This window comes from Syngnathus leptorhynchus, chromosome 4, assembly GCF_054491065.1.
Source record: "Syngnathus leptorhynchus isolate UIUO chromosome 4, UIUO_Slep, whole genome shotgun sequence".
Taxonomy (NCBI): Eukaryota; Metazoa; Chordata; class Actinopteri; order Syngnathiformes; family Syngnathidae; genus Syngnathus; species Syngnathus leptorhynchus.
In genome coordinates, this window is record NC_141198.1 from 3630589 (window position 1) to 3702677 (window position 72089).

General features: G+C 42.7%; 1 protein-coding gene across 1 annotated transcript; it reads left to right on the forward strand.

Annotated features, from left to right (window-relative positions):
• The first annotated feature begins 1965 nt into the window (after positions 1 to 1965).
• On the forward strand, positions 1966 to 40368 carry nr6a1a (nuclear receptor subfamily 6, group A, member 1a). The gene is made up of 9 exons (XM_085908812.1): positions 1966 to 2047; positions 24698 to 24928; positions 27952 to 28007; positions 28853 to 29013; positions 29640 to 29870; positions 32642 to 32896; positions 34021 to 34142; positions 34230 to 34382; positions 35739 to 40368. Exons 1-9 carry the CDS (start codon positions 2032 to 2034, stop codon positions 35867 to 35869), a joined length of 1356 nt encoding a protein of 451 aa, XP_085764938.1. The 5' UTR covers positions 1966 to 2031; the 3' UTR covers positions 35870 to 40368.
• The last annotated feature ends 31721 nt before the right edge of the window (positions 40369 to 72089 follow it).

Consider the following 72089-nt stretch of genomic DNA (forward strand, 5'->3'; position numbering starts at 1 on the left):
AGCGTGGAAAGCGTCAGGCAGTAAACAGGCCGGAGGATCCGGAAAGGCTTGTCCACTACTGTGGGCGGTTAGTTCCAGCTGAAGGAGAGGCTCAAGGGCTTGTCAAGTTGGCCTTGTACACTTCTTGAAACCCTAGATAGTTCTCATTATGCATCACTGGTAAGGCCACTGGAGGGGATGAAGGATGAAAATTTACTCATTGGTATGAGAACTTTTCTGTGTTCATGTTTAAGAGCAATTCACCTGCCCCACGTTATATGCAAGTCAAGAGTAAAAGAACCTGCTGGTGCATAGCAACAAGATAGCTGTTCAAATTTGTTTGTACTTTGCACATTTGTGTTTGCTAAATCTACTGCAGATACAATTTCCTGTAGTTCTATCTGAAAATGGCATTTGTGTTTTGACATGCCAAGTATTCCTATCATTAAAGACTAGTTTGCACTCATTGTTCCTGCTTAATTATTTTAAACTTGGGAAGCCATTTCCGCAATTTGGCTAGTATTTCCACTATAAGCCATATAGGCTATGGCTGTGTCTCAGGGACATATACATCTAACTGCTATTGCAATCAACAAAGACAAGTAACAATGTACGTATAGACCTGCTTGTCTATGACCTGTAACAAAGAAAATCTATCTCATCCGCTCTCGATTGTAAAACTTTTTAAAATGGGATGTTTTGTGATATGACTGTGGGTAGAAACATGTCAATTAACACGCTACATTTAAATCTCAATTCTACGTAAACTTTGTGGTCCAGAATTTGGGAATCGCGTTAACCCTGAAAGCGTGTTGTATAGAAGTCTTGTTTTTCTTAGAAAGGCATGTTTTTAGGCAGCCCAAGAGGTAATTTGTTACGTTAATTTAGGTCAGGCATGTTGTTGGGCAGCCGAAGGGGTATGATTGCTCCACACACATCGAAGCCTGTTGACATTTTATTAAAAGAGAAGCAATACGCAAATGACAATATCAGGCAGATTGAGAAAGTTATTTTGATGCCATGTGAATTGGATGGAAGAGAGAATAATGCAGCCACTTATTCAACTACTGTGTCTGGCCACGCTCTTTGACTTGAGTGACTGTGTCGATGAGGTGCTTCTGCGAACAAAATCGATCCTAGCTTTCTGTAAGACTGTAATAAAGCAGTCAGAAATATCAAACAGTCCGATTTCTTATCTGACCCCTTTAAATTGGTCACGGAAATTCATCGAATCATTAGCGCTAAGGTTTACGTGCTAGTCCTTTAGCTCCGTACGGTCCATATATCATCCATTTAAAATACTACTTGAAAATGTATTTATAACGATAAAATTGGGGTCCATGACCAAACCACATTAGACAGAAAGTCGCGTAGGATCGAAGCGAGTAAAATCTAGATTTAGGTGTGCAAATAAAGCACCACTATGGTGAGTGCACCATTGGAATATGCACCAATATGTGGAATGGTACAGATTGATATTAAAAACAAAGAAGTGCATACTGTGCCAAATTATGTTGAAAATTGAAATGGGCTTTCTCTTCACCCCGTTGGTAACCGAGCCGGTTGTGAAACCAGAGTACGGACCTTCTCCCCTGGCACACAAAATACTTCAATTAGTTAATGTTGGTGTGTTTTGTCAGCTTGAACCTGTGTTTATGCTTGGACATGCACTTTGGTCCTCTCCACAACTGCTGGAGGCATAGATGAGGGGAGGGGAGGCTAATTTGGAGGAAAAAAGGGCGGGGGTGAAGGGGCTGTATTGTAGGACAGCAGTGAAAATAGGACTATCAGTTCCACTCAGATAACCCCTAGCTGTCATTGGACCTCAAGCCAAGCCGTGACCCCAGGGCTTGAACTCTGTGGTCATGTGACCAGGCAGTAAAGTGACCAGTCGTGTTACTTGGCTCCGGCTGTGGTCAGAGAGGAGCAGGCTGTCGAGGAAAGAGGTTGCTGGGGGAGAGAACAGAGGGGAAGGGGGAAAAAAGCTATGAAGCAATTCTTCAGCAGACTCCATGTTTGAATGGGTTCCAGGCAATCTGGAAGAAGCATGAAATGGATACATGGGAAGGTAAGTGAGGCTATCATTGGTGGTTGATAATTTCTTGCAGAAGGCCAAAGATTTAAACCTAACCTATTCACATGTGAATGACAATTATATGTGAAAATAAGGAGTCTATTTTTGGTGACAAACACCGTTTTATTGCCAGCAAAATTCCACTGAAAGATTATGTAAAAGACCACAATGTGTTGCTTAAATGGCAACTTGTAAATGCAAATAGATCTTCTTTGCATATTTGAAAAGTGACAGAGAAAATGTAATTAGTCATTTTGCTAATGGGTTACTTGACGGATTTAGTCCAAATACGGTGATATGGAAAGATTTCATCTTTTTAGCGATCTTATCCATGACTGTCTTCAAGTAATTTGTGTGATTGTGAATTAGTGGGTATTAGATGTGGTTGTGATGTTAACATTCTGTTGTTTTGGATACATGGCAGAGGGATTGCATTGTCAGAAATCTTTGATGGCTGTTACTGTACTTGTAAAAAAAAAAAAATAGCCATTAGGCTCAGTGTTCAGCCTCATTCTTCCTCATTTCAGGAGTTTCACAGGCAAAGATTTTTTTTTAAGTAACAGTCTTGCATACAACCATTTTGACATTTTTCTTTTAGATTGTGTTTATTGATTGATTTAGCTATTTGAGTAGAATTGATCTGCTTATTTTTAATGAATGGATAAGATATTGATTATTAACCAGAGTTCCTATACAGAGAAACGAACCACCAGGGTCAGTGTATATCACAAGAAATATGGAACGTAAAATAGCACAATCCACATGTTTGGTCAACTTTTCATCCATTTGAGATTTTTTTCTTTTTAATCAAGTTAATTTCATATGTAGATTATCAGCAAAACTGATCTAGTAAACAAATCCACTGTCTTCTTTTAATGTTGTCCTTCAAACCTCTGACGTAGCATGCATGTGGAGGAACCATTCTACTGTATTCGTCCCCTCCCCCATGTTAATCCGCCAGCAGCCATGTCGGTTGTGCTTCAGCTAAGACAGGGTTAATGCTACTCTTCAACACATTGCATCACCTTCAAACCTTCTAGTGGACCATGTTGGCTGAGAAATAGTTAATTTCCCATGTTTAAGAATAAAAGTGAAACAAAACAAAAGACAGGAGAAAAAGGTATCATAGAAGCCTGTTTATATGATGCAGATAAAGGCGACAGGAGTAGTGATAAGATCAATAGTAAGGGTGGGGGAGGTCAGGCACACTGTTATACTCAACTATAAATAGCAGATGACAGAAGCTGTTCATTCACGCTACTTACTCATTTTCTTAATTTCACTGAAACTGGTCCATCATTCAGGCCACTGCCCTGTCAAACCAAACCATCAAGTCAATCATGTTGCAGACCTTTGTCTTTCAAGGGTGTGTTATTTCAACTGGACTCAACCCTTCCCCCAGTGCACACGCTCGCGCACACGCACACACGCGCATACACACGCGCACGCACGCACGCACTCATGCACACGCACGCACACACGTTTACTGATTAATTTCCAATATGCCAAATCACTTCAATCCCTCACATTTATGCAACACATTTTAGAGTCAATAACAGTCGTGGGAACATTGTTTTGAAAGGTCCCACCTACCACGGTGAAAATGGAGATGCCATCATGTAGTTTATAATCAATTACACTCTCACCTATGTGCTGGATGACTCCAAATGATATGTTTGAATTGTATGGTAGTGCGAGTATATATATACACCAGGGCTGTCAGTTTAATGTGTGAATTAGATTAATTAATTTTGCAGCAATTTAACGCAAGTAATCTGGAATGGCATGTGCAAGCATTTTAAATTTGGCCCAGTAAGTGACCCTTAAACTGAAGGAGCATGTTACTTCCTTCCTGCTTTTTGCAGAGCTGTTTTCTTCTACTGTAGCTTAACCTCAGACACACGGATAAAGACATTTGTAGTGTTTCTCATCATGGTAGACAGCAACAGGCATTGTCCATCGAAGCGTAGAGGTGAGCAAACATAAGCAAAATAATTAATTAACACACCTATTTCAGAAAAAAAAGATAATACACACATTATTATGAATTAACATGCACACACACAACTAACAACTCATTATTTTGGAACATGAAATAAAGAGAAAAGATTTAATATTAAACACTGAGGCATTACAGGTGAAATATGGTCATCTATTCCAACTCTTCTGGTGTAGTGACGTCATTCACATTGTCTTTTCTTTTTTTTCTTGACAAGTCACGTTTTCAGTACGGTGCAATCTAAAGAAGTTGAGACATTTGCATTTTCAAGCTAAAACTATAATATTCAGTATTAAGGTTGGTTCTACCCTCTGTAGTAGATGAAGTGTTTGCAGTGGAGAGTTTCAAAGTTCCAACAGGCTGTGAAACTGAGGAGCAACTAATGCAGAAGATCCCAGAATTTTTAATTGCTGTTTTATATTTTATATATTATAGTGTTTTTGTATTGCATTTTTGAATAATGCACCCGTCCTAATTAGTTTGCGGATGTGCTTGACCTTTTTTCTTTTGAATTTCATTTATCAAGCAAACCCCACCAATCATAAAAAAAGTGTATTTCAAATCTTCTCTTCTTGGTGTACTGCACTGCAATTTTATAATGCCCTAGAATTCAGAATTCTTTATTTGGGGACCTCTATCAGATATGAGAATAAAATGCGATTAATTAGATTAATTAATTACGTGTCCTGTAGTTAATTCAATTTTGTTTTAATCACCTGACAGCACTCACTACACTCACTGCTTTTATGTAAAATAACCATTAATGATTTCTTTTGATAACAAAGCTTTACTATGATGGCAAATGAACAACTGTTTTTATTTTAATTATCCTATATTTTCTTTTTTTTAAGATACATCTTTTTATCTCCACGTGGTTTCTAACAATACCACTACCAATAGAGTTCCAAAGTTTAATATTTACATTTTACAATAGACTTTGATGGCAAAGCACTTTGTTTTAAATCTTTTTTTTCCACCCAAAAATGGTTTTCACTAGTTAGGTGGTACTTCACTTAAAGTAATTTAAACAGTGAGCAAATTGTTGAGAAAAGTTTGAGAACCAATGTATTAAAGGATTCAAAAGGAATCACAGCTGGGGGTTTTTTTCTTGGTTTTACACATTTTTATGCAATGTAAATATCATTTAGGCAGCTTTTTTGCCCAAAAACATAGAAACACGAAGTACTATGTCTTGTATGGTCAGGTTTGGATTAATGCATGTTTCGTTATTTTGAAATAAATGCATGTACTGTTCATTAGCAGCTTTTTTTGTATTGATTGCTGTTTAACAGTATTTTAACAAATGAATAATTTGAAGACGGATACAAGTTAGTTTGGCATATTGCGATTGTAGGCATCCTCAGGCATCATAGATTATTCCAAATTTAGAGCAACAGAATGTAAAAAACTTGAACTAATGAAACACCCTAAACTTATTTAAAGCAGATAGAAATTTCATTTTAAAAACAGCAAACTGTTGCATGCAGTTTGCATTTTCATTTAATTAATATAGAGCCCCTGCCTGGTGTAGTATTACTTAATGCTAATCATTCAACCTTTAAGCTTGAGTGTATATTGTCAAGACGGCTCTGTCAACAGGTCACAATTGTTTCTTTGGAAGCACCCAATCTACAACTGCATGCAGACAATTTAGAAGATTAACATCACAGTGTGGTTTGCCAGGAATTCGGGATATTAGTCCCAGAGGGTCTTCAGATGCCTTCAACCTCTGTGAATGTGTTTGATGTGTGTTATGTACATACCAGTCATAGTAAAAAGGTTTTCTACACCCCCGCCCTTCGTCATCCTCAGGTTGTAGAGATAAGTAAAGGAGAAGAACAGACATGATATCTGGAAAAATAGGAAACGAGTAGGCTTGGAAAGAGGGGGTGTGGCCCAAGCGGAAAAGTACAGCAGATTCCTGCAACCCCCGCTCCCTGTGTCAGCTGAGCACGATTGTGATGGAAAGCACAAAACAAAACCTGAAGAGAGAAACCCCTTTAGCAGCAGGCCTTGTTGCTCTGCCAGCCCCTCAAAAGGCTGCTTTACACTATGCAACTGCCTTTGTGTGCTCATGGTGTGGACAATAGAGAGATTTGGCCAACATACTTGTGTGTTCTCAGCATGATGAAGCTTGGAGAGGCTTGGGCCTCCTGTATGCAAACTGCTTCGCATATGAGAGCAATGTTTCTTTTTCTTTCTTTCTTTCTTTCTTTCTTTCTTTCTTTCTTTCTTTCTTTCTTTCTTTCTTTCTTTCTTTCTTTTTTTCTTTTTTTCTTTTTTGCTTTCTTGCTTGCTTGCTTGCTTGCTTGCTTGCTTTTTTGCTTTCTTACTTGCTTTCTTACTTGCTTTCTTATGAGAGCAATGTTTCTTTTTCTTTCTTTCTTTCTTTCTTTTTTTCTTTTTTTCTTTTTTGCTTTTTTGCTTGCTTGCTTGCTTTTTTGCTTTCTTACTTGCTTTCTTACTTGCTTTCTTACTTGCTTTCTTACTTGCTTTCTTGCTTGCTTTCTAGCTCCCAGTGGCTTTAGATTCTTAGCCATGTTGCTCTTAACACACTCCACTGCTGAAATACCTAAAAGAAAAACAAAAACAGCCCAGTGACAACAACATGACAAGTGATGTTTGCCTCATTTTGTCATCAGGCTTACAGAGACTGAAATGTATAAGCTGAAATGTTGTGAGCAGTGGAAAAGGGTGCTATTAATTTTTGTCTCTGACATCAACTGAAAGTGCTCAACTTCCTTTTCCTGGTTTGTGTTAAAGTTTGGAATGAAACCCGGGTTGACCTCTGGGAAACAATACTGCCTTTAATGGGTGTTGAGGGTGGTCTCTCTGTCTCTTTCTCTGTGTCTGTCTGTCTGTCTGTCTGTCTGTCTCTCTCTCTCCCTCTCTCTCTCTCTCCCTCTCCCTCTCCCTCTCTCTCTCTCTCTCTCCCTCCCTCTCTCACCCTCCCTTGCTTCATCATTTGATCATTGCCAAACTTAAAAGGAATGTAGTTGACTACATGGAGGCTAACTAAGGTCATCTGGCAGATATAGTTCTTATTTTGATTTTACAATCTTGAATGTTCACATCTCAATTGTAATAAAATTTTCCTTATTTTGACGTGAATACCTTTAATGTTCATATCTTGATTTTGACACAATAATGATATTGTACGCAGCCCTATTTTGGGATATACGCATAGACATACATATGTACATTTACATACACGTCTACAGTACATATACATGCATTTATACGCATACATGTACATACATGTAATATACATATATACACAAAATCAAACAACTGATTTAGTTCCTCTGAGATGTTTTAAAAATAATCGCAATAACATAAAAACAAACAAATAACATAAAGACAAACAAAAAATATTAAATAAAAATTTTTTTTTTTTATGTTTGTTGGTTATTGTTTGTTTGTTTGTTTGTCGTACGGACTTACAAATGACACTATGAAGTGTTATTTGTTTTATTTTTTATCTTTTTATGTTTTAAATATGTTCGAAATAAAGATATAAAAAAAAAAACGCAGTTACTTTGTGACCATTGAATCTGATCAAATGGTCATGACTTGAGGGGGTCACTCAAGGGTCAGTCCCTTTTGTTCAATCTGTATATTTTACCTTTGCCTCAGAGCGCCAATGTTTGCTGTTGTAGTTATGCCAATGACACAGCTGGGGCTAAACGAGGAAAAATCAAATTGCATGTCTTCCGTCTCGAAATTGTGTTTAAATTTTTATTCCAAATTTTTTTTTAAATGTATTTTTTCAACAAAAATGTATATACTACAACAAACTATGACATATGCATTATTGGCTTCTACGGCAAAGGTAAACATATTATTTATATGAAAGATAGTTTATTTACTTCAATTACAGGTATAAACTTACTAAATACTTTGATGCGCAGTTTGGTAAGTTTTCACTACAAGAACATAATTCTACCACACAGGCATAGGCGCAGACAGTACTGGGGACACGTGCCCCGCAGTTACATTAAGACCGCAATCTATCACCCGCACTTAAAGCGTAAAAAAAATGAATACATTTGTAAAAAGCAGGTCAATTGATACATCTAATGTGAAAATGTACAATTTGAATACTTGTATGCATATGTTTTGGTTGCATAAAGAGAATGTTAAATATTATTTTGATGTATGAAGCACTTTTCTCATTCTGATAATAAAGCAAGTTAGTGTACAAAAAGAGAACTAGCTTGTTCTGTAGCACATTGTGCAAGAATATTCAGCGAACTAGCTTGTTATGGTATTAATGTGTAACGCTGAGTTGGTTTAGAAATAAAATCTAATGAAAAAAATTCCTTATTTTGAGACACATTTAATGAATATAGGTTACTTTATGGTAAGGGCATCAAAATATCCCAAATATCAATACAACCAACGACGCTTTTTTAAAAATTTTACATCATCCAGTTCAAACTCTTTCATCATTAACTTAATTCAAAAGTGTTTTTCCACCAGCACTGCTAATTAAAGTTAATTGCTGTCGTAATATTATTTCCTTTCAAATGTCTGCAAGGTATGTCACAGACTTTTTGAAGTACATTTAATTTAATAGCAATTCTTGCTAGGTGCCATATTTTTCAGCACTGTGAGAAAAAAGAAGCCCCTACCCACAGACACAAACCATATCTGTAACCCTAAATTAGTACTTTTTGAAAGTAATCCAATTCAAAATCCAAATTGTCAGACTTTTTAAACTTTTCTTTACTTCTAGTACTGTACATTTATTTTTAATTTGGTATTTTCAGGTGTTTTCTCCTCCATAGCTTTCGGTATAGTAGTTGTAATAATCCATTGCTCAGAAGCTTTAAAGAAGTGAAGCCCTTGAATAAATGTCATGAATATTTAACTGTCATCTTCTGAGAAGGAAAAGGAGGAGTCGTAGGACATGACACGCTGAGATCAAGTGTGTGAAGGTGTAAATCAGCCTGATTATATGGTGGCCATGCACTTGAAAGACAGGGTGATAAATTTGGCAAATAAGCTGGAATGAAGGCCACTAGAGCTGTTGTGTGTTTTTTATCTCAGTAAAGGAAGTTGGGGATTTCACAAAGAGAGGTTAGTGAAATATATGGTTTTAATGTGTTTTCTGAATGACCATGTGGGCTGACAAATGGCTAACTGGCATTGCTGAGGATGCAATGGGTCATTTATGGGATCCTCATATCTTAAATTGGCAGAGATTTCTAACATAAGTTACCCTGAAAAAAAAACACAGTTTTTCACCTTCAATTCCGAATTCACCCTCATCTTGTGTTTTGCTACTTTACACTACAAATTGTCGTTCTTTGAGGTGCCCCAAGACAATTGTTGTAATTGAGCAGTTTTTCAATTGTGTATTATAATGTCTATCGAGCACAACAAACGTTACCTTAAGTCACGTTTCATATTGAACACACTTAAAAGGATCAAGTTTCCTATATTCTATAGAGACCCAACAAATTCCTAGCTAGGAAAGAGGGAGAAAGACAATGACTGGTGTGATATGCTCAAATTAAAGTGAGCGTAAAGTGAGCCCAACATTGGCACTTATGTGATAGGACTAAATTAAAAAATGAAGTCAGTGCTACAATTCCGCCCTGAAAAAAAAACTCAGAAGCGATTTAACAGTATTCATTAACAGAGGGGTGGTACACCTACTGATGCCCACGTTTTGGTTGGAGCCTGCTTCATTTGACACATCAGCCTGACTACGTCATGGAAGGAAGAGATCACAATTTCCCCATTGGAAATCATTGTAAAGCCTATTGCTTAAAAGGTACGAAAACAGCTCTAAATTGGCACCAAGATTTACATGGAAATATCTATTTATGACTACTTCAACTGATCACAAGGATTAGCATCTATGTGGTGGATATTAGAAAAACGAGCAGCCTCGCCGAAGTGCCCTGACACGTTTTGGTAAGGCATGCGGCTACACTCTAGTCCATCCCCTTTTGTTTGGTGCAACATGTCTTGGTTGTATTCCTGAAATTACTGAGTTTAGAGCTGCAACAATTAAATTATTAAACTAATCAATTATCAATGATCAAATTATAATTATATTCATCTATATATTATTATAATAAAACAACAATTTTGATAATTGATATTAAATTAATTAATTCATCAATAATTAAAATTAATTAAAAATCAATTAATTAAGTAAGTAAGCAAATAATTAGTTAATTAACTAATACATTTGTTAATTTGCTAATTTGCTAATTCATTAATTAGTTAATTAATTAATTGTGTGCGTGCGGATGGTTGTTTGTCTCTGTGTGCCCTGCGATTGGCTGGCAACCGGTTCAGGGTGTCCCCCCCCTATTGCCCAATGACTGCTGGGATAGGCTCCAAGCACGCCTGCGACCCCCCGTGGGGACAAGCAGGACAGAAAATGTATAGATGGATTGATGGACTTAGAGGCTGCCGTGCTTCCATATTGATTTGCTTCTAATTCCAACTGTGGCCTTTCGGGCACTATTAGTGCCCCTGTCTGCAGACGTGTCACAATCTATAAATATGTGAATTGAAAAGGGATGTTTAAATTCATGACTGACGAATCTCAACTTAAATTTTCAGTAAATGAAAAATTATAGACTGCGGTTGTAGCCTCATCAGGGATTGCATTTAAATCCTTGGCGCGTTAAAAAATGACATATTTGAAATAAACAACTGAATCTTCAAAAATAATGTTCGTAGGAAACCAGTACGTAAAAAGAAGAAATGTACGTGGTGAAAATCATCATCATAAGCAGCAGCAACCACAAAAAAAAAGCATCTATTCTGTTCGACGCATTTCACAAACAAAAATAATATAGGTCAGATGTTGATATGGATAGCTAATGTAAAATATTATCTAAAGTCTAGATTTGCAGGTGCATATTTGGTGAAAAATGTGACTGACCTGTGGCTCTATATTACTTTAATTTAACTGCTAACATAACAAGCTAACATTAGCTAATATTTAAGGTGTACCTTAGCAGATGTACTTGCATAATAACTTATTGCCCACGTTGAAAAGTAAAACAAAGGCTGCTGTTGGCACTTTTGACAACTTACATTAATTGGGTTAAAGCTCATCGTGTCAGGGTCCGGGAGGTTTTTCTCTTATCCACAGGGGGCAGACGTGAGCAGAGTGCAGGAGGACCCACAGGTGTGGCTGATCACACAGGTGTGGCTGATCAGACTCATTAGGGGAAGGCTTTTAAGGAGCGTGCTGTCAGTGGCTCGTCGCCTGAGTGTCTGCCTACCTGTTGTGATCACCTCCACGGTTGTGCCTCTAGCTCCTTGATCTTGCTCCTAGTCCTTGCCTTGCTCGTCAACACCACATCTCCTGATCCTCCGCTCTTAGATTCCCTCCACGGACCATCGCCAAGATCCACCCCATTCTGGCCAAACTCCACACGCTCCGTCATCGCTGTTCCCACTTCGTGCTCCTGGCTCAGATCCTCCCGCTCTACCTCCACTGTATGCCCTCCAATAAATGCTCCGCACTCATTCTGGACTTCTGAGTTGGTTTTCTGCATGTGGGTCAAAACTCGCGAAAACGATGACAGAACACTCGGGCCAATCGGACCCAGCAGAGCCACTTAGACGAACCCGCCCAACTCCAGTCCCACGAGTCCACTCTCCAAGCCCTCCTGGAGCAGCAGCAACGAACCATCTGGAACAAGTGACCAGATTGCTTCAAGACACCCAGGTCAGAAAAACGCCCTTGCCGCAAGCTGGCACCACGAGCACCCCAGTCTTGCAGCGGAGTCTGCACTTCGGCGAGGTTCGTTTCCCTCATCCGGGTGGTAGCTGTGGAGGTTTCCTCCTGCAATGTTCACTCGTTTTTAATCGGTCTCCCCAGTTTTTTTCCCACAACGGAGCAAAGATCTCATTTATTTTGGGACTCCTCACGGGCAAGGCGCTAAAATGGGCAAAAGCCCAATTTACTGACTACAGGCATTATGGCTGTTCATACGAAGATTTTGTGAAAGAATTTAAGCAGACCTTCTCGATCGAGACCGATCAGGCCGATGTGTCTCGTCGGTTATGGGGGCTTAGGCAATGGAACAACCCCCTGTCAGACTTTTCCATTGAGTTTCGTACGTTAGCAGCCGCGTCCGGATGGGGCCCTGTAGCCTTGAAAAGGGCTATTTTCAAGCCTTGAATGAGTCCTTAAAAGACAAACTGGCAGTCCTGAAGGAACCAGAGACTTTGGACGACCTAATTTCCCTGGCTATTAGGTTGGACAATCGGATCAGGGAGAGACGAGAAGCTCCCGATGGAAGCGAACAGAAGGAAGATCACAGCCCTTTCGAGTCCAGTCCGCCTAGGCAATCGTCTAGCCAGTCCTCTCCAGAGGCCATGCAGATTGGCCGGGCCTAACTATCACCGGAGGAACTGCAGAGGCGCCGTGAGTCCCGACAAAGTCTGTACTGCGGCTCCCCGGATCATCAGCCGCCAAATGTCAAGTCTCCTCACTTCTCCCTACTCGCCATGATTTCTGTCTACATCGCTACAAGCTATCCGCGCTGGTGGACTCGGGGTGTGAAAGAAACCTGATTGACCAGGAATTCGTCTCTCAACGCCTCTGTCTCTTCTCAGCATAACCCAACGTACCAAACCCGTGGAGCTGCTCATTTCTGGCAACCATCGAGAACTGATTTCATTTTGTCTTTCCAATCAGACAGCCGACCCTTGTCCTTGGGTTCCCCTGGCTCCAGAGACACAACCCCCAGATCAGCTGGTCAGACTGCCATATTGAGTCCTGGTCCACAACGTGCTTGTCCTATTGTCTTCAGTTAAAGTCCCAATGATTGTCACACACACATCTGGGTGTGGTGAAATTTGTCCTATGCATTTAACCATCCCCGTGTGATTTTGATCCATCCCCTGAGGGAGAGCAGCAGTGCCGTGCCTGGGAATCATTTTGGTGATCTAACCCCCCAATTCCAACCCTTAATGCTGAGTGCCAAGCAGGGAGGCAATGGGTTTATAGTATGCCGTGCCATCTCGCCCGCCCCTAGTAGCACCCAAGGAACCGGGTCCGATCGATCTTTCACAAGTGCCCGGAGAATACCATTACCTAAGACAGGTTTTCAAGAAGAGCAAGGCTTCATCCTTACCGCCACATCTGTTAAGGTTTGTCTTCGACCCCAAACACACGACACAACGGAAGTGAGACTTAGCCTTCAAAGGCGTGTTTATTTCTCAGAGTACAAGACAAGTCAGTGTAGGAGAACTCAGGAAATAAAGGCAACAAAGGTAATTCTCTTTAGTCTCTTGAAAAATCCACACAGGAAAAACTCGGGGGGGAAAACAACTAGACTTGTAATTCACAAAAAGAAATCCACAGAAAGTCAGGAATTACCACAGGTGAGAGGAGGCTTGTAATCCAAATCGAGAAGGAATCCAGCAGCAGCAGCTAGAGAGAGATCCTCACACTGGAGCTGACAACACGAACCTGCAACTGGTGACTGGGAAGAGATCCTCACCCTGGAGCTGACAACACGAACCTGTGACTGGGAAGAGATCCTCACCCTGGAGCTGACAACACAAACCTGCAACAGGTGACTGGGAAGAGATCCTCACCCTGGAGCTGACAACACGAACCTGCAACTGGTGACTGGGAAGCAGGCAGCTATATACCAGCCCTGCTGAGCTGATGAGCTGCAGGTGGTTAATTGCTGATTGGCCTCAGGTGCGAGGTGAAGCACCTCTGGTCCTGGAAGGAGGCTTAGAGAGGCGGGTCCTAACAACATCGCCCCTATGATTGTGCCATAGAACTTCTTCCCGGAGCCCCGCTATCATCCAGTAGACTCTACAATATCTCACGCACAGAAAGACAAGCTATGGAAACATACATTAACAAATCACTGGCCGCTGGCGTCATTCGTCCTTCCTCCTCACCCCTGAGGGCAGGTTTCTTCTTGGTGGGCAAGAAGGGTAAGACGCCCTTGCATCGACTACCGTGGCCTCAACCTCATCACCGTCAAGAACAGGTATCCTCTTCCCCTCATTTCATCAGCATTCGAACCCGTCCAGGAGTCCACCATTTTCACCAAGCTTGATCTCAGGAACGACCTGGTCAGGATACGCCAGGGTGATGAGTGGAAGACTGCATTCAAGACCCCACTGGGCCATTTCAAATACCTCGTCATGCCTTTTGGACTTTGTAACGCTCCCGCAGTCTTCCAAGCACTGGTCAACGATGTCCTTCGGGACTTCCTCAACCTATTCGTCTTTGTCTACCTTGATGACATCCTCATCTATTCACGGAACCCCTCCGAACATCGCCATCATGTCTGCCTGGTGCTGCAGCGTCTCCTGGAAAATCGCTTATTTGTCAAGGTTGAAAAGTGCGAGTTCCACAAACAATCCGTCACATTTTTAGGATTCATTCTCAAGGGGGGCCAGTCCTGGACTGGCCTGTTCTTGAGAACTGCAACCAGGTCCAACGCGTCCTCCGGTTGGCCAACTTTTACTGCCGATTCATCCGCAATTACAGTCAAACGGCCGCTCCCTTAGCAGCCTTGACCTCAACCAAGACAACTTTCACCTGGACTCAAGAAGCCAATGCCTCGTTCACCACTTTAAAGGAGAGGTTTTCACAGGCACCAATCCTCATTCATCCGGATCCCTGCAAACAATTCACCCTGGAGGTCGACACATCCAACACAGGAGTAGGGGCTATCTTATCACAACGCTCGGACTCTGATGGGAAGCTTCACCCCTGTGCATTTTTCTCCCGACGTCTGTCACTCGCAGAGAGGAATTATGATGTCGGTGACCGGGAACTTTTGGCCATTAAGTCGGCGCTTGAGGAATGGCGTCACTGGCTGGACGGCACCGAACAACCTGTGCTGGTCTGGACCGACCACAAGAATCTGTCATACCTACAGACCGCGAAATGCCTGAATTCCCGACAATCTTGCTGGTCCGTATTTTTCTCTCGTTTCAATTTGTCCATTTCTTATCGCCCAGGCTCTCAGAACACAAAATCGGACGCTTTGTCTGACAATTCGCTCCCAACGAGTAAGTGGAGGAACCAGCTTCCATACTCCCCCCCCCAGTTGCATCATAGGCTCCCTCTCCTGGGTTGTCGAGGGACTTGTTGCTCAGGCTCAGCTTCGGGAACCCAATCCAGGCACAGGCCCGCGGGGAAGGACCTACGTCCCTTCCTCAGTCCGCTCTCGCTTTATTCACTGGTTCCATTCGATCAAATTCTCAGCTCATTCCGGGACCGGTCACACCATAGCGTTGATCGCCAGACACTTCTGGTGGCCATCCCTCCACAAGGACGTCAGGGAATACTGACCCATCTGCACTCGCAACAAGTCCTCCCATAGACCCCATGCTGGACTTTTACAGCCTCCCAAACGTCCCTGGTCCCATATTCCGTTAGATTTTGTGACAGGCCTGCCCACATCACAGGGAATGACCACCATCGTCGACCGCTTCTCCAAGTCATGTCATCTTGTACCGCTCAGAAAGCTCCCCTCTGCATTCCAGACAGCTCAGCTTCTCGTCAAACACGTATTCTGTCTCCATGGCATCCCGCAGTAAATCCAGTCCGGTCGTGGTCCCCAGTTCATATCCCAAGTGTGGAGACAGTTCTGCTCAGCCATCATTGCTAGGGTCTCCCTGACATCGGGCTGCCATCCCCAGACAAACGGGCAAAATGAACGGATGAACCAGGAGCTCGAGGCCGCACTCCGATGCCTTACCTCCGATAAACCGGCTGTGTGGACCAAGTATCTTCCATGGGTGGAGTATGCACACAATTCTCATGTCTCCGCTGCCACAGTACTCTCCATTTGAAGTCTCGCTGTGTTATCAACCGCCGCTGTTTCCAGCTGACGAGCAGGATATCTTGGCCACTTCGGTTCATCACCACATACGACGCTGCAAGAACATCTGGTCCAACGCTGTCAAGCCCCTTCACCGCTCCGTCGAGCAGAACCGCAAGTATGCCGACCAACGGCGCCCGCCCGCCCCGCTTTATTCTCCCTCTCAGAGGGTCTGGCTTTCATCTCGGGACGTTCCCCTCAGGACGTGTCGCGGAAACTGGCCCCCTGCTTCATTGGACCGTATGAGATCCTGGCGGTGATCAGTCCCTCGGCGGTCTGTCTGTCTTCTTCCGAGCCTCCGGATTCATCCCACCTTCCACATCTCCCTGATTAGGCTGGTCGAGTCCAGCGTGCTCCTTCCTCCGGCCGAGCTCGCGCCTCCTGCTTGGGATCTTGATGGGGACCCGGTCTACCCAGTCCGATGGATCGTGGACTCCCGTTGGCGGGGTCCTGGGTGGCAGTACCTCGTTGACTGGGAGGGCTACGGTCCCAAGGCCCTGTCTTGGGTGCCCCTTTCCTACATCTGCGATCCTTCCCTTATCTCAGACTACTGGTCGTCGCTCCCGTCTACCTCTTCTGGGCCACCAGGTGGCGGCTGTTGGGGGGGGTCAGGGTCCGGGAGGTTAAGCTCTTATCCACAGGGGGCAGACGTGAGCAGAGTGCAGGAGGACCCACAGGTGTGGCTGATCAGGCTCGTTAGGGGAAAGGCTTTTAAGGAGCGTGCTGCCAGCGGCTCCTCGCCTGAGTGTCTGCCTACCTGTTGTGATCACCTCCACAGTTGTGCCTCTAGCTCCTTGATCACGGACCATCACCAAGATCCACCCCGTTCTGGCCGGACTCCACACGCTCCGTCATCGCTGCGCCGGCTCCATGCTTCTGGCTTAGATCCTCCCGCTCTACCTCCACCGTATTCCCTCCAATAAATACTCCTCACTCAGTCTGGACGTCCGAGTGGGTTTTCTGCATGTGAGTCAAAACAATCGCTAAAACGATGACACATTGAGGTCCCCGTGAGCATCAAGGTAGCCACACTGTACGCATACCCTTCTTGCACAACTGGCAAAGGGCGGTCACACGATTAATAAAAAGTTATTCCCATGCAGTTAGAAGAAACAATATTACCTACTGTTAGTTTTAAATAGTGCGCCATTTTTCTTCCCCAGGCAGCAAAAGTGCCGGTCAAACAGCAATGTTTCAGGCTATATATCTCTAGTCCCTAAGAGGTGTTGTGTTATTTCTTTTTTGTTATTGTACATTTACTTCATACTAAATCAGTGCCTGCGTACAACAGTTTGACCAAAGGTACCCCTTAAGGCAGGGGTGCTCATTACGTCAATAGCAATCTAGTGGTCGATCGCGGAGGCAGTACTGGTCGATCGCAGCGTGACGTTAATTTTTTTTTTGTCAGCCTATCATCATAATTACAAAAAAAATCAATATTTATGATGTGTGTTGTGCAATATTGACTTATTCAATTATGCAAGGTACATCAACATACATTGTACATACAAAGAATCTTTAATAAATTTTAAAATAGTTTTAGGTTTCGCATTTTTGTGGTGTTTAGGTAGATCATTTTGACTTGGTTGTTTTATAAGTAGCTCACATGCTGAAAAGGTGTGAGCACCCCTGCCTTAAGGCTTTGGAAACCCTCTCTAATACGCGACATAAACCTTTCCCATTCCCTTAATAACAATTCCCACACTGATCTGTGCATGTATTGTACCTTTACAGGAAATAAAAGAACAAAACCAGTAATATTATTACATGTCCCGACTCCTCCTGCACCAGTTGGTGCTCTTCCCTTGCGCGTGGCCGTTGGCCGGCCTCCCGCACCTCCTGCGTTTCTCCTCAGTTACGTCCGCAGTGACATTGCTCAGAGGCACGCGCCGCGCTATGAGCGCTCATTGCCGCTGTCCCGACTCCTTCTGTACCCCAGTGCTTTAACTTCGAGCGCACCACCAGACTCAGAGACAGCTTCGTGCTCCAAGCTGTCCGGATCCTGAATTCCCTCCCCCCTCTGCTACATGACGTCCTGTTCTTTTGCGCTATGATCTGGCTGTCTGCTATTTGCGCGCTTGCTCCATTTTGCTGCTCTTATTTGTCTATTTATTTATTTATTGTTTATTTATTTGGGTTATTTGCTTATTACTCATTCGTTGCTCTTGTCTGTTCGTTTTTACTCTTTGTGCTATTTGATGTGAGTGTTGTGTACTGTGTCTAGTCACCGTGGGACAGTGGGAAACGGAATTTCGATCTCTTTGTGTGTCTTGGCATGTGAAGAAATTGACAATAAAGCGGACTTTGACTTTGAGCTAGCTGCTATGCTTCCGGCGCTTGTCCTCAGAGGCATGCCCGGCTTCATCACCTTGTATTTAAACGTCGTTCTCCTGGCACTTATAAACCCGCATTGAGTATGTCTTATGCAGCGTTGCTGCGCATATGTCCTTATGTGCTTCAGTATTTTTCAATTTGTATTTTAAGACAGAGATACACGATAATCGTATTACCGCCCAACCCTAGTCAATACTAGTCGTCACCACAATCCAAAGCTCTTCACCGTCAACCCCAAGCTGCCACTTCCAAGTTATGAATTGTAAAATGTTATACCCTTCTTTTTACTCCATACTGTGGCTCATTTGGTTTAAATTCAGCGTGTTTTTCTGTTTTTAGTTATAGTTTTTTCATAGTCATAGTTTTTAGTCAGACGATGTAGGACCAGTCTAGGGCCAAGTCCAGGGCAATGTGGGACAATTGGTGGGAAGGATGCAGCAGAAGAGAAAAAATAGCACTTGTTGTGAGTGCATATTGAATTGGAGATGATGAATTATCAAACACCCTTAATAAGTCCAAGTCTGGAAACTGTTGGGAAAATATTGATGATTCCATGGCTGTATCAGCAGCTCTACTATTTCCCAATACAAAATTATATGATTGTTCCCCCAACAATCTCGTATTTGTTTTTTTAAGATGCTTTAAAGCAAAGCTACATTTCTCTGTGAGAGCACACCGTACTTGAACTTGATTGGCTCAAAAAATGTCAACCCTGTTTATTAGTCATCAATGTACTTCACATGGATGTCTCAAAGGGTTTCCATAAAAAAAAAAAAAAATCAGGACTTTGTTCCAAATTAATCGGTCAGTCAACTAGACGAGCAAACATGGCAACCTGACAAGTGAAGTATTACGAGGAGAGAAATGAGCAAATTTAAAACAATGAGTACTTTAATTTTTTACTTTATTTGGTGAATACTTGGTGACACTGCTGAACAATTGTGAGAAAAATGAACAAACAGAAGTACAGAGGTGGGATTTAGTCACGTATGTGCGAGTAACAAGTAAGTCTCAAGTCGTAACCTGCAAGTCTCAAGCAAGTCCCAAGTCAAGTTGAGTTGCCACCAAATTTCAAGCAAGTCATGTAATTATTTGGTTCATGCAAGTCGTAAGTCAAGCTGTGAAATTTTGCTCAGCACGACGTATGTTGGAGCGATTGAAAATACACCGATCACACTACAAAAAGTATATTATCTCTTATTAATTTATCGAACATTTACATCTCTCAAAATTAAATGAAAATCAATTCATAAAATGAATGGCTAGACTTACATTATTTAGAATGTTTTTTAATACTTTAAAAAAAAAATTATTTCATGATTTTGTATGCATTATATTCTGTATTTTTTCCCTTTTTTATGCTCTGTTCTTTGTTTTTTCATCCTTTTTATGTAAAGCACATTGAGTTGCCTGGTGTATGAAATGCGCTATATAAATAAAGCTGCCTTACCTTGCCTTGTCTAGAAGTATGCATGTTGTTTTTCATAGTAACATTTTTGAGTGGCGCACTTAATCTGATGATAAATACTGAAACATTTTGCAAACTTAGGTGTAAACATGTACTATAACCATCATAATTAAAAACTCCATATGTTGGTTCTGCTGCCACTCTGTTACCCAAATGTAATTAGTGTGTGTAAATGGTGAACAAAAGGCATTAACTCTGTGGAATTTTGTTTGTCACTTTTTAAAATCGAGTGAAGTCAACATGCATTTAGGGGCACTTCCACATCAAACATAAGCAGAAAAGCACCATATATTGAGACTATTTCATTTAATATTTTCCCCCGATTATAGCACTATATCAGAATCTATTTGTTGATGTCTGCTTCAGTAATGCTGCGATTGGTTGGCAACCAGTTCAGGGTGTCCCCCGCCTACTGCCCGATGACGGCTGGGATAGGCTCCAGCACGCCCGCGACCCCCGTGGGGACTAAACGGTTCAGAAAATGGATGGATGGATGCTTCAGTAATGATCGCTGTTTTAAATGCTTTTGTTTGAGAAAACAGTTTTCGTGTTGTCTAATCTATGGCTTTATTAACTTCTCAATTAAAGGCAGAATTGACATTAAGTATTTGACCGGCGATTGGTGAGATAAACTGTTTTGCTAACCTATCCAGCATGAGTTCATAGCACTATCTCAGCTGTATCAGACAGATGAAAGGAAACTTTGGAGATGTTGCGCTCATCTTCGGTCCACTTCACACAAGTGATGGTGATGCCAGGTTTGCGTGAATTTTTCTGTCTTGCTTTCAAACCTGAAAAGGGTAGCTACCGGATTGGCCCGAATATAAGACGACCCCGATTATAAGAGTTTAAGTTTGAAAATACTTTTTGAACACCAAATTTATTTTTTATACAGAAAATAATTACATCTGAAACAAATGATAACAATATATTAGAGAAAAAAAAGCATGTTATTTTGCCTCATTCAAATCATGCAAAAACTGTCTATCACGTCTTGATATCTGAACATTTAAATACGTAAACTAAAGTGCCATCACATTTGTAAATAAATGGCTATTGGTTTTTGAAATGTAAATAAACCAATCTACTGTGTTAAAACAACAAAATTGCAATAACTGCATTAACCATCAAATTGAAGTCTAACTGTAGTCTTGAAACAAATCTGAATAAGGAAAAATATTGCAATAAAATAATGCAAACTGCTACCGCTACTGTTGAGGAGCCGGAGGACTGTATAGTGCAGGGGTGTCCAAACTTTTTGCAAGGAGGGCCAGATTTGATAAAGTGAAGGGGCCCGGGGGCCAGTAGTTTTTTCGGACATTTTTTTAACTACAATTTCATCCAAATAAACACTGTTATAAAACAAATTTCATTCTCCCAATTGTCTTTATTTTTTAAATGACAAAATAACCAAATATAAGCCACTCAGGCAGATGTGAACAACTCTAAAAACACAAATTCTGCCTTTCATTCATATCTGAAGAGTCCGATAACATTGAACAAACTGTATGAAATACCTTAAATTTACATGAGTTTAAAATTATTTTCGCCTCATGAACATTTTAAACAGGAGTTATAAGTAATACATAAAATACGATAACATTGAACAAACTGTATGAAATACCTTAAATTTACATGAGTTTAAAATTATTTTCGCCTCATGAACATTTCACACAGGGTTCACGCAGCCGGTTCGCGCGTACCCTTTTTACAACGGGTTTATTTCCGCATTTGACTTGTGCATGCTCCGCATAGCAGGACAGCTGGAGTCATGTTCTCGCTGTGAAATCACGCCGGGTCGCGCGAGATTACATTTCTGCGGCATAAATATAAAATAGCTTTGGTACGTGTGTATTAAAGCGCTGGTCAACAATGGCGGCGGGCCACATACTAAAGATTTTATCACAGAGGCTGCGGGCCTGATGAAATTTGACCACGGACCGCAATTGGCCCGCGGGCCGGACTTTGGACATACATGCTTGGTATAGTGGGTTGGCTCCGATGGTTATGCTCTTTTTGCCCCCGGGTGTCGGTCAGAACACAGGAGGGAAGACGTGGTTCAGTTTTGATTTCTTTACTGAATTATTGCCAAAAATAAATAAATAAAAACTCTCTCGGCAACACACCAAACATAAGTCATCGATCGAGGTAACAAAATTCATTTGCTGGCGACCGTTAGTCGCCGTGCCGCTGCGTAACGGCTACTCGTCAGATGAGAGGCAAACTTGAAGGAGCGTGCCGGAGCTGTCAATCAAACAGCGCGCACACGAAGCAAACCGTGATCGGAGCAACGGCACAAAAGTTGACAGTAGTAACAATGAAATGTATATATTCACTTTGTGTGAAAGACGCACACGATCACAGCAACATACTCAGTCAATTATGAGCGCGCCGGAGCTGTCAATCAAATGGCGCGCACACGAAGCAAACCGCGATCGGACAAATGAAACAACAGTGGACAACTTTGTGTCAAAGACGCACACGATCACAGCCTTTAACTTACCGCTACGCACAAGTGAAAATGGGTATAATGTCGATAACCCGAATATAAGACGACCCCCACTTTTTCAGTCATATTTCAATGTAAAAAACATCGTCTTATATTCGGGCCAAAACGGTATTAAAATGCCGATTTCAACCTATAAACATGATGCTACTTCAAAGTCGCCCGTTAGGTGAGCTGCACGCGTCACTGGGAACAATTAGTTGCATATAATGTCCCGAACCATATGCAAGTCAATTTTGCATCTAAAATATGAAATATATCCCAAACGGGTCTCTATCACAGGAAAACTCCACAATCTGGGACTTGCAAGCATTTTTAGATTTCACTGGGTCACGCCTCTTCGATGGCGACGTGCATTTTCATCTTATCTATCCAAATTAAATAGTTGGGCCAAGTTCCCTCTTGTCATTGTCTCGTCGTCATGTTATTTTTTTCGCAATGATCCGTCTTTCCAGAAAACTTTAGATGTGCCTCGTAAGCATGTCTCTTTGTCGATGCCATTTTAGAGGGTCCAAATGCTGTTTGCTAATAACTTTACGTTATTACCCTACATATTTGTAGGGTACATACCTCTGTTTGTGCAAACAAACAGAGGTATGTACCCTACAAATATGTAGGGTAATAACGTAAAGTCCTCTGATTGGTTTTCTGCCCCAACCTACATAAAACATAATGTCCTCTGATTTTTTCATCGGGTCTACATATTACGCCAGTATATTACGTCTTTGTGTGGCGGAAACCACACAAAACAACTTTACAGATTTTGGAATTTGGTCCACACAATAGACGCACCTTATTAAGAAGCGCACCTTCAGTTTTTGAGAAAATTAAAGGGTTTTAAGTGCGCCTTATGGTGTGGACAATACGATCAGTCAAGTCATTTGTACCACAAGAGCCATAAAAATAGCAAAAAGAGACTCAATCAACTCAAGTCACATGACTCGATCCCCCTATCGCTGCAGAACTGGCATATAGCATTGACTATACAATTAAAACTCGCAGATGAAGATGATGAGCTCAACACAAATAAAACAACAAACAGGCGATGACAATGTGAAGAAATTCACATATATGAACTGAACATTTCCCTTTTGATGTAGAAAGATACCCTGCAACGATTTCATACTGCTGTCAACAAAGACCCTAACCATGACAGAGCTAACTATCTGGCTTATACGCCTCGACTGATTGATTCAATCGCACATTAGAATAGCAGCCTGAAATTCTAAACATAAAGGTGTCATTTGGTTATTCAGAGTGCGCCAAATACAGAGTGCCGGTGTGCACCGTAGCAGCTCCAAATGGGGACATGCTGTTTCAGACCACAGTGCATGTGCATGGATGTGTGAATGTGACACTTTGTAAATCACTTTGTGCACCATGGTGTCAATAAAAACACTTTATCAGTGCACTTTATTTGCCATTTACCACTCCTACTGTGCAAAATATATCAATAAAAGCATCATACGCTGACAGCCTCCCAAAGATTCAAGAAACAGGGAGGCCACAAATGGTGAACTGCAATATAGCGAGAGAACAATGCATTCAGCTCCTTTTTCACTTTGCTGTCTATTTGCATGTCTGCATGTGCATCATCTGGTTGGCTGTGTGGTGCAGCAGTATGCAAGTTGATGCCCCCTTGAGTTGAGGAATCATAATGAGTGTAATAAATGAAATAAAAAAATTGACAGCATATAGTGATGTAGCAATTACAGTAGTGCTGCAATTCAATCAATTCACCTGCTGCACTGTGATGATATTTAGCAATATTCATGTTATAACAGCTTTCAGGATGTGCTCCTCGAGAAATCCGTTCTTTGTTGGATGCATTATGTAGCATGGCGATAAATGGGGCGGGGGGATTAAGAAAAGCTTTTTGACAGCTTCCCCAAACTGCTGTCGTAACATTTTCAGACCACCTGAGTATATAAGTTTCTTGAGCAGACTGCAGTCTCTGATGTGTTTCTCTTTAATCCACTCTTAATTCTCTGCTGCACCAAATATCAGCTTCAAAGACCTGCCATCTTAATGGCTGAATGTTTCACCTCTGTACACATGTACCTGCAAAATACCATGAAATAATATGCGGATAAACAATGTTTACTTCTGCCTGGCTATTTCATTTCTGAGGTTGTTACATGTTCATGTGATAATCATGGCTGTTGTTTGAAGCAGAGAAATGTGAAGCTGCAAAGTGTCAACAAATCTTCATCAAAGTTCCCTGAGTAAAATATAAACAAGACGGGCTTTATGTCCCTGTGCTAATTACACCCCCACTTTTACAAAATGAGAGTTGTAGCTTAACATCCCACAAGATTAGCCAGCGCCCAGGGAGCACTTAAGCCTCAACCACCCCTAAAATCCTAGTTAAAAACGTTTGCCTGGAAGAAGATTTTTGCACCCACATTTTTTGACGTCAAATATTTGGATCAGCAAAATCCTCATAGTAGAGAGTGATTAAGTTTTTTTCTGTATTTTCATTGAACCTTTGCAGATGATCCAGCTGAGCAACGTACTTGCCTTATCTGTGGAGATCGAGCCACAGGCCTGCACTATGGCATCATCTCCTGTGAAGGCTGCAAGGGTTTCTTCAAGCGCAGCATTTGCAACAAGCGCGTATACCGATGCAGCAGGGACAAGAACTGTGAGATGTCACGCAAGCAACGGAACCGCTGCCAGTATTGCCGCCTACTCAAGTGTCTGCAAATGGGGATGAACCGCAAAGGTAAACTATATGCTGCCAATTTTTGCTAATATTCAAGGCTCAATATCAGCTCTCTAATACAAATACAGTCCACTGCTTAAAGTGAAAACAAACAATTATTATTCTTGTGATGTCCACCCAACTCAGGGATCAGCCACATTCCTGTTTGGGAGCGCAGAGCATTGACCACTGAGCTAAAAAACTGGTCAGTCAACCCATTTTACAAACAAGTAGAACCCTACATGTTCAAGCCTGGCTTTAACAGTCACCAGTGTTTCCAGATCACATTTTGTGAAGTTTTTTTTTTTTTCTTCATTGGTGACTCATGCCTTGATAATCCGATTATCTGATCAGGCAGAGTGATTATTCCCACCAACAGGCCCTGTTCATACAATTTTACATATGAATATATAGGAGTGTGGAGAGGGACGTTTTTGGTACTGAAACATTTCTGGATTGATTGAGACGTACAAAAGGAATGCGCTTGGATTCATGCATATTCACAAATGAATGAATCTGCATTGTTTTGCACGTTTTTTTGGCGGATTCGGCTGTACGCCATATTTTAGGATAACATCTTTGAAGAAGAAGAAGAGAAGAATGCCTTTCCTGTCAATGTACAACTGGTATACAACAAAATTAGGATATTCCACCAGTGGGAGGCTGCTGCCATCCAAGGCGCTGCCTTTCAACATGAGGCCCCTGGAATCTTCTTGTTTGTTGAAACTCTTTCAAGAACTCTCCACTTGTCTCAATTTAACGTTTGCAGATTACCATCACCTGAATGACTCATAATATACACAGACGTTTACTGTAGATAACATTACCATTCTCCCTCGTACAAACAGTACACACTGTGCATGCATAGATGGAAAACATTATTGCTGCCTTTTATTAAAGAAATAATACAAACACAAGTAACTAAATATCTTGGTGACTGGATCCTTCCGAAATGCATGTAAATAATCCACCAAGCTTCCAGAAGAAAGAAGCGTTGGAGATGATTCTGGAGCTTCTTAAATCTCACAAGCTTTCAATTTAATGACTCAATGATCTCAAGACTAACAATTCATTCTGGAGCAAAACATGCTTCCCAGTGTCAGAACGTTTGCCCTCCACTAAAAGTGTTCCTCAACAGAATTATGACACCCTACATATAGTAAACTTTCAAGAATAGCAATGAACAAAGCATTGCCCACTGAAATGGAAGAGGCTTGCCTGCACCCTTCAATTTTCAAACAAGTGGAGAAGTTTGCTTACAAGGAGAACAAAAATATGATGTGGGCAGATGGCAGTCTCAAAAAAGATTACACAAACTGTATTGTATTGATTGCCTCAAAAGTCTTAGCAACAAAATACAGTAGTAAGGTCATTGCTCAATTCAAAAACCTATACTCATTTTTTATTCATTACTTCTGTTTCAAATTATTTCACCAGCCATTAAGGGATTTTTAACGCCACATCAGTTTTTGTATATCCAAGTGGACATACATGCATAGGCCTACTACAGGGATTGTCAACTGATGGTCAGCGGCCCTCTAGTGACCCGTGGCGGTATTGCGGGTGGTTCGCGAAATTGGAAATGGAAAATAATTATAACATTTTGAAAAATAAAATTTATTTTCTATTTAGACTTGATTTATTTTCCACCTAATTTTGTGAATCATTCACCCATTCAAATTATGTCAAATGTAGCTGAGATTCCCAAAACACACATACAGATGCAAATAGCCTGTATAGGTCTATCCTCTTTGGTGCAAAATAAAATAATATTCCGCCAAAGCAGTGGTCCCCGAGTTGCTTCTAGGTTAGAATGGACAAAACCAGTTGAAAGCCCCTGACCTATTTATTACATGATACATTACAGAAGTACCTTGATAATCTATAAAATACTGTTAAGGGTCTTTGTTTGTCATAAGGTGCCATATAATGTAGGTCAAAGTAGAAAGTATTATTATCATTATTCTCATCCATCCATCCATTTTCTGTACCGCTTTGTCCCCACGGGGGTCGCGGGCGTGCTGGAGCCTATCCCAGCGGTCATCGGGCAGTAGGACACCCTGAACCGGTTGCCGGCCAATCGCAGGGTACAAAGAGACGAACAACCATCCGCACTCGCACTCACTCCTAGGGGCAATTTGGAGTGCTCAATCGGCCTACCAAGCAAGTTTTTGGGATGTGGGAGGAAACCGGAGTGCCCGGAGGAAACCCACGCGGGCTCGGGGAGAACATGAGTGCGAGTGCGCATGGTTGTTCATCTCTGTGTGCCCTGCGATTGGCTGGCAACCAGTTCAGGTTGTCCCCCGCCTACTGCCCGTTGACAGCTGGGATAGGCTCCAGCACACCCGCAACCCCCGTGGGGACAGAGCGGTACAGAAAATGGATGGATGGATGGATGGATGGATGGATGGATGGATGGATGGATGGATGGATGGATGGATGGATGGATGGATGGATGGATATTATTGTTAGTTATCAATATTATTATTATTATTATTATTGTTATCAATTGCATTAGTATCATTATTATAGTTGTTGCTGTGTACTTTAGTCTTTATTTTTTTTCTACGTTTAGGCCTTATTTGTACACATATTCCAAGATTGCTGAAATGACATGGTTTGTTCAATTTACTGGAGCTTCACTAGACCGTCACTGTATGAAGAGTTTACCGGATTTCTACTGCCCTCTTATGGATACATTGTGAGTCGCACTACTACTAACTAGCCTGGTGGCCAGAAAAGTATACAGTACATTTATAGATTCGTCTCTCAAGACTCGGTAAACTGACTCCTGTTTTAAAGATAAAACAACTCCCAAAAACGACTGTTTTCACAACTAAAAGCAAAACTCTCGTACCCTTTGCAACAAAACAAGAAAAATGAAGGGGAAATATCACAGCAGCCAACTTTTGGACTGTTCTTTAGGAATTTTGTTTCAGCCACGAGCTAGAGGTAAAGTATTTATAATCACTATGGTACTAGTGATTATGATATTTCCATGATTTATAAACAAATGTTATTGTTTGTTTCTTTTTACCACATAGCAATCAGAGAAGATGGCATGCCAGGAGGGAGGAACAAAAGCATCGGACCAGTTCAGGTAAAAAATTTGTCACTGACGTTCACTGAGATTTTTCTTGTGCTGTCAACAAGTATTGAGGCTGAAGCCAGGACTTTGTTGCTTGCATAATGATGAGCACATAAACCATTCATTTGTATAGTGGAGAGCTGTAGTAGAAACAGCATCTGTAGGAGGATGCTTGTGAAGCACTGTATATAACACTAGTAAACTTTGACCTTGTCATATCATCACTATATTTGCACAATATTCTCTTTTCAGTGTGGCTTTGTTTTTAGTTCTGGCAAGAGTGAAAATGGTTGGAAAAGAAAATATGAAGACATGAGGCCAAGTAACACAAACACACAATTGAGGAGAGAAGTAGAATCTGGCTGATAAAAGGAAGAAAAGACTGACTTGTTGGCACTTATTAAAAGGCAGAGTGGTTTATTCCATTGAGAAGAAATTAATTGCAATTTCAGTAGCTAGCATATGGGCTGAAACTAAAATGACCCTGGTCAGAAATTTTGAACACTCTCATGACATACAAATTTATTAAATACATATTTTTCAGTTCTCTCTCTGCGTGGACGTGAGATTTTAATTGTGTATATATATATATATATATATATATATATATATATATATATATATATATATATATATATATATATATTACATACATACACACACACACACACATTTTCTTCTTTCTCTCAAGGTCCCTCTCATTGTGTGACAGCGGCCTTGCTCCTCAACATTTGAGTGAAAAGTACTGTCATGGTAGTACATGCTAATTAACGGAATTGAGCTACTCTTTGCTTTTGGTCAAAAGGACATTATTTAAATTCCCCCCAGGCCCAGAAGTGTCAATATGTTCGTTTTAGATCACGGAGGAGGAGATTGAGCGCATCATGTCAGGCCAGGAATTCAAGGAAGATGCTCCAGAGCACACATGGGGTAACAATGGTGACAGCGATCACAGCTCTCCCAGCAATGGAGCTTCGGAGGGCAACCAGCCGTCACCTGCCTCCACGCTGTCATCCAAGTGAGTCGCTTGTCTCATCCACTCCACTGCACATCACCGCCACTCGGTCCACCTATGAGATAATGAGCCGGCCCTGAAAGACTAATACCTCATTCATCTCTGCAAGACTTGAATTAAAGTATTCATTGCATGAAGAATACCACCGCTTGCAACTCTTCTGGCATGGTGATGACATCAAACAGAAAGAACTCACTCCACTATCAGTCCTTCTTGTAATGAAGAAGTGTGCAGCATCTATCTTTACTCAGCAAGGACAAATGACGTCTAGGCCCTTGCCCGGAGACATTTATCTTTGCCCAATTTATATGAAATGCTTTATCTACTCAGCTTTGCAGCTGATAGCTAATCAGCGAGTATCGTCTTTGTCTTATCAAATATAATCTAAGATAAAATGTGGTGGAATACCACAATTCCAAAGCAGAACACACCGTGGGATGCAGGTACAGTACCCATGTACACTTTTGTATTCGGTGGAATGGATACCAATCACCTCGAGAAAAAAATTAAATACTGCGAAGCATGAACAAAAGTTAGATAATTTCATACTTTTGTGGTGAATACTCAAATATGAACTTGTCAGTATAGTTGGACATATACTTGATTAACTTGGTCTTTGCTTTTCACAGTCGCTCCATCGAGATGAATGGCTATACCGCAGCTCTCAGAGATCAGTACATCAACACCTCTATGTCAGCACATTACCAGCTCCTGCCACACCTCTTCAGTTATGCTGCCCAGTCTGGTCTGCTGGCCCCCCAGCCGCGCAGCCTTTACCCACAGTCCCATCCATTGGTGTTGCAGCTAGTGGCAGCAGAAGACCTGGCCCCTCTGACCACCCCAATGCTCATAGAAGATGGGTGAGAACACTTATGCACCCCTGCTTGAAACACTTCCTTGCTCAAACTATCAAAATATATAGTGCCTAGTGTGTGTTCTCTTTTTATTCCCTAGATGAGTCAAGGTTGACTACTTTTCATATGCGCTTGAGATGGAACAGGTTGATGAAGTTATTTACATATTTGCCCTAGTTTTGATCAATTCCCAACAGCTAACAACGCAAACTATTTCAGGGAGGTTCCAACATGCCTATGCCTGAATATACAAAGAAATGTCAGGGTAAATACTTCCCTTGAATTTAACAATCTTGAGAGAGAGTCCATCCAGAAGAATGAAATAAACTGAGATAGGCAGATTTTTTTTTTCAGAACCCATAACAACAAAATTAGTAGTCAAGGAAGCAGATAACTTGGCGCTGGAAAATATACATATGCGTTGAAATCTAAAAAAATACAAACTCCGATACTTAATTTGTCTTTTCAGTAAATGTTTGGTGAATAACTTTACAGTTTTGCATATATTTTTTTTATATTGACGTCTTTGCTTTAAAATTCCATCAAAAAAAGTCAGGGGGCTCGCTTAAAAAGTTAAATGAAAACATACACAAGTAAATAGCTCTCCATAATTTTGTACTATGTCTATATATATATATATATATATATATATGTGTGTGTGTATCCATCCATCCATTTTCTGAACCGCTTAGTCCCCACGGGGGTCACGGGCGTGCTCGAGCCTATCCCAGCCGTCATCCGGCAGTAGTCGGGGGACACCCTGAACTGGTTGCCAGCCAATCGCAGGGCACACAGAGACGAACAACCATTCGCACTCGCACTCACACCTAGGGACAATTTGGAGTGCTCAATCGGCCTATCAAGCATGTTTTTGGGATGTGGGAGGAAACCGGAGTGCCCGGAGAAAACCCACGCGGACACGGGGAGAACATGCAAACTCCACATAGGGAGGGCCGGAGCTGGAATCGAACCCGCACCCTCCTAACTGTGAGGCGGACATGCTACCCAATGCAACACCGAGCCGCCGTGTATATATATATATATATATATATACCCGGGAATGGGTGTCCCGAACATTTGAAATGCTAGTGTTGAAAATATATTCAACATATATATGAATATAGATGAATGAAAGTTCAATATTTTAGTAATTTTGAAATTCTGGAAAATGTTAGGGTTAGGGTATATATATATATATATATATATATATATATATATATATATATATATATATATATATATATATATATATATATATATATATATATATATATATATATATGATGAATATAGATGTTAGGGTTAGGGTATATACCCTATATATTTGCCAATATATATATATATATATATATATATTTTTTTTTTTTTCCAGAATTAAAATATTTAACTTTCATTCATCTTTTTTTCATTCATTCTGTCTGCTGTATGCACGCTTGCTCCATTTTCCTCCTCTTATTTGTCTATTTATTTATTTATTTATTTATTTATTTATTTATTGTTTATTTATTGGGTTATTTGCTTATTACTTATTCATATATACATTTTCCAGAATGTCAAAAGAACTAAAATATTGAACTTTCATTCATCTTTTTCATTTTAATTTGATCATTTATCTTTTTCAATTTCAAACAAAATTCTGTTTCCTAAAGTAAACACCGTTTTAAAACTATTAAGTCCATTAGATCTACCGTATTTTTCAGACTATAAGTTGCGGTTTTTTTTCATAGTTTGGGTGGGGGAGCGACTTATACTCAGGAGTGACTTATATGTGAATTTTTTCACAAATTCTCAAAATTCAAAAATCTGCGATGTAGCGAAACTGCGATAAACGAACCGCTATGTAGCAAGGGACTACTGTAATTTGAACTGCAAGTGACGACAATTTTGATCATCAATGTAGTTGTGACTGGCAAACCTGGTTAGAGTTTAGCTTTAAAAGTTTATTTAGTTTTAAGGGTACAACAAAATTGAGAGATGTTAGTCAACATTTGAAATGCTATGTGTTTTGGGGTTGTAGTTTGTCTATTTATGCTTTGAAATCTTTATAAAAGCTTTTCTAATGGAGCACCATTTATTTTCTGAAGTTCGGGATTCGTGACCGGCTTGGTCCCAATTGCTGTGGATAGTAAGGAATTACAACCTCATGCATGAAGCAACAAACCTTTTTTTTTTTTTTTTTGAGCATACGGATTACACACGCGTGACAAAGCGAAAAGACTTCCGTATTAGTGTGCCGAAATGGTTCTTTGGACGGACTGAGAATTTAGTCCCCACTTGACATAGATGCGGGCGATTTCAGGGTCGGACGAATGACTGCTTCCATCAGTCTGTCGTTTTATTCAACATTAGTTGTACTAAGTTCATTTTGCCTTCACTTATAAATTAGTTGACTGGTTCTTTTATCACAGACAAGTTATTTAGGTTGTTTTATTTACCTGACATGTTTCGCAAGGCAAAAATACACACCGAAACATGTCAGGTAAATAAAACAACCTAAATAACTTGTCTTGATAAAAGAACCAGAACCACCAACTACCTGACTTATTTAACTTTGTCGTCAGTCGTCCTTCATCCTCAAAATGGGTGTCCCGAACCGTTCCATCCATGAAACAGAATGGCCACCTCTAGTATTTACATTCTTGAATGTGACTCGCATTATTATTTTCCAATGTAATACAGTGAATCCACCAGATGTGGTTAAAGACACACGGACATTTTCACCATTAGATTTGCTTAAAATTATTCCTCTCCTCTTTATTTTTATTTTTTTACCTAAGCTACAAGGTAACACAGGTGGAGCTGTTTGCCTTGCTGTGCCGCCTGGCAGATGAGCTACTCTTCCGTCAGATCTCATGGATCAAGAAGTTGCCTTTCTTTTGCGAGCTCTCCATTGAAGACTACACCTGCCTGCTGAGCTCCACTTGGCAGGAGCTCATCCTACTCTCATGTCTCACAATCTACAGCGCGCAAATCTTTGGCGACCTGGCAAATGTCACGGCCAAGTACACACCATCTGATGACGAGCTGCAGGGGTGAGCGGCTGTGAAAATTACAGCATGCCAACCCTTAAGTTTCAGTCCATGTGTTTAGTCTTTCTTTTTCAGCTCCAGCCAACGACTCAAAAGTTATCCGTTTCATTTTAACTACTCTTTAAATAATTGAGTACAGCTAATGTGTTATCTGTTAAGCTTACATACTGTAACAAACCCAGAGCTATGAGTAGTGTACTGTATTTATTGATTTTTTTAAGTTAGTTACTTCACAGCCGAGACAATTTTAGCATTAGAGGTTTATGGGTACAGACAGTTTCTGTATCAGAACACATTGAATAGTGCTGCACGGGATAGGTGAGCATGGGGGCCAAGTGGGATGCTTCATATTTTACTGCTCAAAAACTGTGAAGGTACCCACACACACTGACATTAAGCAACACATTAAAAAAAACTCATGTATTCCACTGCGGGTGTTGGGTAAATGATGAGAATTTTTCCTTATAGTTCCACCTCTATTTGCTTGTGCATGTTTGGGTCACATTCATCAAACGCCAGCTGCACCAATAGCCAACCAATAATTTCCCTAGAATTAAGATAGATATTACAACTCTCCCAGACAGCCAGACGTTCTAGTCTGTTAATTCTACTGTACATATATCTCCAAAATGGTTGATGATTCCCCGTATCACTTTAAGGGAAAAACACTTGGAATGGGGCCAGCGAACCAGTCCATGAATAGGAGGACTCCCCAATACAGAGCAGTGGCAAGCACCATCTGTTTGGCATGTGATGTTATGTCTCTCAGTATTGGTAATAAAATATGTGTGGGGGGGTTTGGCTGTGTGTAAATCATGCTGAAATTATCTAACCTCATGACACACTTCCTCTTAATATGCTGTTCAGAGCCACACTGATACTTCAGTTTGTAGTCTGGTGTTTTAGCTGTGAATGCGTGATTTAAAGGGGCGGCTCCTACCTTTAATTTTAATCTGATGAACTAGGACCTAAAAATAATATTTGACAAGGTGAATTTAGCATACGTATTCTTATGCACTGTCAAACATTGAAAACATTAGGTTTCAGTTTTAGAAAAGAAGTTGTAGTATTTTATGCATGGTTTGTGGAAATAGGCCTTGCATGAAATTGTCTTTGTTATTCCTCAGTTTCAGTGAGGACGGCATGGAGGTGATGGAGAGGCTGATTTATCTATTTCGTAAATTCCACCAGTTGAAGATCAGCAATGAGGAGTATGCCTGCATGAAAGCAATCAACTTCCTAAACCAAGGTACTAGAGCAAACAGTATTACTCGGTTTTTTTTTTGCATCTGTGCTATATTTCTTGTATCCGTGCTGTGCCTCTGCATTCCTGCAGATATCAGAGGTCTGTCAAACATCTCTCAGCTTGAGCAGCTGAACAAGCGGTACTGGTATGTGTGTCAAGACTATACTGAGTATAAGTACCCGCACCAGCCCAAACGCTTTCCTGAGATCATGATGTGTCTGCCAGAGATCCGCTGTATAGCAGGTAAGACTGAGAATGAGTAAAACTAGTTTTGGGGGGGTTAGATGTTTGATTAAATTCAGAGGTGCAAAGCAAGAAAAGGAAACCATCTTATTACCGTACATTTCGGACTATAAGGCACGACTTTTTTCTCAAATTTTGAACCCTGCGGTTTATTGTCCTTTACGGCTTATAAAGGATTTTGTCCATGATTTTTGTGATGACTTGATCACTTTTATACACTCATAAAAAGGCTGTGCGGCACCGCTTTGCTGGGCGGAGGGATATGTGACACGGTCACTGGGAAGAAAAGTGGTGTGTTGATCGCATGTCCATTCGCCTGGCATATAGTGCCGTATAATTCACACAAAGAAGAGACAGAACGAGATCAAGACGTACATTACTAAAAGGAAGCTATATACACAAACTGTCATTATGGGGGACAAATTAAATGCATATGATGCTTTTAAGTTAAAGGCAGTCGATGTTGATGACATTGTGTTGCGTCACCCTTTTCTTTATTTCCCGGTCACGTCTACTCTGGAGCTATACGTGTCGCTCGCTAGTTTAATGCAATTTAGAGCTTCGTGCATGAAGAAAATTAGCATGAACAGACCCTCATCATGGAAAATGCTAGAAGAAATGCATAAAAGCAAAGACAAAAGAGAGACTGAGAAAGTGTGTGGCGAAGGATATCTAACGCTATTCCAATCGGACACTGAGGAGGAAGACTTCGGTGGTTTCAGTGCACAGGAGGAAGATGAAGACGATGAGGCTCTTTTTTTTAACTTTTACTTTAACCAGCCCTGTTAGTGCTGTGCTACCGTGTTGCTGCTGTTACCGCCGCGTCTCAGTGACTTTTACCGGTTTTAATCCAGCCCTATTAGTGCTGTGTTACTTCCGTGTTGCTGCGGTATTACTGCCGCATCAGGCAGTGTTTGGAAAGAAATGTTAAGGCATGTTATTAAAACTTTAAAAAGGCTTTCTGTGTACCGTCTTTCTTTGTAAATAACTTGCGTGCACACTTCTGTGTTGCTGCGGTACTACTGCTGCGTCACAGGCAGCGTTTAGAAAGACATGTTAAAGTATGTTATTAAAACTATAAAAAGGCTTCCTGTGTACTGTCGTTCTTTGTAACTAACTTGTGTGCACGTGCGGCTTATAGTCGGGTGCAGCTTATTTAAAAATTACTAAAATATCCCCGAATTTTAGCTGGTGCGGTTTATAGTCCGGTGCGAATTATTGTCCGAAAATTACGGTATTTGGTTTCCCTATTCTTTTTGCCTAAAATCCTTGAACCTAGCCTCATTACCCAGTTGTTTTGCTATGTTATGCAGGTATGAGCAAAAGGCAAGCTAAACCAGTTGCATGTGTTTTCAGGGAAGCTGGTCAATGTTCCTCTGGAGCAGCTCCCCCTCTTATTCAAAGCAGTCTTGCACTCCTGCAAATCCAGTTTTACCAGCTACAGGACCGGCTCGTCACCTTGTGTGACCACCTCTTCTGGAAATTAGACCTCACTGACCCTGAACCCCCCACGCCCCCATCCTCCCCCCAGGGCAAGGGACTAGTCTCACCTCTAATGAATGTGACAAGCAGCTAGTTTTTTTTTTATTACCTTTTCTTTTAATATTTATTACAACGACAGAGCTGAATGTATGCTGATTTACACTGTGCACATGCTTCTGTAGAAAACAAATGCTCATAGATGCATTGGTCTTTGGAGTTTACAAGTGTGTATCCAGTTTGCTCAATGTGTCCCTGTTGCCATTGTTAGAGCTAGACTAAAAAAAGTAAGAAGAGTTTATTTTATTCAGATGGGGGAAGACACGTGACAAGTGTTTTGAGACTACCTCAGGAAGAAGTTATTGGTATTTTCGTGGTGTTACTATAGAGTTGCCCAGCCTTACACAAAATTCCAATGCATGCTTCGGCACCTCAACCAGAGTCTGGATGTTCAAAGAAGCTGTGCAAATCAAACATTAAGAAATAATGTTTTGTTACTCCGAAAATACTAGATGGTAGAAAAGATCAGCTACTTTAGCTGCATGGACTCTTGGACATTCTGGTTATGGGAGGCGTAACATTCCATGAGTGAAGGTGACACCTATTTGATTCAGCGGGATCTTCTTTGGAAAAGGAGAATACGGGTATTTTTTACAATCATAGAATGGGGAAGTAAGGTTTTATTGCAAGGGTAAGGGAGGATAGCTAGGTTTGCTGTTTGCTTTCTTCTTTTGTTTTATTTTTTTTTTTTGACCAAAGTATTATGCAATGCTTTTCTCAAATGCCCATTGATGGGTATGGAGCTGATAGCTCAGCAAAACATTTCTAGTCAATGAAGGATAAGTATATGAAATGAATCAATCCTATTCCGAGGGGCGATCCTCTGATGTACAGATGAGCAAATTGCCAGATTTCCTCCGAAATGCTGCTAAACCTGCACCCACATATGCATTCAACCAAAATGATTTAATAGCATTAGGGTGGAAACTAACAATTGATCAGCTGTTCAATAATTTCATGAGCTCGTTGTCATGAATATACCGTGATGCCCATTGGCCTAGCAAAGACATTTGCAATTAGACTTTTATCAGGTCTTGTTGAGTCCAATCATGTTTTTGCACAGAGCCAAAACTAGAAGAAGATTAGATCTGAGCCAAACTCTGTCTCAGGTAACGTCTATCTGGTGCACAGTGAGTTTGGTTGACTCCACGGACTAGGAAATGAATGTTTTTGTGCTGAGTCAAGTTCAGCCACAAAGATTGCAGATAATCATTTTAAGATGTGGTGATATGATTTTAGTGTGATTGATTTGGTTTAGAGCATCGACTAGATCTCTGGCCCTTGCTCTCTGTGACGGATATGCACATTATTGTCGCAAATGGTCTTTCATTTTTTTAACAGCTCGAACGTCTTCTATGATCCCTCCAGTTTTGAGCAGTTTGATTGTGTGCAAACCATTTGAAATGCTGACAAAAATGCAGTCATTGCAACAACTCTCTTTTTTTTGCACACATGGGTGACGTTCAGAGACCTGACCTCGGCCACTGCCCACCCAGTGCGTTCCTCTCTCAGGTCCCTACTGGCCTGGATCGAAACAGGGTAAAGTGAGTGTTATGTATTGCATTCAGGAGTTAATCCAGCGACCGTGCTGATGTGCTTGTTGTCGTAGTAAACATAGTTGTCAGGACATAGATGGTCCTCTGTAGGAAAATTGTTTCTGCCTCATTTGCGTGATGGTCACCCCGCCCCTTCGTGCAGGTGAGAGTGGATGTAGTTTGAAAGTGAAACATATGGGGAATGGGGAGTGATTGTTCCTCTTTCAGTATTTGTGATGAGCAAAGTGAGAAGCAGTCGAATTCCTGGACTGCTCGCTTGTCCCACTGCTGCCCTTTTTAGCCACACCTCCTGTGCAGTGTTTCTCTTTCAAATGCTTCAGTTCTGTTTTCATCTTTTAATTTTCTTTTCACATCTTCATGTACAGTACGTATGTAGTGATTTTTGAATGTTTTGGGTTGTTGTCATTTTTCTCACGTATTATTATTATTTTTTTTTAGGGAGGCTAAACCCTCATTTTTTGTTTCTTAACTTTTTTGTGGACTTGTTTTAAGACTCATTCCCTTGTGCACAGCAGTTTACAAAAGTGTTACTCAGGTGATGTGATGTCAGACACATTTTATGCAACAATACTGAAATCTCGTTTCATCAAGTTTTTATGTTTTACTTGAGATTCAAAATCAGGTGTTGTGGGATCACTTAGGATTCCAGTCTGGTGTCATCTTTCTTCCATTTTCTACAACGGCAAAGTTATTTCAATGCAAGTGATCGTTTCACATTAACTCCAGTGCAAGCTATGACAATAGAGTTTGCAAATTGCTTTATATTTTGCGGCAATAGTTTGACTTAATGGAGATAGATCCTGAGATTATTTTGTGATTGACGTCTATTTTTTGGCCTCATAAGAACAATCATCCCTGTGAGTCTTTGTTAACACCTTTAAAGTGAGCGCACATTTCGCACAACGATAATTTGATCTGTTCTGAATGGCTGATTTATGGCAAATTTGGAGTTTGTGATCTAAGACGAACCACTCATTTTCTGCTAATCAAGCTCAGGGACTTGGAAACATCATTATTTGATGAGTCATGTTAAATGCAAAGTACATCTCTTAACTGCACTAGCCTGCATCGGCAGTCACAAAGGCCTTTCAGCAGAGCAATACTGATGCAGTTGAAGAAAAAAAGAAAAGTTCAGGGTGGCCAACAACAGAGGCGCTACCAGCTCTCTTTTCTCAAAGTAATTTAAGGAATGCATTGAACATCACACACATCAGAGATCTGACTGTAGGAAAAAGATCTGAAGGGAGATTTTTCCTTTCATGTAGCATCCTGCTACTTAAGTCAAACAACTCATCTCCACTACCTTACTGCCAATTTCTGTCTTAATCTAATTCACGATAATGGATTGATCTTTTAATTTTTTTTAACACAAAGAAAATGTCATTTGTAATATCTGTGCTGAAACTACCTCTTTGTCATCATTTTACTTACACTACAAATAGATGATTTTTTTCTTTGTCTTATTTATTGGACTCATTGCTTACATTTTCATAGTTTGTCACTTGTCTCACCCAATGACCTCAGATTTATAAAAGTGCTTCAAACCGGATTATTCCTGACCCTGATCATCCGTAAGGAGACCAATCCTAACATTACACGATAAAACAGTCCAACCAATTGCATGGTGGAGAGGACGCCCAGACCATCGAGCATATCCTCAGAGAATGTGAATCAGAACACCCTAAAATGGTTGGCTGATTGGCGTGACAAGCTATGATGATGACCTGGTTATTGTAACTTTTTAAGCATGTTGTTGCATGTTGCTCTCTACCTCACACTTGCTGCTGTTCATCTCTATCAGCCACTAATTTTCCCTGACCTCTGCCTGAAACACAACAAATATTTTAATCTCTCTTATCAGGGATCCTCGTTTATGCAACCCTTTTGTTTCATTTTGAATTAGGGTCATCTTATATTTCACTTCTGCCCTGTTATCGTAAATCCAAAACCAAAGATGAAAGAATGTCCATGACAATGTCAGCCTACTGATTGTTATTCACGTGAAGCATTATTGCCACCCTCATGCAATGCTTTATTTTCCTGTGTTGACTTTTTTTTTTTAACATCTCGCTATCTTGTGAATGGTGGTTGGATGTGTGTATACATGATATTCAACACGTCACGCTACGCTTGTATTTTTATTTTTAGTGAAATGATTGCTGTTCACTATTCAAGGTAACAGTGTTCACAATGTGGCTGCTTATCATATCTGACGCTGCTTGTGATGGATTATCAATCAGGGAATGTGATTGTGGTCACGCTGACATCTACTTCTGTTTACATGCATCCGGTCAGTCGAATGGCACAAGACTACTGCGGTTTTATCCTTGGGTTTGGACTCATGCGGGCTTCTGAATTGAGGCTGCAACTTTGCTCACTGATAATGATATTAACATGATATAATAAAGAGAGGCTAATGACGAAGGGCCTTCTGTTGTGATTTTTAGTCTTTCTGACCACTCTGTGTAAGTGCAGACCTCATTTTACTCTGTATTCATTGCCACAAAGTTATGTATCACCATTTAAATGTATCGTTTTCTCTTGGTGTATGCTTAATATGCAGTTAAATGTGCCTGTCATACATTGTTTGCTGTATCTTCATATAAAATGTGTCCATCTCCTGTGATGCAACACATTCATAGCCTGTTTACAGGAGCACAAGGTGAGGAGAATCTGGGGTTGAAGTGAATAAGAATTGAAAAATGAAAAATCTCAGGGAATACATTGATTTACCCACTGTTGTTTACTGTGAACAGACAATTGAAACTGCTTCGTGTTTTTCTCTTCAGAAATCTTGTCTGCTCTTGTTACTTTAACTACCTGTGAAGAATGTGATCCATTATGTGTTAAAAGCATGTTTAGAATGTGTTAGGAAATGAAAACCAAATAAATGTGAATGTTATGCAAGCATACCCACGCTGTCCTTGATTTTTCTGTTCATTCCATTTATTTTAGTCACAGAAAGGAATATACTGGCAACTGATTAGATGCTGGGCTGATCCACTGATCCAATGTTCCTGAACCTTTTCTAAACAGAGTGGAGAACTGAAAGCTGAATGGAAAATAAGTACTTTTTAGTCCATCACCTCTTTTTAAATACATGTATAGGTTTTAATTTTTTTTGATGATTTCTGAAATATTGACCACTTCACTCAATGAGGGGGGGGGGGAATCCTCTTCTGTGTTCTTACTGCTCTTGTCATTTGTAGCATATGGCACACTGTGCATTTGATGTGGGACTTGTATGGAAACCAACTCTATCCATGACTGAATACCACCATTATCACATCACCATTATAGAAATTATCAATACAGTACTATACAAAAATACAATGTTACCGGAAATTTTCAAAGGGGAATCTGGATCGAATATTTTGAGTGACTTCTTTAAGACAAAATGCTTCTCTCAATTTAAAGCAATTTAATGAAAGCAATTCAAAGGACTTTAATTTAAATGCCTGCTGATCATGTGAAAATGTTTATCTAATTCATGTTTGTGTGATAAAAGATCAAAATAGATTTACGTAGCCCAGTGGTTCTCAAACATCGCAAAGTACCACTTGAAATCTACTTAGCTGCTTAGAATACACAGCATAGGACGTCTAAATGACCTTAAAACAATAAAAGAGGTTTTATTCTAAAAACCTAGAGTTATTAATGTATGCCACTGAAATCTTGTATGCTGTGGCGCGAACGTTAGCGCTGCACTTTAATATAGGAAAATACAAAACTGTACTAAAATAATGATTTCCTTAAAATGTAGTCCACATAAAGGTTGAACAGAATGTCGATTAAAACATCCATCCATCCATCCATCCATCTTCTTCAGCTTATCCGGGGTCGGGTCGCAGGGGCAGCAGCTTTAGGAGGGACTCCCAGACGTCCCTCTCCCCAGCCACTTCATCCAGCTTATCCCGGCCAGCCGAGAGACATAGTCGTCCCCGGGGTCTCCTACCGGTGGGACATGCCCGAAACACCTCCCCAGGGAGGCGTCCAGGAGGCATCCTGATAAGATGCCCGAGCCACCTCATCTGGCTCCTCTCAATGTGAAGTCATTGAGACTCCGAGTCTCTCCCGGATGACCGAGCTACTCACTCTATCTCTAAGGGAGTGCCCGGACACCCTGCGGAGTCCGCATTACTGCCGACACTGCACCGATCCGCCTGTCAATCTTGCGCTCCATCCTGCCCTCACTCGTGAACAAGACCGCAAGATACTTAAACTCCTCCACTTGGAGCGGGATCTCATCCCCGATACAGGGGATACAGGGACCGAACCGCCCTTATTAGTTGGCTCGGCACCCCGTACTCCCGAAGCACCCTCCACAGAACCTCCCAAGGGACACGGTTGAACGCCTTCTCCAAGTCCACAAAACATATGTGGACTGGTTGGGCGAACTCCCATGCACCCTCGAGGATCTTGCCGAGGGTGTAGAGCTGGTCCACTGTTCCACGGCCAGGACGAAAGCCACACTGCTCCTCCTGAATCCGAGGCTCGACCTTCCGACGGATCCTCCTCTCCAGCACCCCTGAATAGACTTTACCAGGGAGGCTGAGGAGTGTGATTCCCCTGTAATTGGAACACACCCTCCGGTCCCCCTTCTTATAGAGGGGAACCACCACCCCAGTCTGCCAATCCAGAGGCACCGTCCCCTATGTCCACGCAATGCTGTAGAGGCATGTCAGCCATGACAGTCCCACAACATCCAGAGCCTTTAAGAACTCCGGGCGGATCTCATCCACCCCCGGGGCCTTCCCACCGAGGAGTATTTTAACTACCTCAGTGACTTCGACCCCAGAGATTGGAGAGTCCGCCTCAGAGTCTCCAGGCATTGTTTCCACAATGGACTCACGACGTCCGGAGTCGAGCTCAGCAGCACCACATCTCCACTGTAAACAGTGTTGACTGTGCACTGCTTCCTCCTCCTGAGATGCCGGATGTTGGACCAGAATTTCGTCGAAGCCGTCATTCTCCATGGCCTCGCCAAACTCCCACGCCCGTGTTCCGCTTGGCCATCCGGTACCTGTTAGCCGCCTTCGGAGTCCCGCAGGCCAAAACGGCCCGATAGAACTCCTTCTTTAGCTTGACGGCATCCCCTGGACGTGGGAAAAGCTCTGCCGGAGGTGGGAGTTGAAGCTCTTCCTGACAGGGGATTCTGACAGACGTTCCAAGCAGACCCTCACAGAGCGTTTGGGTCTGCCAGGTCGGACCGGCATCTTCCCCCACCATCGGAGCCAACCCACCACCAGGTGGTGATCAGTTGACAGCCCTGCCCCTCTCTTCACCCGAGTGTCCAAAACATGCAGCCACAAATCCGATGACACGAATACAAGGTCGATCATCGAACTGCAGCCTAGGGTGTCCTGGTGCCAAGTGCACACATGGACACCCTTATGTTTGAACATGGTGTTCATTATAGAAAATCCGTGTCAAGCACAGAAATCCAACAATAGAACACCGCTCGGGTTCAGATCAGGGGGGGCTGTTCCTTCCAATCACGCCCTTCTAGGTCTCACTGTCATTGCCCACGTGAGCATTGAAGTCACCCAGTAGAACGATGGAATCCCCAGAAGGAGTGCTCTCCAGCACTTCCTCCAGGGACTCCAAGAAGGGTGGGTACTCTGAGCTGCCGTTCGGTGCTTAGACACAAACAACAGTCAGGACCCGTGCCCCCACCCGAAGGCGGAGGGAGGCTACCCTCTCGCTCACCAGGGTGAACCCCAATGTGCAGGCGCCCAGCCAGGGGGCAATAAGTATGCCCACACCTGCTCGACGCCTCTCCCCGTGGGCAACTCCAGTGGAAGAGAGTCCAGCCCCTCTCGAGAGGGCTTGTACCAGAGCCCAAACTATGTCTGGAGGCAAGTCCGACTATGTCTAGTCGGAATTTTTCTGCCTCACACACCAGCTCGGGCTCCTTTCCAGCCAGAGAGGTGACATTCCATGTCCCTAGAGCCAGCCTCTGCAGACGGGAATCGGACCGCCAAGGTCCCCGCCTTTGGCCGCTGCCCAGCTCACTTTACACCCGACCCCTTTGGCCCCTCCTACAGGTGGTGAGCCCATGAGAAGGGTCGATCAAAACAAATGTTAATAAACAAAACATTTTTAAAGATCAAATTAAAATTTATAGGTTTAATAAGTAAACCAACAAGATTTTGACAAGTTTGAGAATATCTGAAGTAGCCTACTTTCCAGGATGGGAATGTTTGCAAGGTTGCATTTATAATATTTAGAGGTATGTAGTTTGTTCAGGTTACTTGTAGTACCCAAGTATGTTAATCAGAATTCAGGATTAACAAATGTATGTCCATATTTTACTTCTACCAGCATAACATGTCCAAGTTTTAAATACTTCATTTTGAGATTAAGTTTGATGCAGAAGAATGTTATCTGAATTTAATATTTCTGAAATAGTGACACAAACCAAGCGCAGGGCAACCAACCATTCACACCTATGGACAATTTAAAGTGTTGCTAACTAGCTAACTAACATAGCATGCATGTTTTTGGGAGAAAGCTGGAATATCCAGAGAAACCCCAAGAAAACCTTGCAAAGTCTACACAAGTTCAAAGACCAGATTTGAATGCCCAACCTCAAAACAGTGAGGGAAATGTGCAAACAACTCTGTCGCTATGACGAAAATATATATATAAAAAAAAACACCATCAAAAATGTTAAATGTTAAAATGTTAAACTTAACATAGATGCTGATTATTACATACACGTGAATGTGTGCAAATCAGTACAAGCGGCTTACTCCCATATTCCAAAATCATGCATGTTAGATTAATGAAAGCCTGAATTGTCTAAAGGGTTGAGTTTGTGAATGTCAGTGGTAGAATTTGTCTGTATTTAGTCTGCAATTGACTGGCAACCAGCCCAGAGTGTTCTATGATTTTCACATAAAGTCTGTTGGTGAGGCTCACCTGTTACCCGAATGAGACAAGTTTAGAAAATTGAGGCATTGATAAGAACAATAATGACAGACTGATCATTAGAGAGTTACTAATAAACCTCATCCCTATGTATTAAAACATATACTCCTTATATCTTTAAGAAGGTTTCAAATTGTATAGTTTGTGGTTGTGCAGTATGTTGTGTTGTCAGTAGATTATCAGCAGACCAACATCATGAGTGCAGTGCAGGTCAATGATCCAGGGTGCATCGCTTTATCTCCTCAAGGTTGACGGATTGGCTTTTGACAGGCAAGCCTATAACCCCTCCCACCACCGCTCAACAAGTGTCTAATCAGATCTTGGCCAGTCAAGGCTGTGGATCCCCTTGAGTACAACAACACTCATGATAGGCAGTGGTGGGCGGTCTGATGATGGATTTTATACATGAATATATTCAAGAGTACAGGACCTGAGCACCACTATCAACTGAGCGATAAGCATCGAGCAGGAGAACCGACATATTTATTATCTCTGTATACTTGCTTGATGTGTTGGTGTCTGTGGTCTCACCTTGGCACATAGCAATGCCAACTACTACGTTTGTTTTAGCTGCACCGCATGTCAAACAACTTTCTCAATGATAAAACACCCTGCTGATTATACTGTACAATGTTGAATGACAACTCAATGCCACAGAACCGTACTGAAGGTGTGCAGCTAAATTTCACAAATGATAGAGCTGCGAGTACCGTAATTTTCGGACTATAAGTCGTGGTTTTTGTCAAAGTTTGGGTGGGGGGGCGACTTATACTCAGGAGCGACTTATATGTGATTTTTTTCACAAATTTTCAAAATTCAAAAATCCGCGATGTGGTGAAACCACGATAAACGAACCGCGATGTAGCAAAGATTTTTGTCATTTAAATTGCAAGTGACGTCACCCATGCCGCGCGGCGGTTGTTTACATAAAGGGCAAAGGATTCGATCACGGGATGACGAAGATGACGAAGGGCCCCATGTACTACCGCCATCATTAGCGGCTTTGTTTGTAAGTGTCACAAAGGACAAAGAGTTTTAAGGATTTAATGATTTGGAGTGACACAGAAGGTTTGAAAAACTATTATGCCTTTTACGCACCCCCGGTCCTTCTTGACGGGAGCTCTCTTTCACCTCCGTGGATGGAAGTCGGGGGCTGGCGCTCGGCCGGGTGGCTGTCCGGGGACGGTGGATGGGGCTCGGACATGGCTTTTACGCACGCCCTGTCCTATTTATGGAGCTCTCTTCCACCTCCGTGGCTGGAAGTTCAGTAGTTGTTGGCTCGTTGAACTCTTGTTTTGTTAAATAATGAGCCGTTTACCAAACCCACGTCTTTTCTGTTACTTTGTTAACGCTACAATATAGTTATATACTAGATCTCTGCAGCGCAGGCGCGGCGTTGTTGACATAAAGAACAAGGAATTTGATCGATGGATTTAATCATTTGGAGTGACACAGATGGTTTGATAATATTGTTGTAATATGATAGTTATTTGAAATATACTTTATATGTCGTTATATGGGTCTGTGGAATAATTAGAAATGCAACTTACAACGGGTCCGATGTCAGCATATGCGGCGCATACGCGGCATTGTTTACATAAAGCACGATCGATGGATTTAATGAATTGGAGTGACACAGATGGTTTGATAAACGTCTTATTTATGTAATACTTGTTTGAATAACTCTGAATGTTACGTCAGGCCCGTTCTCAGCTCCTCGTTTGTGTATATGTCACGTTAGCATACCGTCTCGTTTAGCCTGTTGTTGCTGGTTTATGTCTGTTTTTGGTGTTGGATTTTGACAAATAAATTTGCCCCAAAAGTGCGACTTGTACTCCGGTGCGACTTATATATGGTTTTTTTCACTTTATTGTGCATTTTATGTCTGGTGCGACTTATACTCCGGAGTGACTTATAGTCCGAAAATTACGGTAGTCACAGCTTTATTGGCTAAATAAGAAATGCCATGCTGTATGACATGAGTTTTACTACCAAAGTTATCAAGTTTGATGATTTCCTGTACCTGCGTATAAAATGTCAAGCATGAAGAGTCTTTCCTTATTCTTTGTGCAGTCAGCTTCTACATTGACGATCGTATGATGTTGATGGTTCAAAGACAAATATTACTGTACCTGTGGTGTATTTAGACAAATGGTCTCAATAAAGAGCAATTACCTTCATTTTCACCCTGGAACTGATAACACCTTCAAGCAACTATAAACTGGGTAGGGGCATGCAACCTTTTGTTTTCTCTCCTTGCATGGTGTCAGAAGGTCTACATGTAAATCAGTTCACTAATCAGACAGTAACTTAAAGTTTTGCAATGTCAACTATATGTGGATATTGGAATATACCTCATACCTTTACTCTATGGAGCCTCATATCATTTCCCGATAACACCACCAGGGCTGGTCCCACAATAGGTCGAGCTTGTCCATTGTCTAAGGAGGACCCATGGCTTAGTGCAGCAATTAATGATGTTTCCATTACATGTATCTGTTTAGAATTGCAAAGTGGGAAGACTGTCAATATTTCACTTCAACAAATGACCTTGAATAGGTTTAGAGAAAATATATTTGATCACTTACTATGTGTAAAGGAACAGTTCTGATATCATCTTTACAAAGTTTACTCAGTCAGATGATTAAGGCCTCGGGTTCAGTGGTTTGTTGAAAGAATAATTTGTACCGTAGTACTAAGATACATCCTGGTGTGACTTTGCAAAATTCACATCTCTCGTCTTTGTGTGAAACTTTGCTCAAGCCAAATGATCATCTCAATGTTGCAAAGAAACGTCCACCCGTCCGTCCACCCATCCCTCCCTCTCATCCAAAATACTGGATGAGCGGCTTCTTCTGCTTTACCGTTGTTTTTCCCATCCCTTTTGTAACATTGATCACCTGTCGCAGGTTGAATATAGACTCTCACCCTAAAGATTTCACACTCACATTCTCACCGAATAATGAAGTGGTGTCCAATTTGTTTAACTGCTTAACCCAACATTAAACACATGCACACACGCACTGTGTGTGTTTGTGTGTGTGTATTAACATCATATATATATATATATATATATATATATATATATATATATATATATATATATATATATATATATATATATATATATATGGAGCGATAGATAGATAGATAGATAGATAGATAGATAGATAGATAGATAGATAGATAGATAGATAGATAGATAGATAGATAGATAGATAGATAGATAGATATAGATAGATATATAGATATATATATATATATAGATAGATAGATGTGTGTGTGTGTGTGTGTGTGTGTGTGTGTGTGTGTGTGTGTGTGTGTGTGTGTGTGTGTGTGTGTGTGTGTGTGTGTGTGTGTGTGCGTGTGCGTGTGTGTGCGTGTGTGGGTCTGCCTGGGTTTAGTATATATTAATCTGACACTTTATAAAACCATTGCTTGAGGATCATTAATGCCAGAGCAAAAAGTGGAGCAAACCATAAACCATAATTTTTTCTCAATTTTTTTCCCCACCCCATATCTCTATAAACATATTTAAATACATTTCATAGTATGGTATTCATATTTTTAGAAACCAACTTTTAAAAATGTTTTTTAATCATTTTAAAGTTTTCTGTTAATGTGTTTAAATGTGGTCAATGTACGTTCCTTTAGTGATTTTGATAGGTTGTTTTGCTTGAATAAAGCATATTGAGTTATGAAGCTTGCTATGTAAATAAAGCTGCCTTGTCTTTGCTTGTAAGACTTATTCAAGATTCAAGAAGAATTTATTCACCATGTTTGAGCGTGCCAAACAAGGAATTTGACTTCGTTACATCACAGTCTCTGTTCAACATTTAGGTGACTAACAACACTCAGGACATGTGAAAATGACAAATGACAATATTCTCAGCCATCCCCTGATCTTAAATCTTAAACTCACATGAGGGCAAGGAAAAATTCAAATCTCCGACTAGGGGAAGTGAGAAACCTTGAGAAGAGACCACAGATGGGAGGGTCCTTCTTCCAGGATGACCAGGGTGCAATGGATGCAGAGAAGACACATAGTACAAACAGTGTAGACAATCCAAAAAGTTGTGGAGAGCAGGATGTTATTGCACAGCAATGACTCTGAGACTCTATGAGTGGTGTGAGTTCATCAGAGCAACAGCCTGGGGGAAGAAGCTGTCTCTGTGTCTGCTGGTTTTGGCGTACAGAGCTCTATAACGCCGTCCAGAGGGGAGTAGTTTAAACAGACTGTAACCTGGGTGAGAAGGGTCTGTAGAGATGTCGCTTGCGCGTTTCCTGGTCCTGGACAGGTACAAGTCTTGGATAGATGGGAGGTTGATTCCAATGATCTTTTCTGCAGACCAATCCAGACTTATCTTCATTCTCTATTTTGAGTTATTTGTGACTGTTTTATTTGTGAATTCTTTCTATGTGTCTTTGCATGTTGAGAAACGCTTAGCATAAAACAGTCTCTATTGTTATTGTCACTATCAATATTAGTTGGAGTTTTTTTCGGGGGCATGGCGCCCTTGGGGTGTGTGGGTGTGACTAAATAAGTGGATGGCGGGCTGCAAATGTCATTTGGTCACCCATGTTTTCTATTAATTTTGCTTTGTAATACAAGAGGAAGCCAAAGTAGCCATGCAAGAAACCCCACGCAAGCAGCTCCACACAGAGCTGTTCCAATGGAGATGTGAATTGACATCTTTTGACTGTGCGGCAGCAGTGCTTATCTTCCTAACAACTATGTCGCTGCATAGCAGACAAGGCATCTATAAATATTGCACATACTTAAAACAATCTGTGAATCCGCCCGTTACACATCCAAACAAACCTTTGTTATGTTCATCTTCCACCTCCTCACACCTTATATAATCAGGAAACTGCACTTGGCTTAGTTTTGGTCTACTGTGCTAACGTCAATGGGGGACATGTATCAAGGACATTTGGCAGTGGTTTCTGGCTAAACCCTTCATCTTTAGCTTTTGTTGGCTCATCTGTGCAAGAAGTGCACTCAGCACGCTCCACAAGCGTGCCTTCACCTGGTGTGGTCCTCCTCCCTCCTGACACCCCCACCTCTTCCGCTCCTCATCCCTCTCATCTTGTTCCCCTTGACCCTGACACGCTGGGACCTAACTGCTGATAACATCCCACCATTCCTCACCCCTTGCCAGCTGACACACTTCCAGAAGGGGGAAGACCTTGTTCCTTTAAATTTCTCTGATGCCTGTTCGGCCATTTTTGGAGTGCTCTCTGCCCTTGACTCTTTCAGACTGCTTCAACTCATTTTTAATTGCTAATCCATGACGTTTTACACAAGTCCACTTTGCATTTAGTGTTGAAAATACTATTATTATTACAGTGGTCAAGTCAAGGAGAAATCATTTTCTCAGCAACACCAAGTAACCAACATGAATACAACATTTATTCATCCTAAGCTTACTGCTGTAAGTACAATAGCATGTCATGAGGAGGAACGAGAGCAAATGCTACATTAGTCCACCTAGATCAGTGGTGAGGTTTAATAATAAGCCGCTCATCATTTCACTTCTTGTGAGATTTGGTACTATACTGTTGTTATTAAGTATAGTCAAGGAGAAATCTTTTTCTCAGCAACAAAGAGTAACCAATATGTTTATTATACAACTTTTATTGATTTATTACTGCTGTAAGTACAATAGCATGTCTTGAAGAGGAATGAAAGCAAGTGATCGACCTAGATTTTCTCTTTCAGTCGTGAGGTTTAATAATGAACCGCTCACCATTTCACTTAATGTGAGATTTGGTACAAAGCTTTGAAACCAAGTTTAAAAAAAATCACATTGTAGGTTTCCTGGTATGAAATAGTTTTCCTGATGCCTCATTTCCATCGACCCATCCAGTATCTGAACAGCTTCGCCTCACGAGGGTCGCAGCCGTGCTGGAGCCTATCCCAGCTGACTTTGGGCTATAGGCAGGGTACACCCTGAACTGACGGCCAGGTAATTGCTGAGCTAAGCCTCATTTCCTATTTTAATTATTTTTTATTTTGCATCACCTTTTTAAATCGATGATGCCGACTCATCATGGTGTGGCTCTACAGCTTACATAACCTTTATAGACTTTTGCGCTGACAAAAGGGATTGCCAGGGACTGTATGGTGTTATTTTAAGTACCTGGTTAGTCAACCAAGCTTGTCAAGCCAATGTCAAAGGAAAGTAGAGACATAAAAGTATGTTGTATTTTAACTCCACTTGCCAAATTACATTTGCATGTAGACATTCATTCATTCATTCATTCATTTATCTTCAGAACCACTTATCCTTATGAGGGTCGCAGGCATCCTGGAGTGTATCCCAGCAGTCTTTGGGTGGTAGGCTGAAGTGGTCGTCAGCCAATTACAAGGCATTCATAAATTAACAAGCATTCACACTCACAGTCACACCTAAGGACAATTTAGAGTGCTCAAATAACCGACTATTTATGTCTGTGGAATGTGTAAGGAGACCAGAGGACCCAGAAAAAAATCCACGCAGGCACAGGGAGAACATGCACACATGCACACTCCACACAGGAAGGCTGGAGTCGGAATTGAACCCTGCACCTCTGAAATGTGAGGCGGATGTGCAAATATAATTCATCCATGCATCTATTATCTGAACATCTCATCCTCACAATTAAAATTGAACCCTGCACCTCTGAACTGTGAGACAGATGTGCAAATATAATGTGTCAATCTATTATCTGAACTGCTCGTCCTCACAATTAAAATATAAAAATATCTTAAAAATATACATATATTTTAATCCAAATCATATCGCAACATTATAGTCTTTTGTCACTTTCCTATGCAACCTCCAACCAGAGAATTTCCATTAACCAATAAAAGTTACCGTAATTTTCGGACTATAAGTCGCGGTTTTGTCATAGTTTTGACTTATACTCAGGAGCGACTTATATGTGATTTTTTTCACAAATTTTCAAAATTCAAAAATCCGCGATGGAGTGAAACCGCGATAAACGATGTAGCAAGGGATTACTGTCATTTGAACTGCAAGTGACGTCACCCGTGCCGTGCGGCGGTTGTTTACATAAAGGCCAAAGGATTCGATCACGGGATGACGAAGATGACAAAGGGCCCCACGTACTACCGGCATCATTCACGGCTTTGTTTGTAAGGGACATGGAGGACAAAAAGTTTGAAGGATTTAATGATTTGGAGTGGCACAGAAGGTTTGAAAAACTATTATGGCTTTTACACACGCCCGATCCTTCTCTACGGGAGCTCTCTTTCACCTCCGTGGATGGAAGTCGGGGACCGGCGCTCGGCCGGGTGGCTGTCCGGGGACGGTGGATGGGGCTCGGACATGGCTTTTACGCACGCACAGTCCTATTTTATGGAGCTCTCTTCCACCTCCGTGGCTGGAAGTTCAGTAGTTGTTAGCTCGTTGAACTCTTATTAAATAAAGAACCGTTTACCAAACCCACGTCTTTCCTGGTACTTTAACGCTACAATATAGTTATATACTAGATCTCTGCAGCACACGCGCGGCGTTGTTGACATAAAGAACGAGGAATTTGATCGATGGATTTAATGATTTGGAGTGACACAGATGGTTTGATAATATTGTTGTGATATTTATTTGAAATATACTTTATATATCATTGTATGGGTCTGTGGAATAATTAGAAATGCAACTTACAACGGGTTCGACGTGAGCATATGCGGCGCATACGCGGCATTGTTTACAGAAAGCACGATCGATGGATTTAATGAATTGGAGTGACACAGATGGTTTGATAAACGTGTTATTTATGTAATACTTGCTTGAATAACTCTGAATGTTACGTAAGGCCCGTTCTCAGCTCCTCATTTGTGTATATGTCATGTTAGCATACCGTATTGTTTAGCCTGTTGTTGATGGTTTATGTCTGTTTTTTGTGTTGGATTTTGACAAATAAATTTGCCCCAAAAGTGCGACTTATACTACGGTGTGACTTATATATGTTTTTTTTTCACTTTATTGTGCATTGTATGGCTGGTGCGATTTATACTCCGAGCGACTTATAGTCCGAAAATTACGGTAATTTAAACTCGAGTAAAAAAAATTGTACTTGGAGTACGAGTTCCTTTCTGGATTTTGTGAAGGATGGGACTTGCATGCCAACAATTTGAACGATAGTCGCTCTTGAAGTATTAGTGTCGTACCAGTGAAGACCTTCTGTATATCTTTTCAGATCCCACACAAAGTGTACGATAGGGGTAAATTTTTGCTCTCCAAGGTACAACCTTTTGTACGCTTTTGTATGCTGTAGTGTTCACAATTGAACCCTTGGTACAACTACTGTTCATGGTTAGAAAAGGTGAAGTTTCTAAACATTTTCTACCCTTTTTTTGCTTGTAAGGATACAAACAAGTGTGAGGTCTATATGATTGCTTTCAAAGGAGCCAGCTGTTGTATGGAATGCAGTTTAAAGAAATGAACCGTAGCGGTCGTGATTAAGACTGTGAATGAGAAAACTATTGCGCTTTGTACACTTCAAACCACCAGGTCTTCAAAGTATTCTCCCCACCGACTCACGACGTTCCGAGTCAAGGTCAGCAGCACACCATCTCCACTGTAAACAGTGTTAACTGTACACTGCTTCCCCCTCCTGCGACGCCGGATGGTGGACCAGAATTTCCTCGAAGTCGTCCGGAAATCATTCTCCATGGCCTCACCAAACTCCTCCCACGCCCGGGTTTTTGCCTCAGCAACCGCTGAAGCCACGTTCTGCTTGGCCATCCTGTACTTGTCAGCTGCCTCCGGAGTCCCGCAGGCCAAAACGGCCCGATAGGACTCCTTCTTCAGCTTGACGGCATCCCTTACCGCCGGTGTCCACCAGCAGGTTCGGGGACTGCCGCTACGACAGGCACCAACAACCTTACGGCCACAGCTCCGGTTGGCTGCCTCAACAACGGAGGCGCGGAACATGGTCCACTTGGACTCAATGTCCCCTGCCTCCCCCAGGGCGTGGGAAAAGCTCTGCCGGAGGTGGGAGTTGAAGCTCTTCCTGACAGGGGATTCTGCCAGATGTTCCCAGCAGACCCTCACAGACCGTTTGGGTCTGCCAGGTCAGACAGGCATCTTCCCCCACCATCTGAGCCAACCCACCACCAGGTGGTGATCAGTTGACAGCTCCGCCCCTCTCTTCACCCGAGTGTCCAAAACATGTGGCCGCAAATCCGATTACACAACTACAAAGTCGATCATCGAACCATGGCCTAAGGTGTCCTGGTGCCAAGTGCACACATGGCCCCCCCGTATGCTTGAACATGGTGTTCATTATGGAAAATCTGTGTCGAGCACAGAAGTCCAACAATAGAACACCACTCGGGTTCAGATCAGGGGGGCCGTTCCTCCAAATCACGCCCTTCCAGGTCTCACTGTCATTGCCCACGTGAGCATTGAAGTCACCCAGTAGAACAATGGAGTCCCTAGAAGGAGCGCTCTCCAGCACTTCCTCCAGGGACTCCAAGAAGGGATGGGTACTCTGAGCTGGCATTCGGTGCATAGACACAAACAACAGTCAGGACCCATCCCCCCCCCGCCCGAAGGCGGAGGGAGGCTACCCTCTCGTTCACCGGGGTGAACCCCAATGTACAAGCGCCCAGCCGGGGGGCAATAAGTATGCCCACACCTGCTTGACGCCTCTCACCGTGGGCAACTCCAGAGTGGAAGAGAGTCCAGCCCCTCTCGAGAGGGTTTGTACTAGAGCCCAAACTATGTGTGGAAGCAAGTCCGACTATGTCTAGTCGGAACTTTTCTGCCTCACACACCAGCTTGGGCTCCTTTCCAGCCAGAGAGGTGACATTCTATGTCCCTAGAGCCAGCCTCTGCAGCCGGGGATTGGATCGCCAAGGTTCTCCTCGCCTTTGAACACCGACCCCTTTGGCCCCTCCTACAGGTGGTGAGCCCATGGAAAGGGGAACCCACGTTTTCTGTTTGGGCTATGCCTGGCCGGTCCCCATGGGCGAATGCCCGGCCACCAGGCGCTCGCTTTCGAGCCCCACCTCCAGATCTGGCTCCAGAGGGGGGCCCCGGTGACCCGCGTCTGGGCGAGGGAAAACTAGGTCCATTTGTCTTTTTCGTCATAAGGGGTCTTTTTACATACACATTCAACACGCACTCAACACATACAACACATGTTAGGGTTGAATAGATTAGGTTGATCATATTATGTTGGAATGTAATCAGTGGTGATTGACCTAGATTAGGTTGATCATATTATGTTGGAATGTAATCAGTGGTGATTGACCTAAGCTTGTCCTGTCTTAACAAAGGAGTAGAACAAAGTGCTAAGCCTTTGCACTGATTGACCAATTGTAGAAGACGCAATCAAAGTTGTTTTGTCTACTCAACATCGTAAAACATCCCCCGCTATGATGTGATCAGAGGCCAGGTGTTTCAACCCCCACCTTGGCCACCACACATGTAAATTGTCACCCCCACCCTTCTTTTCTCAATAAATACTCTCTTGCATGGGTGCAGCGGCAGACTTTGTTCGGACAGTGCTGTGTCAACAGCAACGAACAAATTCTCCACTTGCAGAATTTGTTCGGACATTGTTGTATCTACAATGACGAACAAGTTCTCCACGTGCAAGTGTTCAAAGGGCATACTGTCTCCTGTGTTGTTCTTGCACAGTAAGTTAGAGTCGGAACATCTCTAACAACACACACTCCAAAAACGTCAGTATCCACAATGGGCAATAACTAAAGGTCCAGAACAGGTAAAAAAAAACAAAAAATACACAACACAGGGGGAAAGACAAAAGCAAACACGGAAACAAGAACCCAGCAGAATGGTGACGTTGTTGTATGTGAGAGGAATAACGGAACGCATCAAAAGTGCCATGAAAAATTACAACCTAAACACACCTATCAAACCACACACAACACTCCGTCAGATACTGGTTTACCCAAAAGACAGAATCAACCTGGAAAATAAATGCAACTCTATATACGAGATACCATGCAAATTATGCAATAAATCATACATCGGGGAGATAGGGAGGAACTTCATCACAAGGAAAACAGAACACAAGAAGGAGTGTGAGTAGGAGACAGCAACAAGAGCAATACAACAACAAGCAGAACATGAACACAACGACTCAGCCATTACCGACCACTCCAAAAGAGAACATCACATCATGGACTGGGAAAAGGCCAGAGTCATTCGCACTGAAGAAAATAAACATCAGCGTTGGATCAGGGAGGCCATTGAGATCCGTAAGCGGGGCCCGAGGACCATCAACAGGGACAAAGGCACCTACATGCTCCCTACCACCTGGAGCAGCATTTTGGAGAGGTGAATGGACAGGAGAGGGCAGGACTCACCCATCAAATCTGACAGGTGAGCCACGCCTTCATCCATGGGCTGATAAAGACGCGTCACAACCACACCAGTGACACTCTGATGAAGGCGGAAGTACACACCGAAACATGTCAGGTAATGCAACCTAAAATGCCTTGTTTGAGAAGTAATCAGAGAAGTAATTCTCTTAGCTTGTCATGTGAAATTCTTTCCCATTCTTACTTGATGAATCGCTTCAGTTGTTCAACAGTCTGGGGTCTTCCCTGTCGTATTTTATGCTTCATAATGCGCCACATATTTTCAATGGGAGACAGGTCTGGACTGCAAGCGGGCCAGGGACTCTTTTGCTTCAAAGTCACACTGTTGTAACACGTGCAGAAAGTGGCTTGGCATTGTCTTGCTGAAATAAGCAGCGGCGTCCACGTAAAAGACATCGCTTGGATGGCAGCATATGTTGCTCCAAAATTTGTATGTACTTTTCAGCATTTATGTTGCCTTCACAGAAATGTAAGTCACCCAAGCCATGGGAACTAATGCACCTCCATACCATCACAGATGGTAGCTTTTGAACTTTGCGTTGATAACAGTCCGAATGGTCCACTTCCTCTTTGGTCCGGAGGACACGACGTCCAGTGTTTCCAAAAACAATTTGAAAAGTGGACTCATCAGACCACAAAACACTTTTCCATTGTGCATCAGTCCATTTTACATGAGCTTGGGACCAGAGAACTAGGCGGCGTTTGTGGATGTTGTTCATAAACGGCTTTTGCTTTGCATGGTAGAGTTTTAACCCGTACTTACTGATCTAGTGACGAACTGACAGTGGTTTTCTGACGTTTTCCTTAGCCCATTTGGTGATGTCCTTTACACACTCATGTCGTTTTTTAAGGCAGTGCCGTCTGAGGGAATCGAAGGTCACGGTCATTCAGTCTTGGTTTACGGCTGTGGTGCTTACATGCAGTGATTTCACCAGATTCTCTGAACCGTTTGATGGTATTATAGACCGTAGATGTTGAAATCCCTAAATTCCTTGCAATTTTGCTTTGAGAAATGTTCTTAAACTGTTCAACTATTTTCTCACGCAGTTGTGGACAAAGTGGTGAACCTCGCCCCATCCTTGCTTGTGAATGACAGCATGTTTGGGGAGGCTTCTTTAATACCCAATCATGGTACCCACCTGTTCCCAATTAGCCTGATCACATGTGGGATGTTCCAAAAAGGTGTTTGATAAGCTTTTCTCAGCTTTCTCAGTTTTTTTTTTGCCACCTTTCCCAACTTCTACAGGATGTGATGCAGCCATGACATTTTAAGTTAATATTATTATTTGGCAAAAAAAAATTAAGTTTGTCAGTTTGAACATTAAATATGGTGTCTTTGTAGTGTATTCAATTGAATATGGGTTGAGAAGGATTTTAAAATTGTTGTATTTTGTTTTTGTTTAAATTTTACACAATTTCACATTGTAGTTGCATTATGGTTGGCAATACAGTAATCTCTCGCTACAAAACGGTTCGTTTATTGCAGTTTCACGACATCGCAGATTTTTTTTTCCAAATTAAATAAAAATCAAATTCAAAATGGCATTGGCAATTATGGCATTAAAGTTGCAGCAGAAGCCAGAGAGTGCCCTCACAACGCAGTACGTCCACTTGTACCTTTATTTATATATATGTGGGGTGGTGGCTGCTCTGAGTACAACATGAAGGCCCTGCAGCGCATAGTGACCACTGCGAGTAAAATCATCGGGGCTCCACTCCCCTCCCTGAAGGAAGTTTACGCCTCCCGTCTCACCCGCAAAGCGGCCGCGATTGTGTGTGATGTGAGTCACCCCGCTAACTCTTTCTTTGTACTTCTGCCCTCTAGGAAGAGGTACAGATGCCTGCACTCCCGCACCACCAGACTCAGAGACAGCTTCGTGCTCCAAGCTGTCCGGATCCTGAATTCCCTCCCCCTCCACCCTCTGCTACATGACGTCCTGATCTTTTGCGCTATGATCTGGCTGTCTGCTATTAGCGCGCTTGGTCCATTTTGCTGCTGTTATTTGTCTATTTATTTATTTATTGTTTATTTATTTGGGTTATTTGCTTATTACTTATTCGTTGCTCTTGTCTGTTCGTTTTTACTCTTGGTGCTATTTGATGTGAGTGTTGTGTACTGTGTCTAGTCATCGTGGGACGGTGGGAAACGTAATTTCGATCTCTTTGTGTGCCTTGACATGTGAAGAAATTGACAATAAAGCGGACTTTGATATATATGTAATCCCCGATTACAGGGGAATACATATATATATATATATATATATATCCCCTCCGTGAGTCGTCACCTTATCGCGGTGGAGGGGTTTGCGTGCCCCTATGATCCTAGGAGCCATGTTGTCTGGGGCTTCATGCCCCTGGTAGGGTCACCCATGGCAGAAGGGTCCTAGGTGAGGGGCCAGACAAAGCACGGCTCAGAAGACCCCTTATGATGAATAAAATATATGGATGTCGTTTTCCCTCGCCTGGACGCGGAACACTCTCTGGAGCGCCTGGTGGCCGGGCCTTCGCTCATGGGGTCCGTTCGGGCATAGCCCGAAAAGAAAACGTGGGTCCCCCTTCCAATGGGCTCACCACCTATAGGAGGGGCCAAAGGGGTCGGGTGCATAGTGAGCTGGGCGGCGGCCAAAGGGGGGACCTTGGCGATCCGATCCCCGGCTGCAGAGGCTGGCTCTAGGGACATGGAATGTCACCTCTCTGGCTGGAAAGGAGCCCGAGCTGGTGTGTGAGGCAGAAAGGTTCCGACTAGACATAGTCGGACTTGCCTAGTTTGGGCTCTAGTACAAGCCCTCTCAAGAGGTGCTGGACTCTCTTCCACTCTGGAGTTGCCCACGGTGAGAGGCGTCGAGCAGGTGTTGGCATACTTAATGCCCCCCGGCTGGGCGCCTGCACATTGGGGTTCACCCCGGTGAGCGAGAGGGTAGCCTCCCTCCGCCTTCGGGTGGGGGAACGGGTCCTGACTGTTGTTTGTGTCTATGCACCGAACGGCAGCTCAGAGTACCCACCCTTCTTAGAGTCCCTGGAGGAAGTGCTGGAGAGCGCTCCTTCTGGGGACTCCATCGTTCTACTGGGTGACTTCAATGCTCACGTGGGCAATGACAGTGAGACCTGGAAGGGCGTGATTGGGAGGAACGGCCCCCCCGATCTGAACCCGAGCGGTGTTCTATTATTGGACTTCTGTGCTCGACACGGATGTTCTATAATGAACACCATGTTCAAGCATAAGGGTGTCCATGTGTGCACTTGGCACCAGGACACCCTAGGCCGCAGTTCGTTGATCGACCTTGTAGTCGTGTCATCGGATTTGCGGCCGCATGTTTTGGACACTCGGGTGAAGAGAGGGGCGGAGCTGTCAACTGATCACCACCTGGTGGTGGGTTGGCTCCGATGGTGGGGGAAGATGCCGGTCCGACCTGGCAGACCCAAACGCTCTGTGAGGGTCTGCTGGGAACGTCTGTCAGAATCCCCTGTCAGGAAGAGCTTCAACTCCCACCTCCGGCAGAGCTTTTCCCACGTCCCGGGGGAGGCGGGGGACATTGAGTCTGAGTGGACCATGTTCCGCGCCTCCATTGTTGAGGCAGCCGACCGGAGCTGTGGCCGTAAGGTTGTTGGTGCCTGTTGTGGCGGCAATCCCCGATCCCGCTGGTGGACACCGGCGGTAAGGGATGCCGTCAAGCTGAAGAAGGAGTCCTATAGGGCCGTTTTGGCCTGCGGGACTCCGGAGGCAGCTGACAGGTACCGGATGGCCAAGCGGAACGCGGCTTCGGCGGTTGCTGAGGCAAAAACTCGGGCGTGGGAGGAGTTTGGCGAGGCCATGGAGAATGACTTCCGGACGGCTTCAAGGAAATTCTGGTCCACCATCCAGCTTCTCAGGAGGGGGAAGCAGTGCACGGTCAACACTGTTTACAGTGGAGATGGTGTGCTGCTGACCTCGACTCGGGATGTCGTGAGTCGGTGGGGGGAATACTTCGAAGACCTCCTCAATTCCACCGACACGCCTTCCATTGTGGAAGCAGGGCCTGAGGACTCTGAGGCGGACTCTCCAATCTCGGAGGTCGAAGTCACTGAGGTAGTTAAAAAACTCCTCGGTGGCAAGGCCCAGGTGGTGGATGAGATCTGACCGTAGTTTTTAAAGGCTCTGGATGTTGTGGGGCTGTCATGGCTGACACGCCTCTACAGCATTGCGTGGACATCGGGGACGGTGCCTCTGGATTGGCAGACTGGGGTGGTGGTTCCCCTCTTTAAGAAGGGGGACCGGAGGGTGTGTTCCAATTACAGGGGAATCACATTCCTCAGCCTCCCTGGTAAGGTTTATTCAGGGGTGCTGGAGAGGAGGACCCGTCGGGAGGTCGAACCTCGGATTCAGGAGGAGCAGTGTGGCTTTCGTCCTGGCCGTGGAACAGTGGACCAGCTCTACACCCTCGGCAGGATCCTCGAGGGTGCATGGGAGTTCGCCCAACCAGTCCACATGTGTTTTGTGAATTTGGAGAAGGTGTTCGACCGTGTCCCTCAGGAGGTTCTCTGGAGGGTGCTTCGGGAGTACGGGGTGCCGAGCCAACTGATAAGGGCGGTTCGGTCCCTGTATCACCGATGTCAGAGTTTGGTCCGCATTTCCGGCAGTAAGTCGGATTCGTTCCCAGTGAGGGTTGGACTCCGGGTGACTGCCCTTTGTCACCGATTCCGTTCATAATTTTTATGGACAGAATTTTTAGGCGCAGCCGAGGCGTTGAGGGGGTCCGGTTTGGGGACCTCAGCATCGCGTCACTGCTTTTTGCAGATGACGTGGTGCTGTTGGCTTCTTCAGTCCGTGATCTCCAGCTCTCACTGGAGCGGTTCGCAGCCGAGTGTGAAGCGGTCGGGATGAGGGTCACCACCTCCAAATCCGAGTCCATGGTCCTCGGTCGGAAAAGGGTGGAATGACCTCTCCGGATTGGGGATGAGATCCTGCCCCAAGTGGAGGAGTTCAAGTATCTTGGGGTCTTATTCACGAGTGAGGGCAAGATGGAGCGTGAGATCGACAGGCGGATCGGTGCAGCGCCGGGAGTAATGCGGACTCTGTACCGGTCCGTCGTGGTGAAGAGAGAGCTGAGCCAAATGGCAAAGCTCTCGATTTACCGGTCGATCTACGCTCCTACCCTCACCTATGGTCACGAGCTATGGGTTGTGACCGAAAGAACGAGATCCAGGATACAAGCGGCCGAAATGAGTTTCCTCCGCAGGGTGTCCGGGCTCTCCCTTAGAGATAGGGTGAGAAGCTCGGTCATCCGGGAGAGACTCGGAGTAGAGGCGCTGCTCCTCCACGTTGAGAGGAGCCAGATGAGGTGGCTCGGGCATCTCATAAGGATGCCTCCTGGACGCCTCCCTGGGGAGGTGTTCCGGGCATGTCCCACCGGTAGGAGACCCCCGGGGACGACCCAGGACTACGTCTCTCGGCTGGCCTGGGAACGCCTTGGGATCCCCCGGGATGAGCTGGATGAAGTGGCTGGGGAGAGGGAGGTCTGGGAGTCCCTCCTAAGAAGATGAAGATATATATATATATATATATATATATATATATATATATATATATATATATATATATATATAGTAATAAGAGTTCTAAAAACATATTTACAGTATGTACACTTGTACCTTGTTATAAAAAATTTTATAATAATAAAAGCTGTTCTAAAAACGTATTTACAGTATGTGTTAAGAATTCTCCATATTACGTCATTCAGTCGTGCTTTGATTTGAGTTAGGGTGATTTATTTTGAAGGCCGTTTTCAGGCGATACCACTTCCTGTTTCATGTTCCTATACATACGTAACAGTGGTACAGCAGTCATTCATGATGTAAGTGGGTCTCCTAACAAGAGCAATGAACGATCACATATGTCTAACAATGCAATATTGCAGTATTGGTCCAATTGGTGGTTTACATTCCTTTAGAGGCACGTTTTTGCGTGTTAGCACAAATTAGCATATTTCCGCTAACTTGTTAGCCTGCGCAATACTTCTTGTTACACGCACACACGTACATTTATATGTTCAATAATTATACAAACACTTCTGTCTGTTATTTATCCTATTAATGTATTATTTACATGTTTGAAACAATTATTGAATGTTCTAATAATATAATATGCACTTAAATTGTTTCATATACATTTATTGACATACAAAAAAATGTACAGATTTTTTTTACAGATGCGACCCTACATCGCGGATTTCACTTATCGCGGGTGGTTTTTGGAACCAATTATCCGCGATAAACAAGGGATTACTGTATTGAACTTTTTTTTCCACCATAAGGTTTTTAAACATTATCATTTCAGCGTGTTTCTGTTAACCTTATTTAGTTTTATTGAATGTGTGTCTTCAATGCCACCTTAACTTCCATTTGAACAACAAAGCTGTTGCTGTGACTTGTCCTTATAACATTAAAAATTTGGTTCCATTGATATTAAAATGAACAGCTCATGATCTCGTACACTTATACATGTGATTTGCAAGTTAGACTGAAGCATGATTTTCTTTATAAGTGGAGATGGACAGGTCCAAGTACTACTAAATTATATTAGTGACTTTAAACTGTACAGGTGTGATTGAAGAATCTTAATCATAATGTTGCCCATTCTTAGTTTAGACAGTACTCAAATCGTAAGGTTTGCTGTTTAAAGGGTACAATAGATACCGTTTAGAGCAGAGGTTGTCAACCGGTGGTCCGCGGCCCTCCAGTGGTATTGCAGGTGGTCCACAAAATAAGAAATGGAAAATCAGTGTAACATTTTTAAAAACGAAATGTATTAATTATTTAAAATTGATTAATTTTTCAGCTAATTTTGTGAATCATTTACCCATCCACATTGTTTATCGTAGCTGAGATTCCCAAAATAGAAATTCAGATGCCAATAAATAGCCTGTATAGGGCTATCCACCTTTTGTGCAAATTAAAATAATATTCCACCAAAGCAGTAGTCCCCGAATTGTTTCTTTGTCATAATGGTGGTCCCTTGAACAAAACCACTTGAAAACCCCTGGTTTAGGGTGCCGTATTTTTCGGACTAAAAGTCGCTCCGGAGTAAAAGTCGCATCTGCCACAAAATGCACAATAAAGAGGAAAAAAACATATATGTCGCACCGGACTATAAGTCGCATTTTGGGGGAAATTTATTTGACAAAATCCAACACCAAGACAGACATGCCCCAGCAACAACAGGTGGTATGCTAACGTGACATAAACACAAACGAGGAGCTGAGAACGGGCCTGATGTAACATTAACATTTATCCAAATAACTATAACATAAATAACACCTTTATCAAACCATCTGTGTCACTCCAAATCATTAAATCCATCGATCGAATTCTTTGTCCTTTATGGAAACAACGCCGCGTGTGCGCCGCGCCGCTGAGGTCGGACTCGTCGTCAGTTGCAGTTCAAATTATTCCACAGGCCCATATAATGATATATAAACTATATATTAAATAACGATTATATAAACAACATCATCAAACCATTTGTGTCACTCCAAATCATTAAATCCATCAATCAAATTCATCGTCCTTATTGTAAACAACGCCCTGTGTGCGCCGTGTCGCTGAAGTTGAACACGTCAGTTGCAGTTCAAATTATTCCACAGGCCCATATAACGATATATAAACTATATATCAAATAGCTATAATACAAACAACAATTTTATAAAACCATGTGTGTTACTCAAAACCATTAAATTCATCAATCGAATTCTTCGTTCTTTATGTAAACAACGCCACATGAGCGCCGTCAGTTGTAGTTCAAATTACAGTAATTCTTTGCTACATCGCAGTTCGTTTATCACGGTTTTACTACATCACAGATTTTTTTTCCCAAATTAAAAATTAATTATGGCCCAAAAGTTGCCCACACGTCAGTAGAAGCCAAGAAGTGCCCACACAATTGCAGTGCGTACACTTGTACCTTTTCATAAAAAAATTATCATAAGAGTTCTAATTATTCTTCTTATTATAGAAAAATCATTATAATAATAAAACAGTTCTAAAAACATATTTACAGTATGTACACTTCTACTTTGTTATTAAAATTGTTATAATAATAAAAGCTGTTGAAAAAACATATTTACAGTACGTGTTAAGAATTCTCCATGTTATTTATGTTATTCAGCCGTGCTTTGATTTCAGGTAGGGTGCTTTCTTTTGTAGGCCGTTTTCAGCCGATACCATTTCAAATCATTAAATGTCCTGACTCCGGAAGTCAGTGAATTGAACTCATTGTCAGTGAGGCTCCAATTATTCCACTGCCATAGTGCGCCCTCATGCGGTTTAAAGTGAAAATAACATGGGAAGTAAGTAATGTGTTATTGTTCAAGTAACATTTTGTGAATAATTTTACATAAAAGTTGCTCCTGAGTATAAAATTCCTCGTCCTTTGTCAACAAAGCCGCGCATGCTCCCTGACGTCAGCCTCGTCGTTATTCCACAGATCTAGTATATAAATATATTGTAGTGTTAACAAAGTACAAGCAAAGACGTGGGTTTTGTAAACGGCTCTTTATTTAACAAAACAAGAGTTCAACGAGGCAACAACTACTGAACTTCCAGCCACGAAGGTGGAAGAGAGCTCCATAGAATGCGTAAAAGAATGCATAAAAGCCATGTCCGAGCCCTATCCACCGTCCCCGGACAGCCACCCGGCCGAGCGCCGACCCCCGACTTCCATCCACGGAGGTGAAAGAGAGCTCCTGTCGAGAAGGACCGGGTGTGCATAAAAGCCATAATAGTTTTTCAAACCTTCTGTGTCACTCCAAATCATTAAATCCTTCAAACTCTTCGTCCTCCGTGTCACTTACAAACAAAGCCGCTAATGATGGCGGTAGTATGTGGGGCCCTTCGTCATCCCGTGATCGAATCTTTGTCCTTTATGTAAACAACTGCCGTGCCACTGACGTCACTTGAAATTCAAATTACAGCAATTCCTTGCTACATCGCGGTTCTCGCGGGTTTTTTTTATTTTATTTTGAAATTTAGTGAAAAAAAATCACATAAGTCGCTCCTCATTATAAGTCGACCCCCACCCAAACTAAGAAAAAAAACGCGACTTATAGTCCGAAAATTACGGTATTCAAATCTAAAACCATTGCTATCCATTGACACCATATTAATTGTTTGACTAACCGGGCCTAGAAATGGTACAAGTGTTACTTTAATTGATTTCACAGTTCGCCTCCATGTTTAGAATGTTAAGGCTTTCAGCCCTTTTCCTCTATATTTTTCATTCTCTAATGTGATGCTTGCAGTTTTGTAAAGACTCTTTTTATAACATCTAATTATCAACTCGCTTCCATGTAGCCTTGAGAGTGAATGGGATTTTGGCATAAATCTATACTTGAACATCTGGTGTCTGCACAATAAAAACATTCTTAGCACCAGACCCACGCTGTAACAAATTTATATTGAGGAAAAAAATAGTGATAAGCTTGGCGAGTACCTGGTGAGACTAGAAACCAGTTGTTCCTCCCAATTCAAATTGTTATGGAATCTAAAGACATAGTTATAAGATCTTGGTCCAAGTTTTTTCCAGGGGTGTGATGGTCAAGGACTGTTTCAGGGGTGGATATTTAGCACCGTTTGCTGTGATATTAATACCGTAAGATGTCAACTTTGTTGCATGCGCCATATCTACACTGGAGAAATAAACACGTACAGTTGTTGTAATAGGCACATTTATACAAGGCAGAAATCTATTGTAATTATCTTGATTAGTGAATGATGAAATTGTTATGCAATAAAAAAAAGAAAGAAAGTTGATTTCATCGATAAAAACTTTCTTTTCAATTTTTTCTCGTAATTGTGTCTTTAAGTGTTATGAAAATATTTGCCTGCTTCACGTCAAAACCATCAACAATGACTGCAAACTCCATGGGGAAAAAAAATTGTTGCAAACTATAAACCTACCCTCTGGAGGGGACAATTAACAATACTGAAGCAATCTACACAGAATCCTCAATGCAAACCGTGAAGTTGGTTCTTTATGGACTCTCATTACTCCATATGAGGATCCTAGCCTGAAATGCACACTTTGAACAGTGTTTTCAGTGGAAAAAAATAACAGTCGTCAGTAATGTTAGATGGCTGCCCTCTGTCTTCAGCTGCTAGTGGCCTATTTCTGCATTCAAGGAAAGTGGAAAGTCAGAAAAGTCCAACTTCCAACTTGGAAAAGTGCCCTAGAATGACCCCTTGAACCGTAACGTCTGAGAAGTCGAGGAAAAAAATGGACCCTGAGTACACCGATGGACAAAAATGTGACGTCACTCGACAATGGCGACAGTGTGAATGGTAAAACTTAATTCTCATCATTATTAAGATATATTTAGCTCAATTTATTTTTTATTACGTTATTTAGTTTTTCAAAATAACTTCACAAACACCAATGTGGTTTGTACTGACTGCATGAAGATTGGTGTGATGAATAAAATGTTCTGAAGATTTGCTTCTTCCCACTCCTTTTTGAATGTCTTTTTTTCCTCTCCGTGTGTTTGTTTTGCTTCGTCAATTTCATTTTGGTTTAATGCAAGGACTTAGTCTGAAAACAAACAGGAAGCTTTGTATCATTTGTATTATTTGAATATTCAGAAAAAATAGATAAATAAATAAATATTCCTTTATTTAGAAATTAGGAAATAGGTTTGCCGGAGGTCAAAATGTATTGCGATGAGAACAAAAATCAGCCAGCTTTTTTGTTTACATTCACCTCGAACACTTTGAAGTCAGAAGTAGGAAAATCAAGAGGGATAAATCTGACTTGCTCAAAATTAGCATATTGTCTCAGCTTAAAATGAACCGTCGAATCAAATTGATTTACCTGCTGATGCGTAACCTTTGTGCACAACGTCACTCTTCAGCGACTGAAGTATGTTCACATTCAAAATGGCATGCGGAAGAGAAGATAATTTGTTTACATAATTCAAAATTAAATCAGTTTTAAATGATCAGAAACACAAACAGTCGTTGAAACCCCAGCAGCAACATTTATTTCAAAAGATGTGTTTTGGTTCTTCTGGTTTTCCCCGCTTCGGAAATGTGCTTGATGAGACGACCCACCCGACTCAATCGCTCATGTCTGGATTTCCAGGGTACTGATTAATAATAATAATAATAATAATAATAATAATAATAATAATAATAATTGATCAGTTTTATATAGGACTTTTCAAAACACTCAAAGCCGCTTTACATAGAAAACACACACACACACACAACGAGTTAGGGGTTATACGCAGAGTTGAAGAGGTGAGTCTTGAGATGGTGTTTGAAGGAGTGCAGGGAGTCAGCATTACGGATCGTCAGGGGAAGAGAGTTCCAGAGAGTTGGGGCAGCAACAGCAAAGGCTCTATCTTCAATGGTCCGGTATTTGGTCGAGGTAAAGGGGGTGAGCAAGTTGGCATCAGCAGAGCGGAGTCAGCTGGTGGGGGTATAGCAGTGCAGGAGTTCAGAAAGGTAGGTGGGGGCAAGGTTGTTTAGGGCCTTATAGGTGGTGACAAGGATCTTGAAATGTATGCGCTGTTTTATGGGGAGCCAGTGAAGATGACGGAGGACAGGGGTGATGTGCTGTCTGCTGGGTGAGCAGGTGAGCAGTCGGGCAGCAGAGTTTTTAACATATTGCAGTTTGTGAAGGACAGTTGAGGGGAGGCCATACAAGATGCTGTTGCAGTCATCCAGTCTGGTGGTAATAAATGCATGAACAAATGTCTCTGCTGCAGGGGTGGAAAGAAAGGGACGTAGGCGTGCAATGTTTCGTAGACGGAAGAAGGATGTTTTGGTGGCGTGGTTGATATGTGATTTGAAGGAGAGTGTGGGATCCATATAAAGTCCAAGATTTCTGACTAAAGGGGAGGGAGTGACAGAGTGACCGTCAATGCAGAGTGTGACGCTGTGGTAGGTGGGGAGGCTGGATTTAGGACAGAAGATGATGCATTCCGTTTTGTTTCTGTTTAGTTTGAGAAAGTTTTGGGTCATCCAGTCTTTAATGTCTGTGAGGCAGCGAGTGAGGGTGGAAAGAATTGCAGGGGAGATGATTTTGGTGGAGATGTAGAGTTGAATATCATCAGCGTAGCAGTGGAAATTGAAACCATGGCAGCGGATGATGTGACCAATGGGAAGTATCTAGAGAGGGAAAAGAATGGGCCCAGAACTGATCCTTGAGGGACTCCGTGTGCAACAAGGGTGGTGCGGGATTTGTGTTGGTTAATGGTGATGTAGTGAAATCTGTCAGACAGATAGGATTTGAACCAGGAGAGGGCAGTGTTGGTGATGCCGATGGATTCTAGGCAGTTGAGAAGGATGGAATGGTTTACTGTATCGAAGGCAGCACTGAGGTCAAGGAGGAGAAGGATCATGAAACAACCAGAGTCAGAGGAAAGCAGGAGATCGTTAGTGACTTTAGGTAGGGCCGTTTCAGTGCTGTGGTGTGTACGGAAACCAGATTGGAGTGGTTCATACAGGTTATTTGAAAGGAGGTGGGTCTTGAGTTGAGACGTTACGGCTCTTTCCAGTAGTTTTGATAGAAATATGAGATTAGAGATGGGTCTGTAGTTGTTGTGGTCCTCAGGGCCAAGGCCGGGTTTTTTTGAGGAGAGGAAGGATGGCAGCAAGCTTAAGAGGTGAGGGGACTGTGCCAGAGGTGAGGGAGGAGTTGATAATGGGTATGATCAGAGGAGCAATGGTGGTGAGGCAGTCTTTAACTAGTTGAGATGGCATGGGGTCCAGGGGGGAGTGAGAGGATTTCATGGTGGAGAGTATTTGGGAGAGGTCAGCAGAAGTTATGGGGGAAAAAGTTGATAGCCGGGTGATGAAAAGAATGTGGGTTCAGGTTGTGGGGTACTAGAGGGGGAGGATAAGAGCTGGTGGTAGATGTTTTCAATTTTTGAATTGAAAAATGTCAAGAGTGTCGCATTTCTCTGGTGATGATGATGAAGTATTGTCGTGGGGTTTGAGGAGTTTGTTTATGGTCGAAAACAGGGAACCAGAGTGGATGATACCAGAGTAGTAAGATGAGCGAGCTTTATTAAGGGCTGATTTGTAGTGCTGCATAAGGTCTTTGTAGGCGAGGGCATGGACTGTGAGACCTGTTTTCTTGCATAGTCGTTCTAGCTGTCAAAGTTGTTTCTTAAGTTTATGAAGGTCCGGGTTGAACCAGGGTGCGGAGTGAGTAAAGGTGACCGTTTTAGTTTTCAGAGGAGCCACTGTGTTGAAGGAGGTCGACATAATGTTGTTGTAGGTGTTGACAAGGTCCGTGGGCGATGGGTTTTCCGGGGGGGGGGGCAGAAAGGGTTTTTGATATGCAGGTGGAGAGAGTGTCTAAGCAGATGGACTTAAGGTTACGAAACATAATTGTGCGGTTTTGTTTTGGATCAAGGGTGAGGGTATCGATGTCATATAAGATGGCTAGGTGATCAGATATGGTAAGGTCAGAGCTAGAAATGTTATGGATATGGAGGCCAGTGCTGCAGACTAGGTCTAGGTTGTGTCCATGCTTGTGGGTAGGGAAGGTAATGTGTTGAGTGAAGCCGGAGCAGTTGAGGAAATCCAGGAAGTCCATAGAATGTTTACCGTCAGGGGAATCAATGTGCAGGTTAAAATCACCAAGAAGCAGGAGGGATGATGAAACAGAGAAAACTTGTTTTTGAGTTTTTCCTTGCCCTTTTGGGAGCCCAAGATCAGGGGATGCTTTGAGAATAATTGTCAATTTATTGTCTATGTGAAGCCCTTTGAGACTGCTTGTGAATTAGGGCTATACAAATAAACTTGACTTGACTTGACTTGACTTGACAAGTGCAGTAATGAATTCTGAGAGGTCAGATAGGAAAGATGGGTTTGGTTTGGGGGGGGCGGTAAATAATAACGGTGATGAGGGATCTAGGTCCTGGAAGTTTAAAAGCCAGATGTTCGAATGATGGGGCAGAGGGAAGGAACAGGGTGCGGGGTTTGAGGTTTTGATTAAAAATTTCATCAATGCCACCTCTTCTGCCCTCAATGCGTGGGCTGTCCAAGTAAGAGTAACCTGAAGGGGTGGTTTAATTTCCTAAGAAATATTCCAGGGGTTTTTGCCATGTTTCATTTAGGCAGAGCAGATCAAGTTTGTTGTCTGTGATGAATTCGTTGAGGATAAGGCTTTTATTGTTGAGGGAACATGTGTTGAAAAGGGGGATTTTCAGGGCCTTGTGTTTTAAAGCCGTTGGGGGGGTGGTTGGAATTGACAGGAGGTTGAAAAGGTTCGCAGAGGACGGGTTCTGATAACGTGGGTTGGTGCGATGACGTAAGGAGGGGGTGTGGAAGCCGTTGTGTGAGCTGCGGTCAGTCCAAATTGTTGGGATACAGTTTCCAGAAATTATGCTGTTCAGGGTCAAGGGTATGCTGACTACCGCAGACTTACATAAAGGCTAGACTGGTGCGAACTGAGACAATGCTGCCCGCCAGAAGTCAGGCAAAATAACCATTTTACCCATGGGGAGCATATAGATACAAAGTTTCAACATTTGAAAGAGTTACATATATAGGCAACACAATACATAAAATGGTGTCTTTAAAGATTTTTTGCAGTTAAACTGGACAAGGATGCGTTTAAGAAAGCAGACAGTACAACTGTTACTGTGCAGCTTTTTCCAGGCATGTTTGGTAAGGTTAATTGTGGTTTCATTTCAGTGTTTAAAGGTATTGTTTTTATATATACACTGATAAAAAAAAAAAAAAAACCTCCGTGAGTCGTCACCTTATCGTGGTGGAGGGGTTTGCGTGCCCCTATGATCCTAGGAGCCATGTTGTCTGGGGCTTCATGCCCCTGGTAGAGTCACCCATGGCAGAAGGGTCCTAGGTGAGGGGCCAGACAAAGCACGGCTCAGAAGACCCCTTATGATGAAAAAGATATATGGATCTAGTTTTCCCTCGCCCGGACGCGGGTCACCGGGGCCCCTCTCTGGAGCCAGGCCTGGAGGTGGGGCTCGAAGTCGAGCGCCTGGTGGCCGGGCCTTCGCTCATGGGGTCCGGTCGGGCATAGCCCGAAAAGAAAACGTGGGTCCCCCTTCCAATGGGCTCACCACCTATAGGAGGGGCCAAAGGGGTCGGGTGCATAGTGAGCTGGGCGGCGGCCAAAGGCGGGGACCTTGGCGGTCCGATCCCCGGCTGCAGAAGCTAGCTCTGGGGACATGGAATGTCACCTCTCTGGCTGGAAAGGAGCCAGAGCTGGTGTGTGAGGCAGAAAGGTTCCGACTAGACATAATTGGACTAGCCTCCACACATAGTTTGGGCTTTGGTACAAGCCCTCTCGAGAGGGGCTGGACTCTCTTCCACTCTGGAGTTGCCCGCGGTGAGAGGAGTCGAGCAGGTGTTGGCATACTTAATGCCCCCCGGCTGGGCGCCTGCACATTGGGGTTCACCCCGGTGAGCGAGAGGGTAGCCTCCCTCCGCCTTCGGGTGGGAGAACGGGTCCTGACTGTTGTTTGTGTCTATGCACCGAACGGCAGCTCAGAGTACCCACCCTTCTTAGAGTCCCTGGAGGAAGTGCTGGAGAGCGCTCCTTCTGGGGACTCCATCGTTCTACTGGGTGACTTCAATGCTCACGTGGGCAATGACAGTGAGACCTGGAAGGGCGTGATTGGGAGGAACGGCCCCCCCGATCTGAACCCGAGCGGTGTTCTATTATTGGACTTCTGTGCTCGACACGGATGTTCTATAATGAACACCATGTTCAAGCATAAGGGTGTCCATGTGTGCACTTGGCACCAGGACACCCTAGGCCGCAGTTCGTTGATCGACCTTGTAGTCGTGTCATCGGACTTGCGGCCGCATGTTTTGGACACTCGGGTGAAGAGAGGGGCGGAGCTGTCAACTGATCACCACCTGGTGGTGGGTTGGCTCCGATGGTGGGGGAAGATGCCGTCCGACCTGGCAGACCCAAACGCTCTGTGAGGGTCTGCTGGGAAGGTCTGTCAGAATCCCCTGTCAGGAAGAGCTTCAACTCCCACCTCCGGCAGAGCTTTTCCCACGTCCCGGGGGAGGCGGGGGACATTGAGTCCGAGTGGACCATGTTCCGCGCCTCCATTGTTGAGGCTGAAGAAGGAGATGGTGTGCTGCTGACCTCGACACGGGATGTTGTGAGTCGGTTGGGGGAATACTTCGAAGACCTCCACATGCCTTCCATTGTGGAAGCAGGGCCTGAGGACTCTGAGGCGGACTCTCCAATCTCGGAGGTCGAAGTCACTGAGGTAGTTAAAAAACTCCTCGGTGGATAGGCCCCGGGGGTGGATGAGATCCGTGCGGAGTTCTTAAAGGCTCTGGATGTTGTGG

Bases quoted from the DNA above. Each gene is read 5' to 3' on its own strand.
- nr6a1a (XM_085908812.1), top strand. The intron at 28,008-28,852 runs GTAAAAAATTTG...TGTTCGTTTTAG, and splicing joins AAAGCATCGGACCAGTTCAG to ATCACGGAGGAGGAGATTGA. The intron at 29,871-32,641 runs GTGAGAACACTT...TTTTTACCTAAG, and splicing joins CCAATGCTCATAGAAGATGG to CTACAAGGTAACACAGGTGG.